Source organism: Phyllostomus discolor, chromosome 12, assembly GCF_004126475.2.
Source record: "Phyllostomus discolor isolate MPI-MPIP mPhyDis1 chromosome 12, mPhyDis1.pri.v3, whole genome shotgun sequence".
Classification (NCBI taxonomy): Eukaryota; Metazoa; Chordata; class Mammalia; order Chiroptera; family Phyllostomidae; genus Phyllostomus; species Phyllostomus discolor.
This window is the reverse complement of record NC_040914.2, coordinates 48,249,109-48,317,456: the sequence shown is the minus strand read 5'-3', so window position 1 is coordinate 48,317,456 and position 68,348 is coordinate 48,249,109. Positions and strand designations below refer to the sequence as shown.

The 68,348-nt window shown below is 62.4% G+C and overlaps 1 protein-coding gene and 1 long non-coding RNA gene across 2 annotated transcripts; one reads left to right on the top strand and one right to left on the bottom strand.

Annotated features, from left to right (window-relative positions):
* Positions 1–20,471: 20,471 nt before the first annotated feature.
* On the bottom strand, positions 20,472–21,346 carry LOC118497815. The gene is made up of 2 exons (XR_004900341.1): positions 21,215–21,346; positions 20,472–20,679 (listed from the first exon to the last, which is right to left on the bottom strand). It is a non-coding gene; the product is annotated as an uncharacterized LOC118497815 (long non-coding RNA).
* Positions 21,347–21,429: 83 nt separating this feature from the next.
* N4BP1 (NEDD4 binding protein 1) lies at positions 21,430–52,273 on the top strand. The gene is made up of 7 exons (XM_028501978.2): positions 21,430–21,855; positions 37,351–38,993; positions 44,026–44,156; positions 45,715–45,811; positions 48,067–48,174; positions 50,432–50,539; positions 51,573–52,273. The coding sequence occupies exons 1-7, from the start codon at positions 21,658–21,660 to the stop codon at positions 51,913–51,915; spliced, it is 2,628 nt and encodes an 875-aa protein (XP_028357779.1). The 5' UTR covers positions 21,430–21,657; the 3' UTR covers positions 51,916–52,273.
* The last annotated feature ends 16,075 nt before the right edge of the window (positions 52,274–68,348 follow it).

The following is a 68,348-nucleotide window of genomic DNA, read 5'->3' as shown; positions in this document are numbered from 1 at the left end:
TGGGATTATAATTATGCAAAGTGGAACACAAGGGTTTTAGAACACACTTCAGGTGTGAGACTGGAATAAAAACAAGGCTTGCTTTGAGGAATACATGCAATACAACAGAAGGAAACGCCTGAAACAGAGCCTGGCCTGGAATGAGAGTTCGGTGAATCAACTGTTGTGCCTTTTACTCCCCCTCTGTGGCCCGCAGCACAACCATGAACGGGTATTTATGTATCTGTTTTCCTCTAGACTCTGAACTCTGCAAGTCCAGAGAACGGGTTCTTCCTTCCTTTCTTTCTTTTTCTTTTCTTCCTTGTTTGGGGGGCGGGGGTCTGCTGCTGGCCCAGCCCTTGGTAACAGTATGTATTTGTTGAACCAACAAATGAACAGATGAACTCGTTTGTTGAATGACTAAATGAACTCACCCCACGAGCATGCACTTGGCCATGGAAATTCTAGACGGCAGCGAATCCGTGCACCACTCATTGGAGGGGGAGTCTGGAAACGCTTCGAGGGCTGATGCAAAAATAGATTCGGCCTATTTCCTCCTGCTGCCCACCCACCGCCCGAGCCCCCTGCCGCCTTTCTGCCTCCGCCATTGTCTTCACCCCTTCCTGCTTCCGCATCTGCTTCTCTGGCGTGTGTTTCCCTGACCTGTGCACGGCACCTGGTGAGCAGGACGTGCTTGGTAAATATGTATGGAACAAAGGCTAGGATGGATGGGAGGGAGGGAGAGAGGATGGTTGGTTGGATGGAAGGAAGGAAGGAAGGAAGGAGGGAAGGAAGGTTGGACGGTTCGAAGGAAGGAAGGAAGGGAGAGTGGAAAGAAGGAAGGAAGGGTGGCTGGATGGATGGGTGGGTGGATGGATCAAAGTTAGGTGAATGTGGTACCCCCACCTTGGCATGAGGATGGATGTGGTACCCCCACCTTAGCACGAAGGACAGTTTTTTGTTAATTCAATGACTCGCTCATTCCAAATCTCCACCCCGATGCTTCCCCACTCCAGTGGACCCAGAAGTAGACACTGTCCTTGTAGTTCCCTTAAAACCTGTGCCCAGGTGCGGTCTGATGGGCCTCGGACGTGCAAGGCGCATGCAGGCCGGCGGCCTCTGCGTCCGGTCCTCCTGGCCGGCCCTGAGTGGAACGGCCTCATGCTGCAGAGGGGAGTGCGGGCTCTTCCCCTCCCTGCATGGCAGGCGAGCCTGCAAAGACGCTCTGTCTCTACAGACAGGCTTCTCCACGTGTTACGGGCTGGAGCAACTTCCAAAGGTCTCCGCCTCAAAGGGGCCCACTGATGGAATTTACATGAACCTTTTTTTTTCTTTTGAGAAGTGAGGAAACAAAACTAAAATGCTTCTTGGTTCTATGTCAAAATAGAGGCTTCTAGATAAAATAACGGAAGGAGAATTTCCTGCTACTCAGGAAAGTCAACCTAAAAAGCTCAGCCAAAGAGAGTGAAGTGTGGGATTTTTGTAGAAGGGTTGGAGGAAAAACCAGCTTCTCCTAAACTGTTGTCAAACCCTTAGCAACTGTTCAGGGCACCTCTGCTGATGAAAACCACCAGAGCACTCTCTCCCTCCTTTGCATCCATATTGAACATTAAACATAACCATGTCTGCCACAAGGTTAAATATGAACTTATTTCCTAATACCTCTGTGGTGCTTACAGAGCAGATTCCTTTGGACGGGGGGAAGAGTTTTGTGCGTTTCTGAAAGAGATCACCCAGTGAGGCAAACCCGGGAAACGGGCAAAGGACCCACTCGCCATTCTGTGTCTGTGAGAACATCTGAATGACACCTGGCGTGCTTTCGATCCGGGTCACGTGGGGGAGCGAGCCATGACCTCCTGCTCCTGTTGGCTGTGTCCAGAACGTGTGTGTGACACTGAATCTCCACGTGGGGAGCTCTCCAGGGACAAAGAGCCCTGGGGGGTGCGGGTGGCGGTGCCCCTGGGGTTCTGCATGGACAGCCTGCTCATCTGTAAGGGACATGATTTGTACTTGGATGGTTGTCTTTCGTTTGGCTGCCTGGCGTGGGAGTCTCTCCCTAGTTGGAGGGGACCCCAAGCCCGCCGTGGTGGCCGAAGGAGATGCGCATCCCCGCTCACCCATGGTTTGAATCGGGACCAGGCTCAGAGTGAGCACACCCAGAACGCTCGTCTGTAGCCATCATCACAGACAGCCGTCCCCGAGCCGAGAGTCTGGCGGTGGGGGGGAGGGGCTGGGCCTTGTCCACGCCCTGCCCGTCCAGCTGAGGCAAGCCCCTCTTTCTAGCCCTCCCGGGTGGCTAGCAGTGGTCCTGAATGGGGGGCTTCGGGGGGGGGAGGGGCGCCAGCCACAGCCATCTATGCAGTCTCTTCCAGGGCCAGACCCTGGCTGTCCCCTCCGCCACCAACCTCCCCTGGTCCCTGCTCCCCAGCCTTCCTTTCAACCCTGGGAGCACCCCGTGGTCCTCCCCCGGAGTCACGCTCCTGCTTCCATCTGCAGAGGTCAGTTTCTGTTGTTTGACCCCTGACCCCTTCTTGCCAGCCAGTCCCGCCTTGCTTTGTCCAGACAGAATGGGGTGTGCAGAGCTAGAAGGGGAAGGGTTGGGGGAGGCTATTGCTGCACTACCCAAGTCATGGGAGTCGCTCTCCCCACACTGGTTTTTTTTAACAGACGGGGATGCTGGAGAGCACCTGTCCCGGAGCCTTCCTTTGGCAGGTGAACCCCAGAGGAGGCGAGTGGCCGGAGTTTACCCGGCTAGTTACTAGCAGCTTCTATAAGCCCCTCTATCGGGGCTGCTCAGTTGCATTGTCTCGGTGGGCACTGCGATGCAGCCGGAAACCACACACGCAGGGCCTCTCGCTGCTCGCCAGGCTGTGGCCAAGCGCTCACACGACACCTTGCTAACATCCCTGTTGCCTGAAAGCCTGAACCCTGGCCTACAAGTGAAACCCTGGTTAGTGAAGACTCGAGAACAGTGCCATGAGCTACTTTGAATATGAACAAATTAAGCCCCGAGCCGGGTCCACTCGCAGTGACTGGAGTCACACGGGGAGGACCCTGGAGGGGGAGCGCAGGTGCACAAAGGAGGCCACAGGTGTGCACCGTCGTCCTCGTCTTTGTCCTCAAGTGCTGCACAGACGTGGGAGAGGAGCGGGGGCGGGGAATGGAAGGACTGCCCTGAGCCGCCTCTCCTTCCGGCGACTCACCCGTCCTGACCCTGGCTCCCAGGAGGGGCCCGAGGAAAGAATGAAACCTCTCCCACTGTCCCAGCTCCCCAGTGTGTGTTTCTGGGTGAGAAAATACACGGATTCGTGGGGATTTTTTTTTTAAGAGAGAGGGGAGGGAGGAAATGAGAGAGAAACTTCACAGGGAACCAAACCCACAACCCAGGCCTGTGCCCTGACCGGGAGTCAGAGCGGCCACATCTGGCTTTGCCGGAGGGCGCCCACCCCGCTGAGCCGACCCGGTCAAGGCCGGAAATCCTCCGACCCCGTCTCACTCAGCGCTCGGAGACGCAAAGGACAGGAGGTTCTAGCCCCCGCTGAGACGTGGGGACGCAGAGGCCTGCAAAGGAGAGCTCAGAAGTCGACGCCCCTCCCCACACCCTGAGCAGCTGACCCCGCCGTGCCCACCCTTGGGGGTCGGCAAACTGTTTCTGTAATGCTCCCGACAGTATACGGTGTAGGCGGCGCAGGCTGCAGAGCGCCAGCTGCTGGCTCCGCCCACGTGGCAAAAGCAGCCGCAGACAGAGACGCAGGAGTGGGTGAGTCCCCATACAATGACCCGAAAAGCACAGCGGGCGGGGTCTGGCCCAGGGCCGCCGTTTGCCAGTCCCCACTGCGGGATGGAGCTACAGCCCCCAGAAGCCCCCGGCAGCCACCGGCTCTGTCTGTCTTCCCAGCCGCGGTGAGCTCAGCCTCAAGCACTGCCAGACGGCGACACCGCCTCTGGGTAGACCCAGAAGTGGCCACCAACCGCGTCAAGAGACCACACCCCAGTTTTTTATAAACAGCAGCAGGCGGAGAGCTGAGTTCACAGGAGAGCAAACCTCTCCAACACGTCGGCCCTGCTGACACCATCCTCGCCTACCAGGAGGACAGAGGTCCCGACCCCTCGCCCCACCCGTGGGTCCCGCCACCTAACATGGATAACGCCTGGACGCCGCCCACAGAATCGGCTCGCCACACCTCGTCGCCCCTCGCAAGCCCTGCCGCCTGAAACACCAGGCAGCAGCCTCCCGGCCACGGCCGGCGTGTAACTTGTCATCCCGGGAATGGTCTCACTGCGCGGAAGTGTCTGTCATCATGAAAATTGGTCTCTTCCCTTTCAATTTAATTCGTCAACAACCCAATCGGAGCCGGAATGGATCTTCCAACGCCACGGCGCACCGACCAAATCCTCATTTAAAATGAACCTCATCATCCCACGATGAAGTGTTTACATGAAAAACCACCCTCTCTTCTGGAATACGTGCCAGCCCCACTGACCCCCCAATACACACACACACACACACGCACACACGCACACCCCACAGGCACACCTGCAGCTTTGTGTAGCTAATTAAGGAACTCCAGAAAGTGCATTCAAAGGGCCTTGGCAAACAGATGCACGCCCCATTAATTAAGCAAGCCCCACCGATCACCCACGCTGTAATTGGAAAATTGTGCTCCCCCCATCCTGTTAGGGCGATCACCATTATTTGCAAATGTTCTTTGGTAGTTTCTCCAAAGAGAAAGTCTTTGAGCAGCAGGCTCCGGCCCCCTCCAGTAGGGGGGACGCGAGGCAGATGTTCGGGCGAGGTTCAGGGCATGAGGCGGTCACCCGGCTTCACTAATTAGCTACTGTGCACCATGTCTCCCTCCAGAAGACTGTGCTAATGAGAAAAGGAAGTTTGGGTATTCGAATCTTTTAAAACAAAAGATTTTATTTATTTTTAGAGAGAGGGAAAGGGAGGGAGAAGGAGAGGGAGAGAGACATCGATCCGTTGCCTCTTACATGCACCCCAACTGGGGACCAGGCCCGCAACCCAGGCCTGTGCCCTGACTGGGAATGGAACCAGGGACCGTTATGCTTTGCAGGATGACACCCAACCAATGGAGCCACATGGGTCGAGGAATTCTTATTTCTTGCAGCCGCAGGTCCCGCCTGTGAGCCGGGGGCGGGAGGAAGACACCTACTAAGAAGGGCTCCTGGTGACTAACGGGGCCCAAATACAAAACACTCCAGCAGCCGCTTCTACACGTGGGCCTCCCAGGCCCACCGCCCTTCAGGGAAAAGACGGTGCTGGATTGCCTTTCTTGGCACAGGACTGTCTGCCTGCACCTTCCCCGTCCAATCAGATGTGCCCGGCTCCAACCAATCAAAGTGGCTCTATTCGGACCAATCAGGATAGCGCCTTTCGAACCAATCAAACTGTGAGGATTTGGATTCCTAATTTGCATGAGGATGGGCCAATCAGAGACTAGGGGTGGGACTTCCCTGTCCATAAAAGCCAGTTTCCCCCCCCCCCAACGCACTTTCGCTTTCCATTGAAGAAAGAAGTTTGTGTCTTACTGGCTGAGCGGCAATCCTGAAGATGTGTGAGAATAGGCCATTGCAAGGCTCAGCAGACCCATCTAGCCACACCTGGCCCCAGGGGACACTTCAGGCTGTGCTGTGTTTGCAGCCAGGCTGCATCCCACTTGAGCTGTTCCACTGCCGTGTTTTCACAGCCCTGCTACTGCGCTAGATAAAGCTTTCTTCCCCCACCGCACCCCAAATCCGGGATTCCTGTTGCCTCGGAATTGGCACCCACGACAGCAGTGGATACGCCTCAACAAAACACGCACCCAAAGCTTAACTGAGTAAGTTGCAGGATGACAGTTGAGCTGACTTCTCAGACTCGCCCAGCCTCAAATGGAACGGTGAGGGCACTGGTGGGGAAGGAGCGGCACCCGCAGTTAAAGTGGGGATACGTGGATGGACCCCGCTGAAGGTGAGGACCCTGAATCCTGGGTCTTTCTGGGCCTTGCCGGCACAGACAGGGGCCGCAGCACTTCCTGTCCAGACAACCGAGCGTGCCTCGCCGATGACCCTGTGACGGCAGCCTCCCCTGCTGACCTGCCTGGCCGCGCCTGTGCTCCTTCCACACTCCCTCGGTCGTAGTTACCAGCCAGTGTAACTAACGCAGGGGCCCTTCTCCACCCGCCCCCCCCACACAGCTGACCACTCCCTCGCTGACCCTTCCCGTGGCGCTACCCCCGGGTGCTCCGTGGAACACATGTATTTACGCTCAGCACTCGTTGCCGGCTCTCCCACTGGACTACAAGCCTCACGAGGACAGAAAACTGTGGTTTCTTGTTTCCCCTGTGCACCCCAAGCTCCCAGAAGAGGGCTGTGGCAGATGTTAAGAGACCGTGAATGACCAACCCCAGCCGTTTCGTGCTCTTGGAAGCGCAGGCATTTTGACATCTGCCCCTCCCCCCCACTTCTGTTTAGCCCAGTCTGGCGGTCGGCCTCTGCATGTTGCCCCTCGGGCCTGTGCGCCCTCCCTCTGCCCCCGAGGGTGAGTTCCCGTCATCTCCGCCCAGTTAACGCCTAGCATCCTAACTCCCTCTTGGCTCCCGTCCACCCTATGGATGAAGGACCCCCCTCCCTCACTGCTCTGCTTTGAACCCTCTATTGTTGCCCTCACACTGAAGTCCAAACTGTACAAGGGACCACGGGCCTGGGCAGTCTGGCCCAACCCCTACGGTGCCTCCGCACCTGCTCATCCACTTCCGACGCACCCCAGACCTCCTCCCTGTTGGCCAGGATGCTCTCCTCTGCGCCTGTATGCCTGCTGCCCCTGGGCTGAAAGTGCTCTCCCCTGCCTCTTTCACCAGCCTTGCTCTAGTTTATCCTTGGGGACTTGTGCACCTCCTCCTCCAGGAAGCCTTCCCTGACTGCTCCTCAGGCTGAGGGAGCTGCCCCTTCTCTGTGCTCGCACATCACCCATGCTTTCCCTGTCAGCTTTCTGACTTCACTGTGAGACCATGTGTGCCTTCAGGATGGACGTTCTGTCTCACCCTATAAGCCGCGTCAGAAGCAGCACCTACATGTCATAGGTACGACGTAAACAAGAAGGGAGGCCAGGCAGGCAGGGAGCTGAGGAGGAGAAGAAAACCCCTGAGTCCCGAAGGGGCAGCTGTGCCTTAGTGAATGGTGGGGCAACTTGTGATGGAGTTACACCTCCCCACCCAGCTGAGCTCATGCACGGCTGTGGCCCGTGAAATGTGAGTCGCTCCCCTGTCACTGCTGGGCAGAAGTGCAGGGCCAGCCTGTGGTCTCCGGGCTCTCCCACCACCTCCGGGGTGCCAGAAGCACGTGCTGGGACCTAGCCCCTGTGGGCCCACGCCCTGAGTGGGTGCGGTGAGCGGAGGCCCAGCTGACTCAGAGCGGCCTTGCAGCGTCAATGGGAGGGATGCTCCGCCCTTTTAGACAGCTGAGCTGTTAGGGCGTCTGGTTATCCCCGCTCAGTCATGTCTGTCTGACCCATGTGGCTGGTCTGAGGCAGCGGGAAAAGGCTCCTTCTTAACCTCTTGCTCCCCAAGAACATCAGCTGACACCCCACCTGCTGTGACTTTCAGCCCAATGGAACCTTTCCCCGGGGCCTCCCTGGGTCCGTGCAAAGATGCTGTGAGGGGAACAGCTCCGATAACGTTATGCCGTCTCCTGCAAACTCGGAAAAAGTTACGGACGGTCTCACCTGAGACGCACTGGGGTGGGGGGCAGGGGGGGCAGAGGAGAGCTCAGCCCAGATCCAAGTTGCTGCCGCCAGGCCCAGCGTTTGCAGCCTGTCCCCAGTAAGTAACACAACACGGGCCTAAGCACAGGCTGAAGCGTGGGGCTGTGCCCCAGAAAGGGCTCCTTCTCTTGCTGCAGAGGAAATACGGCAAAACCGTTAGAACCGTGGGCTCCGGAGCCTGGCTGCCCAGGGACCCTCGCCGCTTCTCTGTCTCTCTCTCTGTTCCCCCAGCCCTCGGTGTGAAGGTACAGTACCTACTCCAGAGCTTGGCATGTAACAAGTTCTTTCTCTCCGTCCTCATCCTTACCAGCCGCGCTCTGGGCGGTAATGCCAGGCCCGCACCACGGGGTGGCACTGTTGTATCTGGCCACGCTTCCTTCTGGAGACACAGGAGCTTCATCTCCCAAAGTGCCTGGTTGGGCCAAGACGGAAGGCGGGCCCATAGAAAGACGATAAAGTCTGGGGGCCCCAAGGGAAATAAAACACGACTCCCTGTCACATCAAAGGTGAAAAACCACCTCGTTCATTCCTTGCTGCCCCTTCTTATAGCTGTGTCTCCTCCGCGCCTGGGTGGTCCCCAAGCTTCAGAAGAGCCTGCAGGGGCTGGTGAAATTGGGGTGTCGGGCCCCGCCCCCACACATCACAGTGGGGAGTGCGGGCAGTGGGGCCTGAGAGTCTGATGGGGGAGGGTGGTCAGAAGCCACCTCCATAGAGCAGGGCTCTCTGGGACTTCAGTGCACCTGGGGCCCTCGCTGCGCTGCAGGCTCTGATGCAGCAGGTCCGGGGCAGGGCCTGGGAGTCTGCATTCATGACGTGTTCTCCAGTGATGCTCATGCTGCTGGCCCGGCCACCACGCTTTGAGCACTGAGAGTCTCACGCCCGACCCACTGCCTGGCGAGTGGAAGCAGCTCATGCTCCGAGTGCCAGGAGTATGTCACAGGAGCCCCACGTGGCCAGTACTCCCGTCCCTGTTCTGTGGACGAGAAACAAGCCCGTCCCGAGTGTGTAACGGCCTATGGGCAGCAGAGCCAGGAGCCACGTGGCTCTCTCGCTGCGTCGAATGTTCTCGTTCTGTGTTGAATTAAACAGGACCCAGCCTTCCTCCCTCACTTCCCGAGGGAGAAGGAGGGAAGGACACTTGGGCAGCACGGCGGAGTGATGAGGAGGGCAGGGCTGGCTCTGACGCCGGGGGGCTGTGTGACTCTGGTGGGTCGCTCAACCTCTCTGTGCCTGTTTTCTTCATCTCGAAATGGGGAATAACAACGCCACCTGGTGAGGGGAGTTGTCACCAGGACTAAGTGAGGTGCTTGAATAAGGTGCTTCCCACGCACATGGCGCTGGGTAAGTAAGTGCTCAGGTGTTGCCCGGGCCCGGGCTGTCCCTCCAGGGCTGTGAGAACAGCAGAAATCGAGGAGACTCCACTCTGGGCTTCCAGGAACTTACCATTGATCATCCATCTGTGTGCATCCCCCCAAGAATGTCCCTCCTGAGGACCCACAGAAAAATGACGCTGGTGGTGCCCCTCCCAGTACCTGGGTCAAAGTTCACAGTTCATGACGACTGTAGTTTGGTTCACTTCCCTGAGGAAGAAGGCTGGACAGGGAGTGCCTTCTATTACGGCAGGGCAGTGGATTGCAACTTTTGGAGGCCCAGAATCCCTGGGGTGCCTGTTAGAAGTATACCTGCCCAGGGCCGCCCCAAACCCCTGCACCGAACCTACGAAGGGTGGGACCCGAGCTCTCTCAATTTGGCCGCTCTGCCCTGACATCGGCTCAGAGAGGCCGGAGCTAGAGAACAGGCAAGGTGGAGAGGTCCCGTGTTCCTGGACCGCACACCTCCCGGCCACCAGCCGCAAAACCTCAGTGGCCTTGGTGTTATTTGTTCACAGCTCCGGTGGGTGGTCTGCCCAGGTGGTCAGGGAGCAGGTGGCGGCCCCAGGGCAGCTGACACAGAGGAGTTGAAGCGTTCTCCTGAAGGCTGCTAAGAAAGGTACTTGGGGGAGCGACTCCCTGTCCCCCTCCAGTACCCGCCCCCGCCCCCGTGTGGGAGGGGGGGGCGCTGCTCTTCCGCACGGGCACTTAGCGTCGCGTTCCTCCACTTACAGCAGCCAAAAGAGAGCGCAGTGTCCCGAGGCAATTAACTCATCCCAGGTATTGAGCTCCTTCCCACCCAGCGGTGCACTCGGTTGCCTGCAGGTGCCCGCCGGAAGCCTTTAGGTCAGAGAAAAGCGTGGCTAAAGGTAGCTGTTTGCCCACTTCCTTCGGGTTCCCTCTGAAGTCCCCTCATCCGTGGGAGGCTTTCCTGGCGACCACGCAGCACCCTTTCCTTCGCATCGCCCTCCGGCCTGGCCGTCTGCACCCGGGAGCTCTGCGTCCCCGGATTTCCCGGGGATTCCGCGCTCCCACGGGCGGGCGCCGGTGGAAATCCAGCCGGCGCCGGGGGCTGCACTGACGGGCTGCGGACAGCAGGTGGCGCCCCGGACTCTGGCGGCGGAGACCCAGCGCAACTGAGACTTTCCTAGAGAGAGAAAGTGTCCGGCGGCGCCCGGAGGGGCAGAGGCGGCGAGACTCGACCCGGGAGCCCGGGTGCGTGTGAAACGTGCAGTCGTTTCCCGGTGCGCTCCGACTCCTGGCCCGGCTCCAACGCCGGCAGGGGACCCAGGAGGAATTTGAGAACGTGTCGGCTGGAAAGGCTGGAACGGCTCCTGGCAGAAATGGGGACAGCATCCAGGCACCCACGCAGAAGGGCGGAGCCCAGACTCCGTCCTGACCTGCCGGGTCTTCCCCGAACCAGGGCCTGCCCTCGGGCCTGTGGACCTGCTCTCCCAGGAGGGGCGCCTCTGTGGCGGATCCCTATCCAGGGGGCAGCGTCCCAGGCTCCCAGGCCCCCGCCGGGGCCTTTTCCACTGTGGAGTTGCTCACCCCGGCCTTCCTGGGTCTGCTCCCAGCGGCTCGCCTCTGGGGCTAGTTATTATTCAGTTAATGTTTTTCTTAAAACCAACGCACTTTTGTTAAAAATAAAGAAAGAGAGAAGGGAGGAAGGAAAAGAAACCCCAGAGGGGAGTCACTTGCTCCCAGGAGGGCAAACCAAGACTGACTGTGATTTCAGCCTTTCCCTTCAGCGTGAAGCGTCCTGACGCGCACCAGTGAGGGGACCTGTCCCCCCCAGTACACCGTGCAGGCCCGAGACAGTCCTGCCTTCTCCCCCGCTGACGCCCCTCCGCTCCACTCTCCGCCTGCAACAGCCCTCCCTGTGGGACAGCACCCTGTGAGCACCCTGCTCCGTGCCGGGTGGGTGCTGCCCGACTCATGAATTGCTTAATAAGGTCCATTCTATCTTCAAACGTGCTCTGCTCGGTTTTGTTTTTCTCTTCTTCAAGTGAAAAATAACGGGAGGGAGGGCCTCGTCTGTTTGCGTTTTCAAACGAGAAACAGGGCTGTAAAAAGAAACACACAGCAATGACGATTTCTTAGAAGCCTGGCTGTTTCCCCGAAGGAACTCATCTGCCCACCATCGGGGGTGTACTTCCCACACTTTAGGCAAAACCGGGGTTCCAGTCCAATGTCACGCACACACACGCACACACAAGAATTCTGAAGGAGCGGAGAGCCCAGGCAGTGATGGGGGAGGAGAAGGGGGCCAAGGAGACGGGCAGCTGCACCTCCGCCCCGGGCAGAGCTGAGGGACGCTGAGTCGCACCCCAGGTTCCTGGACACGCTCACACACTCTTCCCAAAAGGGCGAGCTCTGTCTTACCCGGGAAGCGGGAGGGGAAGGGAGGAGCCCCGGCTTCCTGTGCGCCTGGCTCCCCGAGCTCTTAGGAAAGCCCCACAGCTGGCCTCTCAGGGTGAGGCGCGCCCCGGCAGCTGCTGGCCTGTCTCTCCCACCCCCTCGCGGGGGCGTCGTCGTGCCTCTGCCCCCAGCCTGCTGCCTGCTGTGGAGGCAGCCCGTGCGGCCGGCACAGGGGTGGGGACAGCAGAGTGGGACCTGGGGGTAGACGCAGGAGCTGAGGCGGCCGTCCTTCAGAAGGGGCCTCCCCGGGAGCCTGGCGTCAGAGAGGTTTGCCTCTGCTTCCCATCAGAGAGGGAGGGCTGCACGGGCGTGTGGCAGGGCCGGCTGCACGCCCTTCCCCGGGCTGTGCCCCAGGGCCCTGGGGAGAGAAGGCACCTCCTGGCTGATGTGGTCTTCCCGAGCGTGCGCCAGTCCCTAACAGGCAGCCCAGGGTGTTGCCCCCTCCAGAGAATGCCCGGGGGACCATGGCCAAGCAGGAGAAAGACCCTCGTTGCTGTGTCCTGCGACCCTGGGCCGTGGGGGGTCGCTTACGGCCTCTTGCCTACAGAGCTTTAGGTCCCGGAGGCCCAGTGATCGGTCCCGGGAAGTCGCCTGTCACCGGAACCTCAATGTCCTTTCCTTGAGTCCACCTGCCGGCACACACTGGCCCCAGACAGGCACAGGTGGGAGTTAGTGGAACGGAAAGAAAAAAACTAGTTTAATATCGATCGAATTGGCCAATACAGAGACGGAGAACTTACTGTGCTCTAAAAAAAACCCGGGCTCCTGACCGCGTGTGGGTTCGGGGCCACATCAGGCAAAATCACAAGACACCTGTGCATTCGGGGTCCGGGATCTGGGGTCCAGGGTCATGCCAGGAGCTGATTGCCTGGAGGTCAGATAAGGATAACGAATCATTTCTTCGGGTCTTGTGGACGGTTCGGAGGCCTCTCCTGGCGTGTCCCCATTGGGTCACATGGGAGCAGAGTGGGGGCACCCTTCTACCTTCCAGCCCAGGAGCCGGAACGGAGCAGAGGTCAAAGGTTATCGTCAGAGGTTGGACCGTGTGACCCCTGCCCAGGCCCAGGCTCCGGTCTCCTGCCGCCTCTGGGGCTGCTAGCCATCCAGGGGCACAGAAACGATTTCTAGATTTAAAACTAAATGTAATTGAAGTCGTAGGGACCCTCAGTTTCACACGGAACCAGCCTGGTCTGTGTTTGGGTACAGGAGAGCTCACGTTCACCCTTCCGGTCTGCGGGGGAGTCTTCAACCCTGCAGGCCCGCTGTGCCAGGCCGGCGGCCTCCTTCCCTAGTGGCGGGGGGGGGGGGGGGGGGCCTCCGACGAGTTACTCAACCTGCCTCAGTTTCGGTTTCCTCGTGTGTGTGGTGGGCGCGGTGCCTACTTCACAGAGTGGTTGGTGGCGGGGAAATGAGGTCATTTGTGCAGAGGCGGTGAATGGTCAGCGCCCAGGACACCTGCCGCTGCAGTGCCTGGTGCATCGCCCGGCTCCTTCTTGGGGGGGCGGGGGGGGGGGAGCTAAGCCTGCACGGGCGCTGGGAACGCCAGACACAGAATGGGAAGGCAGGTGTGTGGGGGACACCTCCTGTCCACCGCAGCTCCACCCAATGCCCTTCCTCGCCCACGGTCACTGCGCCTTCTGCCCGCCACCCCTCAGCCTCCCACTGCTGGTGGCGGTGACGGCCTCCCCCCTGTCCTGTGGAGCCAGGACCTTCCTTCTCCTCCTCTTCCAGAAAGGGAAGCGGGGCCCACCGGCGTCACCATTGCCCTGCCCCGCTCACCAGAGCCCTCAGAACACCCTGCCTAGGACGGGCGCTCAGGCCCAGTCTGTCGTCTGGAACTCCTCGGGCTCAGACCCGAGGTCCCGTGACGCTCACGGCTTCTGTTTGGCCGTTTTGTCATGAAAGCATCTCACCAGCCAGGGGTCAGGCCCGACTGCCGCGTGCACAGCCGAGTGCCTGGAGTCTCTCTCCAGCTCAGCGGCCTCCCCCCCACCCCCCCACCCCCCCACCCCCCGTGCCCGACCTGGGCAGCCCCTCCGCAGAGCTCGAGCACCAGGCGACCACAGACAGGAAGTCGACGGCAAGGTTGCTGGAGCTCTTGCAGCTCTGTGATCTTGAGAATGTCCTGACCAAGGCGCAGTGACGACCTCCTCCTGACTTCCCAGCCCGTGCAGAGTCAAGCTCCCCGCCACCCCAGGCCCACAGGGCCCCCACGCTCGGGGCCCCGCCCCCTCGCCTCCTGGCCGGCTCCTCTCGCTTACCCGGATCACCCAGCTCTCTGCCCTCGGGGCACCTTGCTTTTCTGAAAAGACACTGACACTCCCTCTGCCTGGAAACTCTCCCCCAGGCGTCCCCACGGCTCCCCGCTCCCCCCGGGTCCCTGGTCCCACATCAGCTCCTCGGAGAGGCCCTCCCAGCAGGCCCACCTGTCTGCGGCGGCCCCAGCTCCCCTGCACTTTGGAATCCTCGTCGGGGCTGGGGCCCGCTTCTCCTGCACTCTCCGTGCGTCCGCGTGGAGGGACACCAGCCCGACCCTCTCTCTCGGCCGCTCTCCCTACCAGTCACTCCCTCCGTGCTCCGGGACAAGAGTCTGGTCGATGAGTCTGGGCGAAGACACTGAGCGGGCTCAGCGCAGCCCCCTTCTCTGGGGAGCTGGTGCATCTGCAAAGGGCGTCTTCCTCTGCTCCTGCCCACCCCCACCCCCACCTGCACCCCCACCCCAATGGGGGATGGGAAGGAGAGGAGGCCTGAGGAGGTGCAGCCCTGGCCCCGGCCAGCCCAGGACTAAAGCATTAACGAGCTACGTCCGAGGTTACCAGCTACAGATTTAAATATCGTCCGGCTCCTCTGCGGGTCTGTCAGTTGGTTACGGATTCAGATGTGTTTCTCTCTTCTGTTTCTGCATAACAAATCACCCCAAACGCGGTAGCTTAAATTGACAATTTACTATTTCGCATGGGTCTGGGGGTTGGCCAGATGGTTCTCTTTGCTCCGCGGGTTGTCAGCCAGGGTGCCAGGCCGGCCGTGCATTCCTGACCAGCTCCGTCCCCAGGGCCGGTATTGGGTGCTGGCCGCCGGCGGGGAGCTTATCCGGGACCGGAGGCTGGGGCGGGGGGCCCTCGGCTCTCCCCACCACGTTTGTCTGGGCTTCCTCTCAGCCTGGTAAGTGAGTTCCAAGTAGGACTGCTCCACGCGCAAATGTTCCAAAAGGAAGGACACAGAAGCTGGCAGCTTTATTTTCTTTTTAAATATATTTTATTGATGGTGCTATTACAGTTGTCCCATTTCCCCCCTACATTCCCCTCTGCCCTGCACACCTCCTCCCACCCACATCCCCCCCTTTAGTTCGTGTCCGTGGGTCATACTTATAAGTTCTTTGGCTTCAGCATTTCCCATACTATTCTTGCCCTCCCCCTGTCTATTTTCTACCTGCCATTTATGCTACTTATTCTCTGTACCTTTCCCTCCCCTCCCCTCCTCCCACTCCCCTGTTGCTAACCCTCCATGTGATCTCCATTTCTGTGGTTCCATTCCTGTTCTAGTTGTTTGCTTAGTTTGCTTTTGTTTTTGCTTTAGGTGTGGTTGTTAATCATCCTGAGTTTGCTGTCATTTTACTATACATGTTTTTATCTTCTTTCTTAGGAACCAATCTTGGATGCCCTGGATTTGGCACAAATTAAACAGTGTACTCGCTGCCTATGAACCCAGGACGGCTTCCCACAGCCCTTGAGATAAAACGCAACATCTGTGACTGGCTCCTCCCCACCGAGGGTGCTCCCCTCCCCCGCCCTGGGGCACACTGCCGCCTGCTGGCCTGCCTTCCCTTCCTGGGGTCCTCCAGCTTCCATCCAGCCACAGACGGAGCTGACGGAATGGTGACCACTGGGATGGACGTGGGTCAGTCATATCCCACAAACACAGGTAAAGCTGGCCCTTGTGCTGTGAGCGAGAGGGCCACAGGGCACCCCAAGCCAGCGAGAAGGGCATTTAACTAACTCCTCAGAGGGGCCAGTGCATGACGTCTAGAACAAGTCACTCTTGAACAGGGACCTGAGGGATGAGCGGGAGCTTGCTGAGCGGAAAGACAGCAGGAGGGAGGAATAGCGTGTGCAAAGCCCCCCCCCCACCCACCCAGGCGGCGGCAGCGGAAGCCGGCCTGGCGGAGGGGGGAGGGGAAGAGTCAGCAGGAGTCGGGTCCAGCCAGGGCTGCAACCGAAGCTAAGGAGTCGGACTCTATTCTGGGCACAGGGAGAAGCTCCTGCGGCGGCGGGGGGGCTCAGGCAAGAGACTGGCCGGTGAGGTTTGCGGTCTGAGATGACGCTGGCTGCGGCGTTGAGGTCGTAAATACCTTCTCCCAACGCCACAGCCGTTGTTAGCGCCTGCAATCGAGAGAGAGAGGCCGGCAAGAATGCGGGGGAGACCCACGACTGTCAGAGGGAGAGACAGCGGTGGCCGGACTAGGGACAAGGGACGTGAGAGAGACCGAGCAGTTTGGGAGTGTGTTGAGACGTGTGCGTGGCCCAGGCACAGCTGTGTTGCTGCCTTCTCCCCCAAGATGCCGCTCACAGAGGATCCAGGAGCACGCGTGTCCTACGGACCGCTGGCTGAGGGCGTCTGGAGTCCGCTTCTCCGTTTGGTGGCGTGGACTGAGCGACATTACGTGTGCATGCCCGTGTGCTCTGACAGCACCCCAAGGCAAGGGGGGCCCAGGCGTCAGGGCTCCGGTCACGGGAACCTGCCATCGCCTCTCGCTTACTTTCGCAAAAGAGCAGCAAAGGGGGCTGGTTGCACAAAAAGGCGTATGATTACGGCATCGATGTCCCTGGACTCAGATGCCTATTCCTACTGCCTCGCTTATCGGCTTTGTGGAACATGCCGGAACCTCTCTCGACGTCTATTCCCTCATCTGTAACTCAGGAGCCATCACGACAGCCACCGCTGGAGTTTTCGCAGGCTAGATCAACCCCCCTTCGGCCCCTCCCGCTTCCAGAGCTGAGAGATGAGACCCGGCGCCAGACAGGTAGAGATCAAAACGCCGTGCTGGAGGCTGACAAAGCCAGCCCGAGGATGTGGCTGGGGTGCGAATGCTCGTGCCGTCACTGGCACGGTGACAAACCACAGGCAGCAGAGAACACACACCCGGGGCCCCCGGCGGGCGGGGGTCCGAGCCAGCCCTGAGCCCTGAGCCTTCTCGGAAAGTCACGGGGGGCGGGGCCCGGTCACAAGTCTCCCTCCTGCCCCGGGGACTCAGGGCCTGGGGAGCGGCTGCGTGAGCTCCTGCAGGCACAGTGCCGGGGTGGGAGTAGCGAACCCTCTCCCCCTCCCCCCCGTGAAAACAGGAGAAGAGGGAGGATGTGGCTCTCTCCACAGCTTCTCACGGGTGGTTGTGGAGAGCGGAGAACAAACAGGTACAGGGCCGAGCCGCAGACCCCGCAGAGGTCTGGGGGAAGACTGGGAGAAGCCGGGGAATGGGGAGTCTGAGGCTGACAGGCGAACACCGTGGCCCTGGGTTAGTGCCTGGCAGCTGGCAGGGGGCAAAACCGGGAACACAAGGGCCTCGCCCCCAGGGTGACCTCTCCTCCCCGGAGATAACATCTAGGCCTCCTGGTGTCATGGCTCCAGGCCCAGCAAAGCAGCAAAACCCGGTGGGCGACTCCAGGATCCATTGCAACGAGGAAGGACCCTCACCCTCCCTACCACCCGCCAGTCCGCAGGGACCAGGACCCGGCGAGTTCCGCTGACACCCTCCCCTGAGCCCTGCCCTGAGACCCGCCTGCAAGGGACAGAGGACAGCCTCGAGTCAAAGGACCCGGGGTGCATGCTCTGCTCTGGGGAGCACCCTGAGCCACCCCCCCCATTTCCCTTTCCCTCCTTCTCCCCCACTTCTTTCCTCACAGGGACGCGTCCCCTCCACGCTGAGGCAGTGGGCCACCAGCAGCGTGCCCCGGGCGGGTCCCCTGAACCCTCCTTCTCTGTGACCTCCCGGTGAGCTGAGGCAGCCCGGCCCAGGCCCTCCGTGGCTTTTCCCTGAGCTCAGCCTTTTCTCGCCCACTCTCTGGAGGCCCATACTCTCCCTGGAGGATGCACTGATAAAGCTCTTACTCATCCGCTCCCAGCCCTCCCATCCGTAATTCTTCGCTGCGTCGTCGGGGAAGAAGAGCCGCGCTTCCAATCAGAGACTCATCCCCGGCACCAGCCGGCCAGCCCGGGCTGCAAGACCGGTCCACTGAGGGAAGTTGTGGTTGAGAAACCGCATGAAGCAAGGGAGTTTCTTAAAAGGGGATTTCTCTATTTCCCCTTCTTTCCTTGTTCCCTATACTCAGGAAATCTTGAGAGTTTCCTAAAGGGAAATGCTGACCAAATAGGCGCTGGCGAGTCTTCTAGCAGGAGGGGGAGAAAAACAAACCCCAAAGCTGAATCTCTCTGTGAACGGCGTCCAGGGCCCGCTCTCTTTCTGGGTGTGTGCAGACACTACTTGGTTTTAGGGTGGGGTTTGGGGGTGCCGTTGTGTGCCTCTCGAGGGAGCCTCTCCTCCCCGCTCACGATGAAGCAATTAAGAATCACTGGCAGGGAAGTGACTGGAAGCAAAGAGGAACCGTCCTGGGGAAAGTCCTGCCCCACCACGCAACCCTCAGCCACTCCATTTAAGGTGAGCGCTGCGGGGAGGCAGGAAGCAACCCCTGGAGCGGACTCCAGCCCCAGGCGCACGCTATCAGCAAGGCCACACTCACCAGGAGCTGTCCCAGGGAGCCTCAGGTGGCCCGCCTGGGGGAGGGAGGCCGCAGGTGGTGTGGGCGCCCCGGGAAAAGCCCAGGGGAGCAGGAAGCGATTGGTATTCGGCGACAGCGGCTCTCCTCCCTGTGCTGAGTCATCTCGCAGTGGGGCACCGGGGGACCACACCTGCCTGAATTTCTGAGGCCTCCGGAAAACCCCAGCAGCCCTCATCCCTGGGAGCTTTTACCTTGGGTAATCCCTCCTCCCCCTCCCCCTCGACGTTTCCAACGGCTCCACCTTCCCATCCTCTCTTTCTCCTCCAAGGGCAATCTTCACAGATGGGGGGCCCACTAGTTCAGTGTGGTTGCATCATCCACGCAAAGCTTTCCCACGGTAATGGAGCCTTAAGTGTATTGCTAATTTAATGATAATAATAGCTAATGTTTAGTAATCACTTACTGTGTCCAGGTATTATTGTTGACTGACTGTGAAGTCAATCAGGAGGCTTCAGCTGGAAACATCATAAAGATTTGCCCAGGGGCCACCCTGGCCGGTGCGGCTCAGTGGATTGAGCGCTGGCCTGCAAACCCCAAGGCTGCGGGTTCAATTCCCAGCCAGGGCAGATGCCTGGGTTTGGGGCCAGGTCCCCAGTTGGGGGTGCACAACAGGCATCTCTCACACACATCAATGTTTTTCTCCCTTGCCCTCTCTCTAAAAACAAATAAATAAAATCTTTTAGAAAATGGATTTGTTCAAAGGTCTTCAGGTTTGCAGACCGGAAACACAACCAGGCAGTACCAGAGGGCCCCAAAGAAGAGAGACAAGCCGAGGGTCCTGACAGTAAACACAGAAAAATCAGTCCGGCGCTTTAGCTTCTGGGTTGGTCTGAGGCGGGGACCCTCTAGAGGACTGGGGGTCTAAATCACCAACACCCTTTTCCTAGACCCGCTGGGGTAATGGGAGGGTTGCCTGGGGGGTTGATGTGTATCCGGGCATTGACACAGGCCGGAAAGTTCAGGCACGTAAGTTTCGCAGCTAGTTAAAACAAGAATAGAATTGTTCTTCAACCTACTTGATGTTGGCAATTTCACTGCCCGACTATAGTGACATTCTTTTATTTCTTCACTCTCTTCCCTAGTGCTGTATTATTTCCCACAGCCATAGGAAGTGCTTTTGTTAACCACATTACGCAGGCAAGGAATTAAGACACAGAGAAGTGAACTCCCTGGTCCCCGACGATCTACGATATCTACAACATGCAGCCCAGAGAAAGGACATCGATCCTTTATCTTCCACGATCTGTTCCCACGGACTCAAAGGATGTTAAGATCTTGGGAAGACTTGAGAGACAGCGCAGTGCACCCTTGATTTTACAGCCAGATAAACAGCCCTGCAGAGCGGTTGGGGTGCATGTGTCCAAGTCCCTCGTGAAAACCATGGATGAGCCCCTCACCCCAGTGTCTGAGCCTCTCCCACAGCACATCCTCCTCCTTCCCTTCCAGAGGACACAGCTTTCCCGGATTTTTCTTAACCCTTTGTTTTTCAGTTCTCCATACTTATCATTCCCATTTTCTCCCTTCCTGTTACCATTTTTAGTAAAAACAAACAACAACAACAAAAACAGAGGAAAGGGAAAGGAAAGGGAGAAAGAGGTCCCTGACTGGTGTGGCTCAGGGGGCTTAAGCACTGGCCTGTGAACTGAAAGGTCGCCGGTTCGATTCCCAGCCAGGACACCAGGGTACATCCCTGGGTTGCAGACCAGGTCCCCTGCTGGGGGCATGTGAAAGGCAATTGATTAATGTCTCTTTTGTACATTGATGTTTCTCTCCCTCCCCTCTCTCTAAAAAAGAATAAAATAAATCTTTAAAGAAAGAGGGAAAGAGGGAGATAGGCAAGGGGGGGAGGGGAGAGAGAGAGAAGACCAAAAGGCTGGGATGGAGGGCACCGTTGATGTGATGTGTTAGACCTCAGTTCCTGGAGTTCAAGAGAATTCCGGGCCAAGAAATCGGGTGCAAGGAGTTTACTTAGAAAGTCACAGAGGTGAAAAAGTGAGCTGGCTGGGCTCCACGGACTCAGGAAACAAGTTACAGGGGCCAAAGGAGGGCCCTGGCAGCTGAGGAGAAAGCAAGCACAGGATCCGCACCTAAGAAAAGGGGGGGAGGGGCGTGGGGTGGTAAAGGCGCTAGCGTGCTCCAGAGGGACACAGAAAACCACGTATGTCCCTTGTCTTGAGGATTTTAAATCTGTATTTTAGAGGTGCGGATTTTAGGGGAGAATCTCAAGAGAACAGTCATCGGCTTTCCAGGTGTGTTCTTTCGGGGCCCTGGTCGCCACTGATTGGTCGTCGCCAGGGGGTCCTTAGTCATCGAAGCTGGTCCTCCCGTCAGCCAGGGTGTCGTTTTATCTGGTCTTGCAGCTTTTCTGCGCCTGGAGCTGAAACACAACCGCGGCCTAGATGTTATCTCCAGTCCGACCAAAAGTCTGTCTCTGTGGTCAGCAGACCGGAAGCCCTGTTCCTAAGATTACGTGATGCTGATCAGATGCTACCGTCTCGAAGGCTGAAGGCGGAAAGGGAGGGGTCCCGCAAAGGGGGGTCGTAGGTGGCTGTTCCCGCCCCCTGGTTTTCCGCGGAGGGGGTCTAAGCCGCCGGAGTGCGCCAGGCTACGGGAGGGAACGTCGCCCTGCGGGGAGGATCCTAGCCTCGGACACTTGTTTTCCCAATTTTGCCCGCTGCTAGGCACCAGGGACTTTCCGCCCCGGTGACATTCCGTTCCCGGCCCGTCATTCCTGCTCTGCTCACGCCTGCCTGCCTCCGCTGTCCGAACTCCCCGCCTAACAATGGACGAGAAGGTGGATCCCGCAGCCCCCGGAGCCCCGGGGGCGAGCTCAAGCCGTCAGAAGGCCAGCCGAACCCGTCGCGGGGCGCTGGGCCGGCCCCGCCTCCCGGCTCTGAGCCCCGGTCCCCCACCCGTGACGCCAGAAGTCACCAGCCACCGGGCCGCCCGGAAGCGCCGCGCCTCCCCACGGAAGGCCGCTCAAGCCCCTCTTCCGAGCCGACGCCTTGCCCTCAACAAACATGGCGGCGGCGCGTGACGTCGCCTTCCGTCGCCTCCGCCCGGTCCCCGCCCCCAGTGGGCGGCGGGCCCCAATGACGGCAGCGGGCGAGGCGCATGCGCGGCGGCGGGGCCCGGCCCGCGGCGACGGCGACGGAGGGGCGGAGGGCTGCCCTGCCCGCAGTTGCCGAGCCGCGGCGGCCGAGGCGGGATGGTGTAGCCGGGCCTGCGGGCGGGCGGCGGGGCGCGGGCGGGGGCGAGGTGGACGCCTCCTGACGGGCTCGGGGCCAGCGGCCGCACGCTGAGGGGGCGTCGCCGCCGCCGGCCCCCGGCGCCGCCGCGGGAGGCCGCGCCCGCCATGGCGGCCCGGCGGGTGCTGGACGAGTTCACGGCGCCCGCCGAGAAGGCGGCGCTGCTGGAGCAGAGCCGCGGCCGCATCGAGGACCTGTTCGGCGTGAGCCTGGCGGTGCTGGGCGCGCTCGGGGCCGAGGAGCCGCTGCCCGCGCGCATCTGGCTGCAGCTCCGCGGGGAGCAGGAGGCGGTGCACAGCGCGAAGGTGAGTCCCGCCGCCGCCCCCGCCGGCCCGCTCGCTCGGCCCGCGGCCTCCGCTCGGCCCAGGGCCCGGGGCGCCCCCACCCCCTCCCGCCCCTCCCCGCGCGCGGTGGGGAAAGCGCAGCCCCCAGAGCCCGGGGACCTGCGTGCGCCGCTCTCGAGCCACGTGACCCCGGGCTAGCGGTTTAACCCCGGGGCGTCTCTGTATCCCCGTTTGTAAGGGGCACTGGCGGAAGCACCTCCCTTGCCGGACCGTCTCCCCGATCGCAGCTCCGCGGCCCGCCCGCAGCGAGCGCGCCGCGAATGTCGCCTGTTGTTAGCATCCGTCCGACCTGGCGGGGGCGCGCAGGGCTGGGAGCTGGGCCCGGGCCTCCGCTCCAGGGGTGCGGAGCCTTTAGGGGGCTTCAGTCCCTTTGGGAACCTGACGGCAGGGCCGTCCAGGAAGAGGTGGGATGTTTAATAACGGTGTTGGGAAGTGCATCGCTCCTTGTGTTGCTGTTCTGTGCAGGTCACGTCTTTGTTCGTGGTCATGGCATATCTGACGTTGCGGTCCACACTCGGGAGTAGCTAGCGAACGCAGAGCTCTGTGCAGTGGGATAGATTTTGCTCTCCATGCTTCCTTCTCTCTTTACATTAACAGCTGGGGAAACCGAAACTTTTGAGGAGGTGACTCACCTTCTCTCTAGATCAGCATTTTATCTTATACATCCTGGAGCCCTTCGTCTACTCCTCCCCCCCCCTCCCCAAACCAGAAAGCAGCAAGAGCCCCCCACCCGCGCGGCCCCCCGGATCCCGGTCCCCTGGTTTCTCCAGGTTTCCCCAGAGAGCAGGTGTGGCAGCCAGGTGTCTCCAGAGCTCTAGCTCCCAAATGATGAGCCCTGGGGGAGGCGGCCGTCGTGGGGGGAACCTCCTTCGGCGGCGCCTTGCTTCAGGAATGCGGTGCCCAGGGAGACTGCAGCCGGAGCTGCCGGCTGGAGGCTTGTTTGCAGCGCGTGCACGGGAGAGGGGGCACTGGCCTGTGAGGCTCTTCCCCACAGCTTCGCCTAAAGACCGTGCGGGTGTTGGTTCGGGTTTGCTTTCCTGGTCCTAGTTCTTTTACACCGTTTGTCTGCTTCGGACAATTGCCCCGGCTCCTCCCCTGTCCTCAGGGGCGACAGGCTGGCCTGGCGTCCTGCGATTGTTCCCCGGGGCCGTCTCTACCCCCATTCACTGCTCCCCCTTTCCCCTGTCTTCTCTGCTAGTGGGACCTGCATTCCGGGTGTGCGCCCGCCCGCCTCCCTTCGCTCCTCCCCTCCCTCCCGCGGTACCACTTGGTACCACTTGCAGTACCTTTTGCTTTAGACTAATCCTCAGAAAGTCATTTCCCGCCCTGGGGCCGCCTGTTGCCTCTTTTCACGGGAAACTCCTCCTTGGTTTACAGAAGGGGGCGTTGCCCCGCCCCCACCTAGCTTCTCGATCCTCGGGTTGGGCCTCCGCGCAGCTGCCTGTGTTGCCTCGTCCGTGCGCTCCGCCAGCTCCCAGTTCACCCTCACTCGGGACTCACCCCATGCACGGGAAGTGCTTCTGTTACCCGATGTAAAAAAAAATGCTGCCTGTCTCGCCAGACCCTCCCCCTCCGCGGGTCCCTGCCCCACGTTTAGCCTGAGCTGATTGGGAAAGGTGTGTCCCGCAGTGTCTCAGGGTGTGTGCCCGCTGCCCGGCTATCTCTGATGTGTTACTCACAATCCACCCTGCCCCACTTGTGAGAAATTCCTTTTTCCCCCTTGAGACTCGAGTAAGCCTTGAATACCACACTCAAGGGCTTTTTGTTAATTCGTTTTGGAGCTTGTTTTACGTTCTTTTGAGAAAGAGAACACCATTAACTTCACTCTTAAAATTCAGAACAACAAAGCAGGCTTCGGCATCTGAAAGGCATGGAGTTGCGCTGTGGAGGGGTTTAGAGGAAGGAAGAGTCAGAGGAAAGGCTGTTAAAGTAGTGGTTGGTTGAGCGGGACTCGAATAAGACAGGGTCCCCTGTCTTGGGTCCTGTCTGGCGGTTTATTCTGTGTCCTTGCTTTTACACTGAACTCACCGCCTCCTACCAAAGGCTGGAGGAGCGCGTGGAGCCATAGTTAGTGCGGCTGCGTGGACTGGAGAGGGGGGTGGGGTACAAAGCGATACTGTCCTGGGAAGTGACAGAGGCCCGGGCTCTCTTGAGTGGCCACTGTGGTCAGAGGGGACATTTGTTGGAGGAAGCAGCACTTGAGCTGGGCTTGAGGGGCCTGGAACATTCCCAGGTGGAGGTGGTTTCCCAAAAAGCACCTCGGAGGGGCTGGATGGCGCCGTCCGAGGGCCCGAGGCCGGTGGCGGCCAGGGCTGTGTCCAGGGCCATGTCCAGTAGGGAGTCAGCGAGGGTCCTGACGGGGACGGTTTGTCTGAAAGTCCCAACCCAGCAAGGAAGGTCCCCAGGAGTGGGGTGACGGATTTCCCTGGGACTTAGATGTAGGAGTCACGGGAGGGGCTTTAAGCTGTGGACTCAGGAAGGATGGTGGAGGGCACCTTGGTGGCCTGTAGCCTGGTGGGGCCGGGGAGCTGACATTGAGAGGAGATGTGCCAAGAATCGCCCTGACTGCCGGCTCCTGACCTCAGGGAACCCAGGCTCACGGGGCAGAGGACAGAGGCTTGGAAACACGCGGTGCAGTGTGGCCCCTGGAGCCACCGACACTGCCAGGGGTGTCCAGGCGGGCCAGCCAGGGAGAGGCGGGGCAGGGCCGTAGGAAGGAAGGAGCAAGAGGGAGGCTATCGGAGCCTCCCGTCTCTGGGCCCAGCTGGTCTGTGAGGCTGTGGCCTGGGGGGAGTTCCCAGCTGTGTTCACAGTGATGCAGCGTGACTGCCTGCCTGAGGCAAGTGCGCAGTGTCTGGAAGTGGAGGGAAACCCGGAGAGGGCGTCGCCCACTGGCCCCGGGGGAGGGGCCGGTGGCAGATAGGGAAACAAAGGCGTTTGTGGGCGCATTTCCGAGAGGAAGTGGAGGTCTGCTTCCTAGGTGCTGCCTCATTCACAGAGAGAGGAAAGAGGCAGAGCCCGGTGGGAGGGACCCTTGGCCTCAGGCAGTGATGGGGAGGGAGGAGGCTGGAGAGCTTAGCCCTGGGGAGCTAGCCAGCCGAGTTAGAGCTCTCCCTTTGGATCTGAGAGCCACCCCTGCAGGTGCTGCCTGGGACGAGGCGGAGGCTGGGACTGAGGCTGGGGCTGCACTGGGCAGTGGCTGATGGGACGGGAGGGAAGCCCAGGCGCTCCTGCCCTGTGGGAGGGGGCAGGGCCGCCCCGGGTGCCTGACCGTGCAGTGTGGGCCCAGCGGTTCTGATCTGTGCACAAGGCGGCCAACTTATGTTTTGCATGCTGTGAATGAATTATATCTCTGTAAAAGTTTTGCATTAATAACGATCCTTTAAGTGTCGCAGGTTTGATTCCCAGTCGGGGCACATGCCTGGGTTGCAGGCCATGACGCCCAGCAGCCGCACATTGATGTTTCTCTCTCTCTCTCTTTCTCCCTCCCTTCCCTCTCTAAAAATAAATAAATACAATCTTTAAAAAAAATAATGACCCTTTTAAAGTATACATATCCCCCCGCCCCCCGCAAAAAAAAACACAACCCTGTACCACGCGTGCTGAGCAGAGCATGCCGGTGTACCAGGTCCGGCCGGCCGTGGCCTCCAGGCGCTCCACGTCGGCCGCCAGGAGGCAGGACGGGGGGAGAGGTGCGCTCTGTTTCACTGGGACCAGAGGGCGCTGGAAGGCCCGGAGCCCTGTCGCAGTGACTGTCCCCGGAGAGGCGCCTGCTCCCGCCCGGAGGGGGGGCGCCAGCTTGAAGACGGGCCCGGGTCAGGACAGATGCGGAGGGGCTGCTGGAAGGACCCTGGAGGAGAACGGAGAGGGGCCCGGGAACCACAGGGAGGGCCGAGGGGGGCCCCATGGCGCGCACTGGTGGTGTGACTCGCCCCGGAAACTGTCCGGCGGGTGCCGGTTGCCCCCCACTCCGGGTGTGGGTGGAGCCCACACACAAGGACGAGAAGGGCCCAGGAGCTGCCCCTGAGGGCCAGCCTCATCGGAGCCAGGACAGTCCCCAAACACCAAGACTTGCCCTCTGGTTTCAGGGGACTGACCGCGGGAGGGGCCAGTCTGCCGAGGAGGCAGGTCCAGGCCGGAGGGTCGTGATCCAGTGCGGACAGGGGCCAGGCCTTAGGCTGGGTCCCCTCGAGACTCCCGAGTCGTGCAGCTAGAGGACAGGCTCCGCTCGGTCAGTCCTGGAGAATTCTGGAGCTGGCAGCTGTGGGGGAATTGCGAGGCGGTTCCGAGCCCCAGGGGGCGGGGCCTCGTGGGTCTGGGGGCGGAGCCAGGCTTCCCTTCCCGGCGGGGGCGGAGAAGACGGAGGAGGTGGTTGTGCAGCGCCTCTGAGGGCCCCCGGGACCCTCGAGGGGAGCCGGGACCCTGTCGGGAGGTTGACAAAAGAGAAGGAATTGGACGTGAATGGCGTGGCTCCTCCATGTACACACGGGTTGTCCATGAACTTCAGGGTGCTGAGTTTGTGGGCCACGGCTGCCTACCCGTGGCTGTGCGGCGTGACCGTGACCCCCCCAGCAGCTCAGGTCTGGGGAACAGTGGGGAGAGGACCGAGGGCGGCCTCGGGCTCTGCTCCGGAGAAACGCCGCTTCTCGTTTGTGCGGGAGGGGCCGACAGGGCGTCAGGGAGAGCTGCTGGTCGCCCTTCCCCCGCCCCAGTCCCGACTTCGGCCCTTGCGCAGCAGGGGAGAAGGGCACGCAGTCCCGGGAGCAGTCGCCTGTTCTGCCGTGACTTCGGGGGTCCGTTTCCTTCTCGGTTAGGAGAGCTGGGTACCTGGTGTCTTTCTTGTCTGTCCGTTTTTCTTTTCTTTTTTTTAAGTTTTTATTCACTTTTAGAGGGGAAAGGAAGGAGAGACGTGGAGAAACATCAGTGTGTCATGGATACGATTGGTTGCCTCTTGCCTGTCCCCCACTGGGCACCTGGGGGTCCCCACCACCCAGGCGTGCGCCCTGAGGGGGAACCAGACTGCCACCCTTTGGTTTGCAGGCTGGCACTCAGTCCACTGAGCCACACCAGCCAGGGCATCTGTCCTTTCGTTTCGTTGAAAATTTTTTATTTTTTTTAGTCTTTTTTGAGGGGCGGTACCTGGTTTCAGGAATGAGCTCTGGAACAGTAGGCTTGTGCTCGGAGGAAATAATTCGCAGACGTAACACTGGGTGGTGACATGGAGTTTTTGTTTTGATTTTACCAGAAAGAACGTTGGTGGCCTTTTTGCATTTCCAAGAATGAAAAAAAAAATTTTTAACTCACCGTGGTTGTGAAAATCATCTTCTTAAGAAACAAGGGCTTGTTCAGTCTCTCTTTCTGGTTAATGTTCTGGGGTTGCACCGGAAGGTGAAGCGAGGGGACCCTCGCACGCTGGTGCTGGGGCTGAAGCGCCGGCTCCCACCACTGGCGCCCTCCCCCCTGTCCGCCAGCGAGCGCTGCGGGGTCTTGTCAGGGCGGGGCCTGCCCTCCTGTGCCGCCCTCTCACCACAGCAGTGCGGCTGTCTGACGCAAGCAGGCTCGCGGTCAGAAACAAAATTGTGGGGGATCCTCGTGTCATTAATTAAAGAACTTCTATTAAAAATATTATGTCGTATGGAAACCAGGAAATCCTTTTGTTGACACTGAATTCTTTCTTTTCGTGGTTACTTTAAGAGGTTCCTTTCAACTCGAAGGTTCTGCTCTGTCTTGGTGCCGACAGGACCAGCGCCTACGTTAGCTGGTGGGTGTGTGCGAGCCACCGGAGCTCGCCTCTGACCTTTCTGCGTGGGAGTCCCCCTGCTCGGGCCTCCCTGGGTCGGCACGCCCGCCTGTGAGTCACGGGGTCTGCCCGGGGTTCTGGAGCCTGCGTGCTCAGTTCTCGGTGGTTTTGTTGTTAACCCTGATGTTTTAAAAATTAATAAATGAAGTTATTACTTTGTTACAATACACAGGCTAATAAAAGCATGGAAAGGACATCTATTTTAAAATTAACATTAACTTGGCTGGCATGGCTCAGTGGATTGAGTGCTGGACTATGAAGCAAAGGGTTGCCAGTTCGATTCCCAGTCAGGGCACAGGCCTGGGTTGTGGGCAAGGTCCCCAGTAGGGGGCACAGGAGAGGCAACCATACACTGATGTTTCTCTCCCTCTCTTTCTTCCTCCCTTCCCCTCTTTCTAAAAACGAATAAATAAAATCTTTTCAAAAATAAATTAAAATTAGCATTAAAATTATCAAATCACATGGATTTTTCTAAGGATTATTTTTATTATATGAATTTGTGTTCTTAAGCTAAAAATGCTTTTGAAGTATAAGTTTCCGTGACTCTTGGGGGTTTGGGGGGTCCTTGAAGCGCTGACACATTGTAAGTATCAGATGTTTGGCTTCTTTATTTCCTAGGAATTCCAGGAATGTAGATTTATGTAAAAGCTTGTTATTCTCTATAAACCAATTAGAACAGAGGTTAAGAAACACTGTAATCTAATTTATTAACATCCTTGAGATGGGACTGTACTTCACACTCACACCGGAAGAAATAAAGGCTTTTCCCACAGACACGCAGAGAACTTTCGGCTTCTGTTCCCCACTGCCGCAGCCACAGGTCCAGCGCAGTCCAAACAGAATGGCCTGGTTTCCCAGGGCTGCGCAAGGCTTCTTCGGGTGGTGCCCAGCCCCGCTCGCCCACAAACAGGAAAGACTGACTCCAGGTTTTCCTGGCGTCGTCTCTCCTTCAGCGGAAATAGATCCCTGTTACCTGCCGGGCAGCTCACCGCCCGGCCGGACCGTGAAACCAAAGTCCCGGAGACCGGGTTCTGGGGGCGCGGTGCAGCGGAGACCCGCCTGGACGTAGGGGCTCGCTGGTCCCGGAGCCCGCGTGGGGAGGGGCGCGTGCCCGTAAAGCAGGGCAAAACCGGAAGGAAGAAGCGCAGGGAGACAGCAGGCGCCCGTGGTCTCTGGGCATTCACTCTGGGTCTGGGCGCCCACAGGCGCCGTGCCGCCCTGCTCGGGAGCCCGGTTCCAGGGCCCGAGCTGGCGAGGCCCCCGGACGACTCCGCAGCTCCTCTGAAGCTGTCCAAGTGCGGATGAATATTTTTCAGGGGTTCATAAACACACCCCCAAACAGCTAGGGAACTCACGAGTGAGGGAACCGTCAGGAATGCGTAGGTGGCTCAGAGAGCACCTGAGGACCTGGGGTTTCACGCACTGGGAGAAACGAGCGGCCGAACGAGACCGCCGGGTTAGTTAGAGGCACACTGGCCGGTGTCGCACCGACCGCGAAGTGGCAGCCGCCGGGCGCTGCCCAGGGCTTACCAGCGGGGCCCGGTGAGTCCGCGGCCAGTTTCCCAGAGAGTGAGACCGCCTGGCGGGCGGAGGGGTGTGCCTCTTGATGCAAAGGCCGTCCTTTTGCCCTATTTAGGAGTATTTAATAACTTTTCTTGATTGTGTGCAGTTATTAAAATGGAACGCAAACCCTTTCGGGGTCATTTCAGCCACTTTCTTAAACAGTGTCACTGACGTCACTGTCCCTGGACTGGATGCCGCTGGTGTCCCCAGACTTCTGATTCCTGCTGGGACATCCATCTGGGAGACCTCTATTGGTGGACTCGGGGCCTCCCAGCAGTGGCACGGCCGGCGTTTTGGTCCGAGAATGCGCGCCCTCGTCCCCCGGGACGCTAGGAGAACTTGCCCTGGGTTGAACCTGCAGGCTCTCGAGTGGCCACTCGGACCCTTCCCAGTTGTAGCTGTGCCCTCCCGGTTCCCGAGGGGGCGGGGGTGGGGGTGGGGGCAGGCTCCGAGGAGCTGAGGCTGGAGAAGAAGGTCGACTAACAGGGGTTTGTTTGGCCGCATGAAAGGGGGGTTATATATGTATCACATGCTCCTCCTTTTTTCTTAGAACCCCAGGTAACGTGAAGCACAATGCAAATATTGTAGGGTGGGAAGACGGTGTTTGACCCACATCCTGAGGTTCAGATACCAGCGCAGCCGAATGCAAATAATGGCTGTTTGGGTCCACAGAGTCTTTCTTATCAGTCCAGCTGGCGGCCAGAGCTCTCCTGGCACATGATAGTGCTGTGTACTCATTGTTCACCTCTGAACCCGAGTGTAAAAGTCAGCTGCTGCTACTTCGCAATTCTCAGGGGACGATGACTCGTTTCTCTTGGGGCGTGAGCGAGCGTGCACTCGCACACCTGGCTCAGTGCACACAGCTGCTGCAGCCGGCTGTCAGCACGGCTTTCCCCCAGCCGGGGTGGCCTCCCGGGCCGCGGCCGTCTCCGCGGCGGGGGTGCCATCGCACAGCTCCACCAGCTCCTGGTGCTGGCACACCGCGGCTGGGGCTTAACCGGATGCTCCGGGAGGGGCAGGGATCCACACGGGGCCTGGGTAGCCCCGGACCGCACTTGCTGGGGGAGGCGTGCGAAACCCGGGCAGCGAACTGACTTGTTTGCGAGTAACAGAGCAGATCACAGTTTTGGACCTCCGTTTGCTAGGAGCTCCGATGTATGAAGTGGACTTCAGTTGATAAAAACATAGGGACTTCTGTGATTATCATTTTAAAAATCACCTGTGGGAAGTCTGTACTTTCTACTCAACTTTGCCACAAACCTAAAACTACTTAAAAAAAATAGTCTACTTTGAAAAATCAAAGTGGGGGGTTTTCACAGATCTTGGCAGTTACCTGTCTGCCTCAGTGTGCACTTTGATTTTACATTTTCTCTCCATTGCACAGGCTTCAGAACATCCCAAATCATACAGGTAGTTACAGGTGTGGCTGTTTTTGGACAGCTCTTCTTGCAAAATATTCTTGATTAAACTGATCTGGAAAAGTAACAGAAATAATAGAAAATAATTGGTTGAAAGGTGAGTCACTCAGGCTGCCGTGACTGCCAGGATTCCTCATCTCGACCGAATCCGGTAACCCAAAGGGAGGGCCAGTGCCGTTGCTGGCGCATCACCGAGGGGATGTGCGCGCCTTCCTGGTTTTTAGTAAAATTAAGAAGTCCAGAGAATGCCAGAAGAATGGGTGTGTGTGGCTAGCCACAAACTTCAGTAGCTCTAAGGTTTGCTGTTGTCAAGAATGGCAGTCCCTCGGGCTGCTCCCCAGCTTCCCAGGGGCAGTGACTTTTCACCGTTTTTTTAGAGAGAGGGGAGCGAGGGAGAGGACATTGATGCGTGAGAGATGCGTCAGCTGGCCCCCTCTCACGCACCCCCAACCAGGCACCCAGCCCGCAACCCAGACTGGGCATGTGCCCTGACTGGGACTTGAACCGGCGACCCTTTGGTTCACAAGCTGGCACGGAGTCCACGGAGCCACACCAGCCAGGGCTGTTTCTGGCTGTTTGTTCTCACGGTGCTGAGACAGTTAAATAATAATAGACTGCTATTTCCTGCCGAGTTCAGGCGTCATTCACTTCAGTTAGACGGCACGCAGAAACTGCCCCCATCTCCCGGCCCTTGGGGGCTGACCCTTCGTGTCCCTCAGAGTCCACACGCTGAAGCCCAGTGCGCGGCGCGGTGGCGCGAGGAGGCAGGGCCTTCTGGGGGTGGTGGGGTCCCAGTGCCCCGGAGAGAGGCGGAGAGCGCCTGCGCCCCTCCCACCATGTGGGGGCAAGCGGGGGTCCGTCGCCTGCAGGGGCGGCCTCTGGCTTCGGCAGCCTGGTCTAGGGCTTCTTGCCCCCCAGAACTGTGGGGAACACATTTCTGTTGTCTGTGAGCCACCCAGTCTGCGGTGTTTGTTGTAACAGCCTGAATGGACAAAGACCAACTCAGTGGGTTTTTCTTTTCTTTTCTTTTTTTATTTTGAAGATTTTATTTATTTTTAGGGAGGGGAAGGAGAAAGAGGGAGAGAAACATTTGTGTGTGGTTGCCTCTCAGGCGCCCCCTACTGGGGACCTGGCCCACAGCTCAGGCCTGCGCCCTGACTGGGGATCCAGCCGGGACCCTTTGGTTCGCAGGCCGGCGCTCAGTCCACTGAGCCCACCAGCCAGGGCTGTTTCCTTTTGTGGTTGTTAAGCCAGAAACAGAGTTTCTATGTAAACAACTTACACAAATACAACAGCGCCTGCTACCGTACTACATTATGTTTTCCCTCTGGCACAGCTTTTAATTTTTCCTGGAGTTTTCATATACTTGTGAAAGCTGACTCGAACACACCCGATTTACGAAGGCTCCTTTACGCCGGCACTCACGGGGGGGCCCCCTTGCCTGGGAGGAGGCCTCTCCGCCCTTCCCCGCCCCGGGGGGCTGGGCGCCCAGCCTGTCGCTGCCCGGCTGTAACCTTTGGACTTCTGTTTGCCACTCTTGGGTCACATTTACTTCGTCACCTCCCACATGTTTGATGGCCTTTGTCTTAGAGTGGTTTCTCAAGGAGTGAGTCCGTGGGACTGATTTTCTCAGGCTTCGGCGTGTCTGGGAGTGTCTCTGTGCCGCCGTACGTTCGATGCGGGTTGTGGAGGGTGTGGAATTACAGACGGAAAGTCACTTTCCCTGAGAGTTTTGAGTGCCTTTTCCCCTGGATCACGCAGCACTGCTGCTGACTCGGGCACACGTGGGACGGGCCCGGGCAGCCCTGCGGCGTGTGAAAACCAGCCTGGCGTTGGCGTCTCCGCTGGCAGCTCGTCGCCTGCGTCCAGGCCAGTTCCCGGCTAGAACGGAGGTCTCGGCATCCTCTGCGGGACCTAGTCAAGACCAGGGTCCCGTCGCATTCCCGGTGGCTGTGACACAGCATCCCGTGGTGGCACATGGAGAACCAGGGAGACGTTCGTTCTGAGAGAAACACAGCAGACCCTGCTGCTGAGATGGCAGAGATGCTGGCTTACCTGAGACGTTATTACGAGGATCTGTTACGAAAACTCCCCAGCAGGCAACCGTCGAAACTGATGGAAGGTTTCAGCAGAGAAATAGAAGAACCAACTGGAAAGGCTGGCACTGAAAAATGAAATACTCTAGGTAAGTAAGCCCCCTGCATGGGCTCGACTTTACAGTGGAGATGACGGGGGGGGGGGGTCTGCGAGCGTGGAGAGGAGAGAGCACCGTGGGGGCGGTCTAACCCGAGCAGGGGGTGGCGGAGAAAGCGCAGGGAGAACGCTTGCAGAAACGATGGCCGGAGGTTCCCGGACTGGCAGAAATAATCGGCAGGAGACACAAGCGTCACGCTCAGGGAGCTCAGAGAACACACACAGAACGAACTCGGAGACTCTCACAGCCGGGTGCCCCTTCACCACGCTGCTGGACACGGAAGACAGGTAAAACCCACGAGAGGACGCATCGGGAGAGAAGCCACGTGGGCGAGAACGGTGGCGAGGGCGAGTGCAGCTTTCCCGTCGGAAACCGCGCAGGCCGGCGGAGCGGCGCAGTGTTTCGTAAGTGCTGGGGAGAAGAGCTGTTGGCCCAAAGCTCTCTCTCCAGCGAGGTCGCCCTTCGAGAATGGAAGTGAAATAAAGCGTGATAAAGCACCTACTGAAGAGAGATCGTTGCCAGCAGCCTGCTCCAGAAGAATTGCTAAAGGAAGTTCTTTAGACAGAAGTGATAATAATCTGGCTGAATATAACATTACTTTTCCCTCTTGGGTTCTTGAAAATGAGTTAATGGTTGAAGGCGAGTTTTATGACATTGTCTGATGGGATTTCAAATGTACACACGTGTAATGCGTGAGCTCCCTGTGACCGGGAGGGCAGGCAGGGAGGAGAGGCACCGAGGCTGAAGGAGCCCCGGCGAGGGCGGGGTTCCACAGTCCTGCCGTGGGGCGTTCAGTCCCGAAGGGGCGGGGGTGGCACCGGGGTGCCGGGGCCCTTGAAGGGGGGAGCACGAGAAGAGAGAACACCTCTTTCTCCTCCTCCACTCATTCGTCATCGGGAGAATCCGGACCCAGAACCAGACAGACGATGCAAAGAAAAGAAAAGCTACACGCCCGTTTTTCATGACTACAGAGGCAAAGGATGTGGCAATTCCCGGCAGGATATTTGCGAGTGTACTTCATCAGCACATAAAGAATTCCACCTCACGACCACGTGGCGACCATCCCGGGAACACGAGGCTGGTGCGGTGTCCAGAAGTCGTCCGTGTGACGCGTGGAACCGAGCTCAGGAGGTGAACCCCACGCCTGCATCGGCTGGTGCAGTGAAGTGTGTAGCAAGTTTCAGTCCCCGTTCAAGTTCACGGTCCTGAAAGAGTGGCGTCCGGGACGACTTCCTCAGCACCACAGAGAGCGTCTGCTTGAAAGTCTGGCGCACCTGGTGGCATCAGACTGGAGGCTCCCTGCCTCCGGGCGAGCAGCCAGGCCAGCGTGCCGGCCGTCCCCGCGGCTCCCCAGAGCGGTGCTAGAGAGCCGACTAGCGCCGTGAGGCAGGAAAGTAAAGGAGCAGGCTTGTAGACCAGGGAACAGGAGGGTGGAGGAGGTGACTGTCTGAGTAGAAAATCCCAAGGAACCTGCAGGGGAAAATGCTGGAACTAGAAGTAGGTGCGGCGAGGTCCCAAGGTACGTGATAGGTGCACAGGGTCAGTTGTGTGTGTGCTTACTAACAGCACGTGGAAGCCAGCGTCGGAACCCAGCGCCGTGCCCAGCCACTCCGGAATCGGAGTGCCAGGTTGTGAAACTGGCAGGTGTGCCTCGGGCTTGCGTGCCCGGCACCGTGAAACACCGATGAGAGAGGGCAAGGGCCAGAGAGCCGGAGGGACGTGCCGGGGTCTGCACCAGAGGGCTCCGCGGACGGCAGTGACCCTGACGCCAGGGGGCACGCTCAGCAGGGTTGCCAGGAGAGACTGTTGGTAAATGTGTGTGCAAGGGCACAGGAACTGAAATGGCTGAGAACAGCTGCAGCTTGGAGTGAGACGGCGTGGGGCGAGACTGACTTCACCGGCCTAATTCACGTGCTCGAGGGCGGCGTTCCCCGGCACCTCGCCGACGCCGGGACAGAGCGGCGCGGGCTGTGGTGGCGCGGCCCGAGGACCTGCCGCGCTGTGTTGTTTCCTCCTGCACGCACACGCACGGCACGCGTGCGTGCCCACCCGCGGCAAAGCTGTGTTCACAAGGTCGGCGGGGGAAGAGGGAACAACAGTACTGAAGTGCCACCGCAGGGACAGCCCTCTGCCGAGAACCGTGCGAGCGTGGTCTCCCTGGAAACCCCTCCCCTTCCTGTGAGGGTGTGGATGGCACGTGCCTGCGTGCCGGGGTGGCGTGAGCGAGCGGCTGCTGGACGCCTCTGGTGCCGCCTCGGGGAGGAGGGTCCTGGAGCCCTGCGGACTGACCACAGGTGGCTGGAGCTGCCCACCATGAGCTGCGGGTGACGGCAGTGCTGGGTGCCGGCAGGGGTGGGGGGACAGGCTTACCCGCCGTGCCAGTGGGCCGGTGCCGGGCCGCGGCTGTTCTGGAACACGGCCACGGCCCTTTTGGGGAACCGCACGCGCACTCCCACCCGACCGGCAGCTGCCCGCAGGGACGTTGGCCCCAGAGGAGGGGCAGGGAGTCCGCTGACACCCAGTGTGTGACTGTTCGCCACAGCCGGACGTGTGAAGGCATGGCCAGAGCACCCCTTGGTAGGGAGACGGTGTGCACCCCACAGTCTGCCCACACCCGGGAGCAGCGCCCAGTGGGTGCAGGAGTGCACTGCGGGTGTGCGCGGGGCACGGGTGGGGTTCAGGGGCGGCGTGTGCAGTGAGGGGGCCCACCTCAGCAGTCACGTGCTGTTCGATCTGTTACGAGACGTCCTTGACATCGCGAAGGTGTGGCGGCGGAGCAGGTGGGTGGCAGCAGGGCGGAGCGGGGGCAGCGGCACTGCGGAGGGCGGCTTGCAGGAAGTCTCCGTGGAGGCGGGGTGACTCCGCGTCCGGGTCGGAGTGGTGTTTCGGGCGTGTGCACGTGCACGTGGGGCGAAGGGGCGCAGAACCGGCCACACGCCCTGCGCGAGGTAGAGTCCCTGGTCCTGACACGGGACGGCCGCCGACTGAGATGCAGCGATCGAGGAAATGGTGGGGAGCACACAGCATCCCCGTGTGCTGTCTCTGCGACTTCCTGTGAGCCTGTAACGTTTCCAAAGCAAACTTCCAGGGAAAGGCTTCAACCCACAGCCCGAATGCGGCGCAGGTTCAGACCAGCGGTGGGCGGCGCGAGGTCCGTCGGGAGGTCCCCGCGACACCGCCGGCAGTGCCGGTGCCGCCAGCACGTCCAGGGTGGGGGCGGGGACGGTGCCTGGTACTCCGTGTCTGATGCAGCGGCCGCGCGGGGGGCAGGAGGAGGGGGAGGGCAGGCTTCCGTCCCTCGGCGAAGTGGCGCGCCCTTTTCGGGGGCGCTGCCCTAACTCGGGAGAGCGGGTCAGGCGTCCGGGCTCACTCCTTGCAGATTCCCGTTCAGAAAACCTTCACGGGCGGTGTGAGTGTGGCGGTGTTACTCAGCTCACTGTGAGCTGGGACAGTGTGCGGGGCACTGTTGTCAGAGCCTGGCACTCGTGGCTTCGTGGAATCCCCTCACACAGAGGGCTGGGGCACCCGAGCGGGCAGCTGGCTCCGTGCCCGAGTCACTAACAAGGTGTGTCCCACTGTCCGTGTGTGCGCTGCACGTGCTTGCTCGTTTCACACACACTTCCGCACGGCGCTCAGGCCCCTTCGGTGTGAGATCTCCCCAGACACCCCGACGGCACACCCTAAAACGCAGTGCGGGCCAGGGTCCTCTGGGTCTCCGTGTGCGGGACGGTATTTGTTAAGCAGCCTGGCCTCTCCTGGAACGCAGACATCAGGTTACATAGGTTGTATGCTGTTCCAGCCAGCTAGAAAACCTTTTTGCTAAATTAATCTTTTTTTTTTTAATGTCTTCAATGAATCAGTATGTTTTATTTGGAAACTAATGACAATAGTGAAGCAGAAGTCAAGGCTTGTTCTGGAGCGACCTGTTTGACCCGATTGTCTCACCTCTGGAGTGTGTCACAGTGGCGATGAGCGACAAGCAGCAGGCAGGGGTGTGTGTGCTGTCTGCGTGTGCGTGCACCCGGCCACGGGGTCCCCGCTGCACGCTGGGCGTGGCCACCCTGAGGTCGCATCGCAGGGTGCACTGCTGAGTGCGCTACCTGCCTCCTGGGCTCAGACCCGTGTTTCCAGGGTCTGTGAAGGCACTTAGCAACTCGTACATGTTCCCTGAGATTCTTCACTGAAAGTGTGGCCCTTTTCCCACATGCTTCTGGCCAGAGGTGTCCAGCCCTTTGGCATCCCTGGGCCGCACTGGAAGAAGGGTTGTCTTGGACCACACACACATAAAAGGCATTGCGACACATAATCACAAAAAAATCTCAGGATGTTTGAAGTAAATTTCCGATTTTGTGCTGGGCCCCGTGCACAGCTGTCCTGGGCCCGCGGGCCGGACACCCCCGCTTTGGCATTTGTAATCACTCGGGTAACACACAAATCTGTGTCGTAAGAGCCTGTGTAACCCGTGTGCTGTCTCCCCGCAGGAGTACATCAAAGGGATCTGCGAGCCCGAGCTGGAGGAGAGGGAGTGCTACCCCAAGGCCATGCACTGCATCTTCGTCGGGGCGCGGAGCCTGTTTCTGAGGAGCCTGATCCAGGACACCTGCGCCGACCTCTGCGTGCTGGACACCGGCCTGCTGGGCATCCGAGGCAGCGCGGAGGCTGTGGTCATGGCCCGCAGCCACGTGCAGCAGTTCGTGAAGCTCTTCGAGGGCAACGAGACCCTGCCGGGCAGCCAGAGGGAGTCGGAGGTGAAGAGGGAGTTCAAGCAGTTTGTGGAGGCGCACGCGGACAGCTACACGATGGACCTGCTGCTGCTGCCGCCCTCCCTGAAGAAGGAGCTGCTGACCCTCACGCAGGGGGAGGGCGGCCTCCTCGACGCGGGAGACGCCGCGGCCGCCCACGCGGCCCGGGACTCCGAGCAGGCGGAGCCCCATGGAGTCCCCGAGGACGGGGCGGCCCTGCAGCGGGAGGCGAGGAAGACGGCCGGCTCCCCCGTCACCGAGCTCACGAAGCAAATGGATGACGTCTTGTCTGGGCCCCGGGACGCGCTCTTTGTCCCGATCAACGGCCTGACCCCCGACGCGGAGGCGCTCTGCAGAGGCCGGGTGTGTCACAAGAGGCGGTCCTCCGACTCGGAAGAAAGGCACACGAAGAAGCAGTTTTCCCTGGAAAGCGCTCAAGAGGCAGAGCTCCTGCAGGACACCAAGGCCTCGGCGGGGAGTGCGGCCGTCGACCTGCCCGACCCGCCTGCCGACCCTGACCTTGTCGGGCCGGAGGGGAAGGACACTACTGAGGAAATGGAGCACAACATCCTGGTCAACTTCTTCAAGACCATGGGCTATTCCCAGGAGATTGTCGAGAAGGTCATTCGGGAGTATGGGCCAGCCACCGAGCCGTTGCTGCTCCTGGAGGAAATCGAGAAGGAAAATAAAAGGTCCCAAGAAGACAGAGAGTTCCCGCCGGGCCCCGTGTCTCCGGAGACCAGCAGGGCCGGGGGCAGAGGCCTGTGCGGCAGCGGGAACGGGCCCACGGGGGACCCGGCCCCAAAGAAGACACAGGCCCACGCGCAGCAGAGTGCGGCGCACCGGTCTCCCCAGTCTCCGTTCAAGGTCGAGTCGAAGCCCTGCGCCTCGAACTGCAAGGTCAACGCTTTCAGAGCAGCACCCGGGGGGCCGAGACCAGACCCCTGGGGCTCGCACCCGAGCTACCCGGGGAGCGTGGACCTTGAAACGGACGGCCCTGCCCCCTCTGTCGCCCCTCCGAGCCCCAAAGAAGTCAGCTTTGTCTCGAGAGGGATGTCGGGCCCTCAGCCCAGGGTTCCCGCGTTCCCCGAGAACGGCCTGCGGCAGCAGGGGGAGCCCTCGCTCCCAAACGCTCTGAAGTCCGCCTCCGAGGGCCGCCCCGGCGGCACTCCCCAGTCCAAGCCGAACTGTCAGGCCTTCTCCCCGCCGGCGCCGCGGCCCCCGCTGTCCCCCTCGGCCGCCGACCACATGGACTGCTCGGTGACGGGCGTGCAGAGGTTTCGCGACACCCTGAGAGTGCCCTACAAGCTGGAGCTGAAGAACGAGCCGGGGAGGACCGACCTGAAGCACATCGTCATCGACGGCAGCAACGTCGCCATCACGTGAGTGCGCCCTGCCCTGCCCTGCCCTGCCCGCCGGGTGCGGTGTCCACTGGGGCCCGGGCCGCGTCCCAGAGTCTCGGGCATTTGTAGGAGCCGTGCGCCCAGGGTCTGCTGGGCTGGTCCTGGCCTCGCCCGGGGGCGGGGGTGGGGGTGGGGGCACGGGCACAGCTGGCCGGCAGAGCTCTGTCGTCCATCCGTCTTCTAGAGCTATGCGCTTCACTCCCCCCGGGGAGCCCACGCTCCGGGGGGGGGGGGGGCAGGAGAGCACAGCCAGTTCGTCTTTCCACGTGGCGTCGCCCAGTGGTGCGCAGTGCGGACAGAGACTCGAGAGCCACGAGGTTCTCAATACCGTGGCTGCCACCAGGGTCGGGGCGCGAGGGTGGAGCTGAAGGCAAAAGGAGTTTTCGGTCCTCGTTGGGCGGCCACAGCGATGTGCTCCGCTCACTTGCGCTGATGGAGGGCCGCGGTCTGCGTCCTGAGGAGCCTCGTCAGCACGAGCTCCCTCGTGGGCCTCTGCTCGCGCGGGAGTTCCTGTGTGTGTGTTTAGTAGAGACAGCCAAGGGGTCATTTCTGTATGGCCTGTGTTACCCCTGCCGGGGGCCCCGCTGTCTTCTGTGAGGGGCTGTTCAGCCCGGCGGCCGGGAAGGGGGCGGCAGCCCCTGGCCGGGGGCAGCTTGCGGCCTGCTGGGTTCCCTTGCCGCTGAGGTCTGTCGCCTCTCCTCTCCCCCTCCTGAAGGACAGGCTCAGCACAGCGGTTCGGCCGGCGACTGGCCGGGAGGTCTCCCTGCCCGTTTAGGGAGTCATCACTCTGCGGACGTGGAGGCCTGCGTTTCAGGGAAGGGGCGCCCGGGCGTGGGCCGGAGCAGGGGGCGGCGGCGGTTCTCTGAATGGCTGAGGTCTCTGCGGCCTCTTTGCGGGGGTTGTGTTGGGGGGGGCGGGGGGTGCTGAGAGATTCACTCACACCCTCGTCTCATAGGGGTGCTCGGTGAGATTGCACATGAGCTTTACTGTTGAGATGTGTGTGTTCAGGTGTGTGTTTGTGTTGTTAAATCGGCAGCACTTTCAGGTAACTGCACAAGAAGGTAGCACGGGGCACAGGCAACCCCGTGTCGGGTGCACTTGGGGTGCCTGTGGCGGGCCGGTCGCCCGGGCAGGGTGGTCGCTCTGGCTCCCGGCCCGTCTGCGCCGGCCCGTCTGTGGCCACGGTTCAGCCATTTCTCCCCTCCCCCACCGGCTGCCTTCCTCCCAGGCCATTGGCTCAGCTGTGTCACTTCATCTGCAAATATTTTAATGTTTGCTTGTAAAATAAGTGGATTCTTTTGAGTTTTATTTTTTGAACGAATTATTGATGCTATTCTTTGCTGAAGGAAGAGCCAGCGTTCCACGTTAAAGTTAGGAGAGGCAGTGAAAAGGCGCATGTGCCGTCTCCGTTTCCGAACAGCACTGTGTGCCGTCGCTGCGCCTCCTCTGTGGGCGGCCCCCTGGGGGGGGCACAGCCTCCAGGTCGAGCGCACAGGGCAGCTGGGGTCGGCCCGCCCGAGCTGGGCGCCGGAGCCGAGCGGTGTGACCCATAGGTCCTGATTGGGAGTGGCCAGGGCCCCCCCCCACTCATCTGTGTGTGGGGAGACGCCCCAGACCGGCCCATGGAAGGAGTGGAGGCTGGTGCGGCGGTGACAGTGGTGACGATGACGCTCTTCTTAAGGCCTTTCTGGAGCAGTCGCTACTTCTCAGCTCTCAGCGGGGTGGCAGCCGGGACTTGGGGCGGGCGGTCTGTCCTGGCTGGACGCTCTGCACATCTGCCCCCGGGGGCCCGGCGTCTCCCCCGCCCATCCGGGGACAGCCCACCCCCACCCCCACCCCCGTGTTGCTGTGCACCCACGGCGCAGTGCCGCCCCTGGACCCCCTCCGGACCCGTGCCGGAGGGCCGCCGCCAGCTGATGGTGTTCGTCTCTGTGAGACCCGACTGCTTGGGAGGCCGTCGGTTGTCTTGGGGTTCACAGATGCCCAAGGGTAAAAGCACCGCTGCTACAAGGAAACAGGATCACAGTTTGATGTGGATTGATTGGGGACATCAGCAATTAACAGTAACGCATTCCGGAAACAAACGGCCCGTTGGGTGTGGGGTTCCGCTTCGCAGCGATGCCGCATTGGGGACGAGGTGTAGGTGGTAGCTGTGCGAACGAGTGAGGTCCTGGGTGCGGCGAGTCGTTCGCCTCAGACACGGTGGTTTTGTCGTGTGCGTCTCGCCTCAAACTCTGCAGAAGTGGGGAGAAGTCGGCCCTCACCCTGGATGAGCTGTTCCCGCGGGAAGCGTGGCTGTCCTTCGCCCGTCTGTTCCGCGGAGCACGGCCGCGTCCGTGCGCCCGAGCCGCCCCGGAGCCAGCGCCCGCGCGGGGCGGTGCCTGGCCGGGGGCAGCCTGTCGAGGGAATGAAGAGAAGAGGAAGTTGCTGGAGACCAGGCTTTGTGAAATGACTTTTCACCACCCACTTAGGATTTGCCATTAAAATGAGGGATCGTTTTAGGTTAAACGGTCGCTGAGGCCACACGTTTAATTCAGCGAGCATTGGGGATCTTAAAGCCGAAACTCTTGGTGTCAGGTGCTGCGCTTCATCTTTGAAAGCACAAACCTCGCGACAGTTCTGGGACGCGAAAGCCACCTGTGAGGCACAGGCTGTAAAACGGCTTAAAGACCTGGTCCGGGACCTGGTTGGTTCACAGGGCGCGCCTCGGGCCTGTGCTGCCCCTGGGACTCGGGGCGGGGTCCTCGGGCCCCGGGGGCCCCCTGAGCACAGCGCTGTGAGCGGCTGGCGCCCCGCTGAGCTGGCCTGGTGTGTCCGACCCCGCCGCTGGGGAAGCGGTTAAAATGGAAACCGGAGTCCTTAACCTTAAGCAAGAGGTTCTCGGAACCCCACCCGCCCCCGGGTTCTGCAGAGCCCTGGTCTCCGCACCCGCGGCACGGGGTCTGCCGCTCGCACACAGCGTGAGAAACCCCGGCGCCCGCGGCGCACTGCTGAGGGGCGGGCCTGGGCCGGGGTTCCCCTCGGCGCTGCCAGTGAGTCAGAGGCCGGGCCAGTGGGAACTGCTCGCGGCGGGAGGGCGCCTGCCTCCTCCGGGGGCGCCCCTCCTCGTGCCAGAACCGTGCGTGTCACCCGGTTCTCCCGCCGGTTCTCCCGCCGGTCTCTCTGGGCTGGGGTTCCAGGGCTGCTTTCGCTGACGTGGGGGCCGTGGGAGGAAATTCCTCTTTCCTGGGCAGCTCAGAAAGGGATTTTTACTGTTGCCCCACACTGCCCTGTCTGGCTCTGTGACCGTCACCGGCTTTTATCAGTTCTCTGTCATCTGTCACCCACCTCCTTTCCGCTTCGGACACCCTTCCTTCTGGGGGACTGTCTGCTCCCGGGCGGGAGACAGCCTGGTGCCCGCGCCCCTCCGCGCGGGGGTGTCGCTGTGGAGGGGCGCGCGGTCGGCCTCTGAGTCACGGCGGGGGCTGGGGCAGGGCGGACCCCCCGGAGTGTTTTGAGGTCCACTCATCGAGCGGTTGGGTCCACTCCACTCGGTTTCCTCGCCTGGCTGTGTTTGCTGGGTGGGTGTCTGTGCTCCGCGAGAGGCTCTTCGGGGCGCCAGAAGCGGCTTGGTGTTGCCAGGCTGCCGTGACCTCGTCTGCGGCAGGCCCGTGCCGGCTGCGATGCCGTTAGAGTGGTTTGTTCCTTTAAAAACTTAAAAAGAGACCCCTTTCCCCTGTAAAAACTACCTCTAGTTTGTCTTCCTGTAACAAATGTCCCATTGCTACCTTCTTGCCCTGTTTTTGATGCTCCTGGGTTTTCTCACCAGGAGTGGGTGCATGCGTGTGTCCCGGGTGAGCCCGCCCACGCCTGTGTGGGCCCGCACCCTCGGCTCACCGAGGACCACCGAGGCTCCAGCCTCCAAACGGCGCTTCCGGGCGCCCTTCTGGTCGCTGGATGTTTGCCGCGCACCCGGCCCACTCCTCCTCCACGAGAGCACGGGTCCCTGGGGGCAGTCCCACGGTGGGGCGGTCCCGCTGTGGGGTCCCAGGAAGGGCCCTGGCACCGGGGGAGGGGGCCGAGTCAGACGCCGGCTCACCCGCCCTCTGGCAGCACCACCTGGGCACGTGGCCATGTCCCTCCCGGGCTGTGTCCTTCTGGTCGCCTCCCTGGGCCCCGTGTCTGGGGGCGCAGGGCAGGACAGCACTTTGCGGGGGTGGGGGGGAGGCTGGGTCCCGAGTCCCCTGAAGGGAGGGGCAGGGCAGGTGTGAGGGTCTGCTGCGGGAGAGCGGCCTGAGGAAAGGCGGGACCTCAGGCCCAGACCCAGAGACCCCTTCTGACTAGTCAGGTGTGCGGGGCGGCAGGGTGCAGCCAGACGCTGGGTCTGCCCGAGACCTGGGGCCGAGAGCTGACGGGGCGGATCCCCTGGCTGGGAGGGGAGACAGGCCTGAAGGTGCAGGGGGTCGTGTCCCCAGCACGCGGGTGACCCCGGAGCAGGGCGGAGCGGCGCGGTTGCGGGGGCGGGGGGGGCGGGTTTCTTTCTCATCTCACGGGTCAGCGGACGGATTGCCACTGACAAAACTTCAAACATTTCTTCAACCTTCACTTGCACTTAACTGCCAGAGAATAAAATGTAAAATATTTTTTCTTGTTTCTTTTAAAATTTGTTACCAGACTCTGGGACAGAGGGCGTGTTTTAGCCCCTCTGCCCTGGCTGGTCCACCGCCTGTTCGAGCAGACCTCTTCCCGCCGCCGGTCTGCTCCTCCGCCCCGCCTCCTGGGTCTGTCCCTCCGCTCGGGGGGGGGGGGGGGGGGGTGCCGGCCTTGGGGAGCTCCTGGCCCCCTCGGCATCAGGGACAGGCCTCCTGGTGGAATCCGTGGAAGGCTCCCAGAGGCCGGGCACCAGGCAGGGGGCTGTCGAGTGGGCTCTGTGGGCTCTGCGCTGCAGCCCAGGAGTAGACAGTGTGGGGGCAAGTGGTAGGCCCCCGCACCCGCTCCCGCCTGAACCCGAACCGTCTTGTCACCCCCACAGCCACGGCCTGAAGAGGTTCTTCTCCTGCCGTGGCATTGCCATCGCTGTCGAGTACTTCTGGAAGCTGGGGAACAGGAACATCACCGTGTTCGTGCCCCAGTGGAGGACCCGGCGCGACCCCAACGTCACAGGTGAGGCGGGGAGGTGGCTGGTGGCTGCAGCGCACACCCTCTGGGGCACAGGCAGCAGCTTTGCGGAGGAAGTGGCGGGCGTGTCGCCCCCGTGAAAGCCCCCGCAGAGGGGAGGGCGGGAGGGGGAGGGGTGCTGGGGTGAGGCGCGGCCACCCCCCCCAATCTCTGCGGGGGGTCATGCCAGAGTGCCTTCTGTGGCCCAAAAGTTTTCCGAAGACCTCCTGACCTTTCATCCCTCCATTAACCTGGGTTCCTGCCGCTGGTTTAGTGAGTGTCCTGGGGCGACGCTGCTTAACAAAACAAGCCTTGGGGTGTCCGGTGTGCAGTTCGGTGGCGCATCAAGTCAGACCTCGCCCTTTCCCATAATGCTTCTTTCAGTGCTATTTTTTAAAATGGTCACTTGATAAATTTGGGGCCCTGAAACAGAACGTTTTGATGGGCTGCTGAACTGCTGATACAAAGAGTTTCTGCGAATCGCTCGGCTCTGCAGGGCCGACCCTCGGGCCGTGCACACGGCCTGAACTCGGCATGGACCTCGGAACGCCGAGTCGAGAGAAGCTCGCGGCGGACTGTCGCCCGGCTGGGGAGGGAAGCCCCGTGGGAGGGCCCTCTCGGGCAGCTCCCCCCGAAGGACCTGAGCGCCCAGAGAGGAACAGTAGATTGGGGGGCAGGAGGGGAGGGCAGGACCTGCCCACCGCACTGACCAGGAAGTCCCCCTGGGCCCCTGCTGCACGGGGGGCGGGTGCCTGTGCTCCCCGAGGGGCAGCTTCCCGCCCAGCGGGTGCCAGCGGGCAGGGCAGGCCCTGGAGCCGTAGTCCCTTCGGCCAGTCGCCCCGGGCGAGTCCGGTGGGCCTGACTCACTGCTCGAGGCCAGGGCAGTGAGGCCCTGTGTGGGCGCAGGCGTGCGAACCCGTGCGGGGCACCCTTGGGACACGGGCAGGTGCGGGGGCGCAGGCCCTGAGCCGTGGGCTGCTGTTTTGCCCGTGACTGGTCTTCCGGAGTGTGGCTCTGGCCCTCCGGCCCCTCTGTCAGGACGCCCCCGTGCGAGTCCGCAGACGTGCCCCCCAGCGGCCGCGTGGCTGGGCGGCGACCAGAGGGAGCCCCGGAGTAGCTCTCGGCGGGGCCCCGCGGGCCTCGTGGGGCCCCGGCAGAGCAGCGAGCAAGTGGGTCCTCCCGCTGCCTCTCCCGTCACTCTCCCCGGCCCGACGGGGCTCGGCCGTCACCCACGTCCGCCGCTGCCTGTCACGTGGCCGTCCGAAAGTCCTCGACAGTAGGGCTCTCGCGTGCAGGTGTGTGGCTCCCTCTGCTTCCTTCAAGAGGCCGACAAGCGGGACTTTTTTACGTTCGAAAATTGCTTGTCCGTTTTTACGTTGCATTTGCCTTAGTCCGTGTTCTGCTTGATTTTCCCTCCAGTGAGTTAGCGACACAGTCTGCCCGAGTCGGCAGAACCAGGGGTCCCCCCCAGTCTCCACGTGAAACATCTGGGGTGCATTCGCTTACTTAAACGGCGGGAAGACAGTCTTTGTCTGAATGTGTGTCCAACTTGTTCCGTAAACAGAACAGCACTTCTTAACCCAGCTCCAGGAGCTCGGAATATTGTCTCTGACTCCCGCTCGGATGGTCTTTGGAGAGAGAATTGCCTCCCATGACGACAGGTATGAAGGCCGCGTCCCGTGCTGGGGCGGGCGGGTGGGAGGAGCCAGCGCCCGCTCCCGGGCGCGCCGCCCAGACCCCGTCCCGGAGGGACTGGCTGCGCCTGGTGGGGCGGCGAGCTTTCTCGTGTGCGGTCACTACTGTGCGTATTTAATCACCTTTGCTGTTCGGGTGTAGGAACTTTCCAAGTGGGCTGTTGGAATTTCTCGGTCTTTTTAAGTAAAACACAACTGGGAATCCATGGGGAAAAGCAGGTATTGGATTACAGCCTTTTTTGGTGCTTGAGAAAAGTACCATTTTTTGTCTCGGCTTCCTTGGTTCTCAAGCGTTGCCCACCTCTCGGCCACTTCCGTGCCCGCGCCCCCAGTGTCTCCTCCGAGCAGTGGGGGGGGGCCTCGGCTGACAGGGGTGGGGGGCCCTGGGAAGAAGCTGCGTCCGCAGGCTGGGGTGTCGCTCAGAAAGCGGGAGCCAGTGCAGCCTCTGTACCCCCTTTACGTTTGTTTCTGAAAGCTTCGCCCAGCACCAGGCAGGCCCCCTGGGGCGCACGACTCAGACCCACTTCTTGTGCTGAGCCGCCTCCGCCTGCAGCGGAGCCCAGACCCGACCGGTGGCCCGCAGACCCGTGCCCCACCCTCGGGGGCCGAGCCGGCAGGAGCGAGCCTGTAGTGTCTGCAGAAACCCCAGTGGTGGCTGCCGGTCCTGCGGTCACCTCTGTGTGTACCTTTGGCCTGCGCCACTTACAGCCCTAGCAGGTTTGCCTCAGTGCCCCCGCCCCGAACACGCCCCCCACCGGGGACTGGGTGTAGCTTGGAACCCAAGCTCCTGGTGGCACCAAGTGGGTAAGAAGGGGGCTCGGAGAGGACAGCCCTCATTCACCCTGCAGCACTGGAGGGAGCTGAGGGAACCCTCCGGGGGAGGGCGCGGGGAGAGGGGGACCCTGGGGGGTCAGGTGGCAGGGCGGGCAGCAGGGCTCACAGGCCCGAGGGGCCCCAGGACCCCCCCCACACACACGCACACAACTGCAGCCGGCAAGCGGGGACCGGCCCTCGGAAGCAGCCCTCCGTTGCGGTGGCCCCTGGGCCTGGAGGGGCAGGGGTGCAGGCCCCGCCCCGGGGCACGGGCACACGGCAGTCCGGCCCAGCGCCCTCAGCTCCTCTGGGCGAACGGCGCCACTCACCACCCGTGCCAGTTAGAAGCACCTTGTGAAGTGCTCACTGATGAGTCCAAGTGCTGAGTCCCGTTCACTTTCCAAGGTTTGCTCAGGTCTCTGAAACTGGTGGGGCTTGTTTTCGTGTTCTTTAACCCCTTGAACACACTGGACCACTAGCGAAGTAGTAGCTGTCCGTGCCTGTGGCTCCAGGGGCTCGTTCAGCTGCTTGTCCATCATCTCTGTGCTGCCCTAGACGGGTGCCGTCGTCCACACCTCAAGGGGTCATGGGTTGGACCCCTGGTCAGGGCACGTACCTTGGTTGCGGTTCAATCCCTGGTGGGAACACACAGGGGAGGTTACCAATCAATGTTTCTCTCCGCCCCCCCCCCTTCTTCTCTCTCTAGAATCAGTACACGTGTCCTCAGGTGAGGATTAAAACAAACAGAAACCAGAAACCAGCAACCTTGCACTGTCCTCCCAGATCTCTCATTGAGAGGGTTTGAGCACGGACACTCCCCGCACGACACAGAGCTCGTGCCACTGCTTAACTCAGACCCTTTATTTTTTTATCGCCATGCATCTTCTTTTACAGAGACTTCATTTATTTACTTTTAGACAGAGGGGAGGGAAGGAGAAAGAGAGGGAGAGAAACATCCATGTGTGGTTGCCTCTTGAGCGCCCCTCACTGGGGACCTGGCCCACAGCCCAGGCACGTGCCCTGACTGGGAATCGAACTGGCGCCCTTTCGGGTCACGGGCCAGCACGCAGCCCACTGAGCCGCACCGGCCGGGGCGTGTACCCCTTCATCCGCTGGGTTTGAGTGGATCCGTGACTTGGAAGACCGAGTGGGAGCTCTGGACGTGCCGTCCTCAGCCGGGGCGGGGGAGGGGGGCCGACTGGCGAGACACAGCTTCTAGAACCGTGTGAATGCGGTGCGAGAGCCGGGTCTCCCTTCACAACCGCGCGGCGATTTCAGAGGCGGTTCGAGTTTCCGGCTGGCCTGCTGCCGGCAAGGGCGTGACCGGCCTGGCGCCCGGCGAGGAGGGCCCCGTGGTCCCGTGCGGCGCCGCCCGCCTGCCCGCGGTCACCTCTGCCCTGTCTCCGCAGGTTTCTGCTGCACCTGGCGGACAAGACCGGGGGCATCATTGTAACGAACGACAACTTCAGAGAGTTCGTGACTGAGTCCATCTCCTGGAGAGAAATCATCACGAAAAGGTAGCGGTTTCTCCTCTGTCCTTGCTGGGATGACTCCATCGCTCGCCACGGGCTGTGTTTGCATGTTGTCCTGTGCTCGCCGCGGCCCTGCAGGGAGCACGACGGGGACACCAGAGTGGCCGGCACCGCAGGGGGCCCGGTCCCTCCAGCTGAGTGGCAGGACCCAGCAGCGGAGCCGGCAGGTGCAGGGGGACGCTGTGGGGGCCAGGGTCCCTGTCAGCGGGGAGGACACGCCTCCGTGTGTCTGTGCCATCCCCTCTGCACCTGCAGGTGCAGCGGGCACGGCCTCCAGGTGCCGGGGGAGGCGTCGGCAGGCCGTTGGGCCCCGTGCTGACTCGGCCATGAGTAGGCCGGGCTCCTGGGTCTGACTCCAGCTGGAGTGTGTGAGGCCGGGCCCCCCCACATCTGCACACAGTTCTCAGCCCCCAGCAGGGTGTCCGGGAAATCGGCCCCTAGAGATGCCATCTACCCGCAGGGAGCACCGGCCCCACAGCCGAGGCTTCCCCTCGTTCCCCGCAAACACACATGTTCAGACCCCCGTCGCCAGCCCAGGCTTCTCGCCAGCCAGGTCCCGAAGACCCTCTCCAGCTCAGAATGCCATTGCAAGTCCCCATTGTCTCCTGCACTGCTGGCCAACTGGCTATAGATGGGAGGGTCCCACAGCCCCTCCTTGGGGTGGCCCACGAACCTCAGATTTTATGTATGTATTGTTAAGAGAGGGGAGGGAAGGAGGGAGAAAGAGGGAGTGAACTGGTTGCCTCTCAGGTACCCCCAACTGGGGACCTGGGCCACAACCCAGGCATGAGCCCTGACTGGGAAGTGAACCAGCGACCTTTTGGTTTGCAGGCCGACACTCTGTCCACTGGGCCACACCAGCCAGGGCATCAGATCTCCGGTTTATTGTAAAAGCGTGTGACTCAGGAGCAGGCAGGGGAAGCGATGGGCAGGGCAGGACGTGCAGAGGGGCGGGAGTTTCCGGGCCCCTCCGAGCACCCTGCTGTCACTGCGGGGGTCTCTGGGAGCTGCATGAGCAGGCTGGCTGGTTACCCCCCCCCAAGCCCCGTCCCCTCCGGTGGTCGTGTCTCCTGGTGGCCGGCCTTCACCTTGGGCGCTTCCGGAAGTCGCCTCGTGGCCATCACAAGGCCCTCCCCACGCGGGGAGTCGGAGGGTGTCCATAGCTGGGAGCCAGGGGTCGGGGGTGAGGACCGCAGCTCTGTGAGAGCTGTGTTCTGGGCCCCTGAGTGACCAGAATATATGCTGCTTAAAACCAGTGTCCTGCTCGGGCTCAGTAACTGGGGTGCCATGCAGACGGGCCCACCTCTGAGGGGAGGGAGAGCACTTCACCCTGGGCTACCCCTCCGCACCGAGAACGTGCTGGAACGCCACCCAAAGCACAGTCGGGGCCGAGCGAGCCGGCTCTGAGTCTGGTGGTGGTGGTGATGCCCTGATCGTGCCCAGCTGCCCGAGGGTCCGGGTGCTCGGGCCTCCAGGACGAAGGTCCAGATGACCAGTGACTGACAACCAAACGCAGGGCCTGCGGCGTGCCGGGGTGAGCATGCGTGTGGCCCTCGGAGCGTGGACGAGCGTGCCACCGGCTCTGCGCGAGCCGGCATGCCTAGGTGGTCGCCCGGCCGGTTCCACAGTTGCCCCGTGTCTGATACTTGCATTTTGCTAATCACAAGGGGATTATACAAAAATGACACCAGTGCCCGGGTAAGAGTTAGTTACTGGATGCGTTTTCGCCTCGCAAGGACCATCAGAGCCCCCATCCCGGGCGGGAGTGCAAGCCGGCCCTGCGGCTGGCCCGGGGCTGCTGGCTTCCGCTCACCCCCGCTGTGACTTCCTGTAGGCCGCCCCGGGCGGTTCTCGGCGGACACGGCTGCCCAGAATCGGGCCCTGTACTGCGCACCTCTGCGTCCTGAGCTGCGTCTGTGAGGCTTGCTCTTTAAAGGGACGCTGAAGGTCACGCTGAAGGTCACGCTGACGGTCACGCTGACGGTGGCTGCTTGCGTCCCGGGCCCAGGGGAAACCCGAAGTCTCTGTGAGAGGTGGGGAGCCAGCCCTACAGCTCCTCACCCTCCTGTGCGTCTGGGGGAGACATGGAAAGGGCGGGGCGTGGGTGTGCCTTTGCCCTGTGGGCAGCGAGCAGCCCTGTGGTTTGTGAGGTGCCTGTCTCCCGGGAAGCTGACGGCTGCTGGTGCCCGGGGGCCGCAGCCGGAGTCAGCGCCCCCAGCCCCGCCGCCCCCCTCTGTTGCAGGCTGCTGCAGTACACCTTCGTGGGGGACATCTTCATGGTCCCCGACGACCCCCTGGGCAGGAGTGGGCCCCGGCTGGAAGACTTCCTGCGGAAGGACGCGCCCCTCAGGTAGTGTCCTTTTCCGGGGCCGCTCGCGGGCGCACCGGCTTCTCTCTGTCCTCTCTGTCCACCTTTCCCGGGCGGGCGCCGTCTCCGGGGCCCGGGCTGGCGTTTCCCTTTTTAGAAAGCGCCTCAGGTGTTGGGTTCTGGTGCTGTGCCGGTGGAAACCAGTCAGGCGAGCCCCCTCCAGAGACCAAACCTGCGCTGTGGTCCTTCGGTTTCGGTCTTGCTGGTCCTGACCCAGGGGGTGCGGGCCGGGCCTTCCCTGTGGGTCTGCGGAGGCGGAGCAGGTTTGGCTGACGGTCACTTGTTAGCGGGGCCGCTGAGTCGCGGCGTGCGCGCCTGGGTGTCCCCCATGTTCGCACGCACAGTCCTCTGCCGGGAATCACCGCCCGGGGAGCCAGCCAGACTCTCTGCCCACACCCCTCCCCCCCGCCCCCCCCCATGGAGAGGCCAGTGTTCTGCACATTTCTGAAACTGGTTTGAAACTTTCCGTTTTCTTTCTCGTGGTTTGGGTTTTTTGTTTGGGTTTTTGTTTTGTTTTTGACTCAGTGCTAGTGTTGTTTCTCTTCCCAGAATGCTCAGGTGCTGGGCATGGGGCCCGGCGGTGTCCTCTGTGCCTGACCGGCGGGCCTGTGACCCCCCCGGCGGGCCTGCTGTCTCTCGGAGCCGAAACGGGCAGCCCCCCGGCCTGCGGGGCGGGAACACCTTTCAGCGGGGCGTTCCCACCCCCGGGGGAGACCCTCGCTGGGGCTGGGGGAGGGGACCAGTGCGATTCCGCCTTCCTGGTCTCGGCAGTCATTCCCCTTGGGAGCCCTCGGGCTTCACTGTGTGGGGGAGGCGCCAGGGTGTGCAGCCGGGCTGCGGGGGGGGGTGGGGGGGGGGACCTCGCAGCAGCAGGCCCGGTGAAAGCTCCTCTGGAGGACCTGCCTGCCCCGACCTCGGGGGTCTTGAGTCCTGCCCTCCGACCTCGGGGGCAGCGGGAGGGCCTCTCGTCCGCCCGACAGCCCCACTCACCGGACTCGTTTCCTTCTGTTCGCAGAGACACCCTGCTCGCCACCCTGCCGAGCGCGGGCGTGTGCGACCCCGGCTTCAGGGGCCCCGGCGTCCCGGCCGCCGGCACCGGCCACCAGCCCCCGGCGCGGGGTCAGGGTGCCCCGCCCGGCCACTGGCTCCCGCCGCAGCCCCGCTTCCCCCTCCTGCCCGGCCTCCCGCAGGGCCTGCCCCTGCCCGCGCAGCGGTCCCCCGCCGAGACCGGCGAGCTGCGCGAGGCCCTGCTCAAGATCTTCCCGGGCTCGGAGCAGAGGCTGAAGATCGACCAGATCCTGGCGGCCCACCCGTACATGAAAGACCTGAACGCGCTCTCGGCCATGGTGCTGGACTGAGGGCCGGCGCGGGCGGCGCAATGTGAACACCCACCTCCCGGTGGGACGCTGTCGTCTGTACCGGGGAAGACGGGGTCTGTGTATGGAAACCTGGGTTCTCAAAGCCAGCTCTTTTCTATATATAAATTATGCTGCTATTACGGATTTAACATTTTCTGTAAAAGGAAAGTCTACATTTTCTGCCTGTTCAGAACTGTTTAATAGCAGTTACTCTTGAGTGTATTGACATTTTTATGTTTTTTAAACTATTTTCCTTAAAGCTGAAAATATTGACAAATGGATATAATTAGCCTTTCTAAATAAAAAAAAAAAAAAGAAGAGCTGCTTTCTCAGGGAAAGCAGGACTTCTTACGGTATATTTTCTTGCGATGACTATGTCCCGCCCCCTCAGGAAGTGTGGGCGCCCCCCCCCGCCCTCCCCCAGAGTCAGAGTCCGCGGGAGTCCTCGGCCTTGCTCCTGTGGGGTCCTTCGCCCGAGCCGCTGGTGCGTGTGGCCTGGGTGCCACTAGGTGGCACCTCGTGCGCAGCCGTGGGAGGACAGGGCACCAGCACCCTTCTCCCCTCCCACCCGCACAGGGCGCGGGGCCTGTGGGTGGGGGCCCAGCTCTGGCCGGCCAGCCGGGCTGGACACGCTCCCCCGACTCGACTCGACTCCAGATGCCGGCTCTCGGCCTCGGAGGGTCACGGTGGGCAGCGAGGAAGCTGAGCCAACAGCCCCATTGTTAGGGTCATCTTGTGTCCACAGCCGTGGGAGACAGCCCGTGGGAACTTCGTGCAGCTTTGCCAAAAAACGGTTTTCTATTTCCAGAATGACCCCAGCCAGTAAATAGCTTTAGTGGCTTCCACGGGGGCGCGCCCCCGTGTCGTCCCTGGCGTCCTCACGCGCGCCCTCCCGTGAGCCCCCTCGGCACTGCTGTCGCAGTGCGGCGCTCTCCGTGTTGCCCAGGCTCCGTGCCGTGCCGTCCTCTCCTGGGCAGGCGCCTCCGGACACCCTCCCCGTTCTCTGGACTTTCAAAGGGCTTTGTACTTTACACCTGTCCCCTCGCCAGCCCGCGTCCTGCCCGCCCGTGGACCAGCGCTGCCCCAGCCCCAGCCACCGCCGCGGGCCGGCTCGCCCTCCCCAGTGGCTCCCCGGTGCTCGCTCCCTCCAGGTGGCTAGACTTTTAGTTCCCTTGTTTTTCTCTCGGATGCCTTCAGCAGCCGACGTGGAGCTCGCTGGCGGCTTTTGCTTTGGGGCAGGCGCCCAGCCGCGGGCTAGGCAGGAGGCAGAAGGCCCGAGGCGGGCGGCAGCCCTGCCGACCTAGGACTTGGTTCCAGAGAAGGACCCGGGCGGCCCCACAGCCACAGGCCCGCCTGCGAGGGGGCTGGGCGGGCTCTGGCCTTTGACCTTGGATCTTTGAATTGTGTGAGCGAGCCCCGCCTGCCCCTTCCTGTGGGAAGGCAGGGTGCAGAAGGCGAAGCAGGGGGAGCACAGAAAAGCATGAATTCCTTATCTTGATGAGCCATAACAGGAAACGTGATTCACAGGGCTTTCTGAAGTTCACCGAGCTTAGTTAAATTTAGCACTTAAAACCTCAGTTTTCGACTCCTTTTGTTCCTAGCCTCCTCTTGGCACTCGCTGAGCTCACGATCGTTTCTCGGTGGCGCACCTACCTCGGCCGTCCCAGCCCCCGCCCGCAGGCTCCCGTGGGCGTCGGCTCTGCGTCCTGCAGGTCACGGCCACCATCCTCCGCGGACGCCGTCCGCCGCTCGGGCCGGCGGATCCCAGAGCGAGCGGGTGGTGATGCTCGCCTTCTCCCCAGGCCCTGGCCTCTCCTCTGGGAGGAGGTGGTCCACCCTTTGTCGGCCTGGGTTCGAGACTCAGGGGGCTGTCGGCTAGGAGAGCAGTGAGGAGGCACCTTGGCGGTCCTAGGTGGCTGCTCAGCATGCTCCGGCCAGTGCGCCTGTGAGCGGAGGAGGGGACTGTCCTGCTCGGGCTGCGGCCCCAGCGCAGTCCCGTCTGCACCCGGAAACCCAGGCGCTCCCCACCAGGCCCCTTCCTGGCCTCCCCCCTGTTGCCCCCTACCCGTTCGCTCAGCCACTCGGGCTCTCGCTGCTGCTGCTGCTGCCGCCGCTTCACCTGCCACCACCGTGCTGTTCTCTGCGTGTCTCAGCCCCTGTAAGGCGACTGACTTGACCCCCTCTAAGCACTGTCTTCGTTCACTGCCACTCCCCTCCCTGCCCTGCGCCCTGTTCCCCCCGGCGTGCAGGTGGGCCGCCCGCCGTCGGCACCCGCGTGAGGCGGAGCGTCGCCTCAGTGCCCGCCCCCAGTGACCACGCACTTGCCACCACGGACCTTCCTGTCCCTGGGACCAGACCGGAGGGTCCCTCCTGGCCGCTCTTCCCTCCTCTCCCTCCTCTGGCCCGCAGGCCAGTCCCTAACGCCTTTCTCCTCCTCGACCGGTGCTCTCGGACTGGCTGTGGGCTCGTGGGGGCAGCGGCTCCCGCTGACCATGCGGGTCCCCGGGCACCGTGGGGGGAGAGGCTCACTCCGGGGGGGGGGGGGGGCCAGAGTGCTGCCGCCCCTGCAGCCTCCCCAGGTGACGCGCGTGCAGGTGGTGTGGGGGCCACACTTGGAGAAACCAGTGTCTCCCCGAGGAATCAGCCCTTTCCCCCAATCCCACCGGCCCCCTCTGCCCCTTGGGGTGCGTTTCCAGCTCTGCTGGAGCCCCGGGACGTCCCCGACCCCCTCGGCCTCCCGGACTCCGCAGCACTCTGCTGGCGTATCTTCCAGAAACTCCTTCCTCCTGGTCAGCGGTCCTCGGCGGCTGGAGACCAGGGCACCCCGCTCAGACGGCCCCGAGCTCGGCCTCCCGGGCTGCCCGCCTCGGAGCCGCCCTTTTCCGCCCACTTCGCACGCTTCCCCACACGCTCGCCGAGGCCGCACATGCGTGTTCAGTTACCTGGGGGCTCCTGGCCCCGTGTCCCCCCCTCTGCTAGCGGCGCCCTCCTCTTCTGCAGCCCACGGCGTGGGGAAACCGCGCGCCGTGTCCCGCCGCCCGGCGCCGCCACCGCCAACCGTGCTGCCTCCCGCCTCCCTCTCTAGACTGTGAGCTCCTCGCGGGCAGGGACGCCTGTGTTCGTTCTGTGTGTGTCCGGGCACCGAGTGCCTCGCACCTGGGTGCTCAATAAACATTGCTCCATCCACCCGGGGACGGTGCCTTTTTGAGAGCGTCTGGCGAGCCCAGGGGCCCCCAGGACCACTCTGTGGGCAGCCGCACCCATCTGCCCCCTGTCCCCCTGTGGTGGGCCGCGGGCGGGTGCCTACCTGCCTCCCTCTCCCCTTCTCCGGGGCTCCGACACGTGTCTGGCCCGGGGTGGGCATCCCACAGGCTGAGCCTGGCCGGGAGCAGGGCCGCCCTTGCAATGGGAGCCAGGGGCTGTCACGCCCCTGGCCCCGTCATCATGGAAGCCTGGTGCACCAAGGCCTTCCTCAGCCGTCCAGGGGCCTCGTTCTAACCCCCCGCCTGTCTTCCTCACCCTGGTTCGGGCTGGGTGTACGCCCCTGGGGACCAGAAGCCGAGTACGGCCTGCATCCCCGCCCTCGACCTGGCAGAGAACCGCCAGGGCTCGTGGTGTCTGTAGAAAGGACCCCCGGGGCTGGGATGTGGAGACAGGACTCAGGGATGTCCACCCTGGACTGGGGACAGTGTCGGCCCCCACCACCCCTGAGGAACACACTCTTCCCCGGGGGCGCTCCAGCGCACCCCCAGGCCGGCCCGTTGCTGCCGCCGCCCCACCCGTGCATCCCCGCCTCCACCGCCTGCGGTGTCCCTGAGCCTCCCTGACGCGGCTGTGTCGGCTCGGTCCCCACGCCGGGCGAGACTGGGCCCGTCTGCACGCACGCAGCCCTTCCCACCCTTCCGTGTCCCGGCCCGTGGGTGGGTCGGGGCGCAGCGTGTTCACGCAGACAGCGCCTGGCCTGGGTCCTGACGGCCCGGGCCACACCGTCCCTGGTCACGGGTCCTCCCATGTCCCTCCGGACCCGTCTCCAGACGCACAGCCAGAGTTTGGACGCAGCCCTCGGTCCCTGCCGACACCCCGGGGGCCTCAGCAGGGCTGGGGAGGCCAGGGGAGGCTGGGAGAGGGGCAGAACCGTGGGGTCCCAAGACGGCGCTCCACACGGCCGGTGTGTCCAGGACTCAGGTGTCGACCTCCAAAGGCTGTGCCCCCTCCCCGAGAGGCACACTGCCCCTCGGGTGACCTGGTGGATAGAATGGCACCGAAGACAGCCCCCTGCCCTGACCCCTGAGCAGCGCTGAGGCCCGTACCTGGTCAGGGACGTCCGCCCGCTGGGCAGAGGGAAGCAAGGGGGAGAGCTGCCTCCCGGCACCCCGCCTTCCTGCGATGTCCGGGGGCCCACTGCCAGCTTGCTCCTGGGGTGGGGGGGCGAGAGCACATATTTTTTTAAGATTTTACTTATTTATTTTTAGAGAGGGAAGGGAGGGAGATAGAGAGAAAGAGAGAGAGAAACATCAATGTGCGGTTGTTGGGGGCCGTGGCCTGCAACCCAGGCATGTGCCCTGACTGGGAATTGAACCTGCGACACTTGGGTTCGCAGCCCGTGCTCAATCCGCTGAGCTACGCCAGCCAGGTATGAGAGCACATTTTTAAAAGGAGAATGTGGGGCCCCGGTCAGAGGGCTCAGAGGGTTGGAGTGTGGGTGGTCCCGACACCCCACGGCTGTGGGTTCAGTCCCCAGTCGGGGCACACACGAGATGCAACCGGGGAGCCCTTGAAGAGGCGGAACCACACATCGACGCTTCCTCCCCTCCTGTCTCTCTCAGGCCGCTAAATAAAATCTTTACAGAAGAGAGAGTGGACTGGCTCGCAGCGCGGAAGCCCGGTCGTGGTGAGCACCGGCGGCAGCCACTGGGGAAACTGAGTCTGGGCACGCTGGGATTTGCCCAGAAACGGCAGAAGTGCCCACGGCCAGTGCCGGAGCTGGACACCCGGGGGCCATGGGGCTCGTTGGGTCAGCCCCTCCCGCAGGACAGCCAGCCGTAGGTGGGGGGCTTGGGGCTTCCCTTCCCACCCCACCCCCACCCTCGGCCGGGTCCCCAGGGAGCCTCCCAGGCTGCGGCCTGAAGCCCAGGCTGGGGTCAGGCCCGGGCAGGCCCCGCCCTCCCCTCCCCCCACCCCCCCGCTGCCCCCTGAGCGAGGAGGAGGCAGCCCCCCCTGGAGGAATGCACCCGTCTGCCCGCCTGTCTGGCTCCGGGATCAGTCTAGGGTTTCAGCCACCAAAACAGGCTGCAGGAAGCAGAGGGCCGGGGCAGCTGGCCCGGGAGCCGCGGGCGCCTCTCTGCTCCCGAAACCCGGGTCTCCTGAGGCCAGCAGGTCCCTCCGCCCTTGCCAGCCCCCCAGAGGACAGGCCCTGCCTGCCACACACCCCCCCCAGAGACGGGGGTTTCCCATGCTCACCCCGTGCTGTGCCGAGGCCCCTGAGGGCACTTGCTGCTGGTGGCCGTCCGGGTACTCGGTGTTGCACCCCGCTGTGCCCAGCGGCGGGGGCGGGGGGACTGTACAGGTCCAGGGAGGAAGTCCCTGCCCCTGCCACCCACCAGCCTGTCTCAGGTCAAGGCTGCCCCCGTTCTGCCTCAGCCCTGCTGGCAACCCCTTGGGCTGGGCCCTCCCCGTCTCTGGGTGCCGGCATTTCAGCCCGTGAGACAGAGGCACGTCTCCCACCTGCCACCAGCCTGGCCAGCAGTGGGTGCCAGAGCACTGGCCGTGGAGGGGGCTGCCCTCTAGCCGTCACCGCCCCCTCTTCCAGGAAGTCCCCCAGGGAGCACCCCCCCACCCTCCCCGCACACCAGCCCTGAGCACATTCTAGCACTGCCTGAATGTACGGAGCTCCCCTACACGCGGCACTGGGGGAGCACGGCACGGCAGCGCTGGGGCTCGCATCCACCCGACGTGACAACCCTCCGACGGCACAGCTGTCGGCCCAGCAGCCCGCAGGCCAGGGGCCCCCTTCCTGAGACGGAGCTGCCCAGTGTAGGCCGCGGGCCAGAGTCGCCCCAGGTCTGATGGGTGCCCCAGGGTGGCGAGGCACTGCGATGGGGGCGGGGGCGGGCGGCAGCCCAAGGACAAGGGGAGACCGAGACTCTGAGGGGGCCCCAGCTCTCGGGGAGAGGAGAGGGAGGGCGTGGGCAGCGGGGGACAGCGCACAGCAGGGCCAAGGCCCCCGCAGGGGACAGCTTCGCCTGCCCCCCAGGGAACTGTGTGTCACCAGGTGCCCCAGGGTCTGTCCCACCTCCGGGCCAGGGGACAGCCCCTCTGCTGTCTGCCCTCGGCCAGTGCTTTCGGCCACGGCAGCCCCCGGCGTGGGTCTGGCCACAGCACCTTCGGGTCCCCTCTCGCCCAGCGCCAGCTGCTCCCACATCTCTGACGCACCGTCGGGGCACGGAGCCCGGCACACAGGCGGCCTTTGGTGCGTCCTTCTGGGGGGACGCGCCCACAGAACAAGGGTGGTCCCGCTGCCCGCAGACACCCCTCCCTCCAGATGCTCACACGGGACCTGTACCTTTCCCTCCAGGCCACGGGGACTCACTCCTTCCTAACTGTGTTCCCTGCGCGTAGCACAGCGTGGCACATAGTAGGTGCTCAACAGAGGCTCAGTGACCTCTGATGGGAGGTGAGTGGGCCCCTCCCTCGGCCGGCAGAGAGGGGTGTGTGTTTCGGAGCCCAAGTCACGTGTGAGGCGGTGGTGGCGGGAGGCACCGCTCGGTGTTTGGGGGGGGACGGTCTGGAGGACACCTGGCACCTGGAGGCCGAATGCCCGGCGGGTTATGTACGCTGAGGCCAGCTTCCTCGGGGGCTGTGTGGGCACGGCGGGGCCAGAGCCCCCGGTGACAGCAGCCCGGGAGGCGGCGGGCAGGCCCGGGTGGCGGGCGGAGGGCTTGTCGGGACCAGACACCCAGACACCAGCCGGCGTGCCTGGCAGCCCCTGACTCACGACAGCCGCGGGGCAGGAGCGGGAAGTGCCCCTCCCGCCCTGGGCCTGGGGCCCTGCCTGGGCGGGCAGGGCGGACCCCGGGGGTAACAGCAGCGGGACAGGGCCAGGGCCTCGGGGGCACTCAGGGGAGGGGAGGCGGCTGACGTCGGGAGCAGGGACCCCCTGGGTGGTCAGAGCCCTCAGCCGGCGGAGGCCAGGCCTGCAGGGGGCCGCCTTGCACTTCCGGCCTCCCCTGCATGGAGTCCCCTGCTGGGGACGAGAAGATTCCAGCTCCCCCGCCCCCAGCGTGGGGCCTCAGCCGTGTCGGGGGGAGGGCCCACCCACAGGCGGGTAAGGCCGTGTCTGGGCGCCCCGGGGAGGCAGCAGGTGGTCTGACCCTGGGCCCGCCGTCCCAGGGCTGTGAAGGGGGACACGCACGCCTCCCTCCAAGGACCGCAGTGAGTGCCAGGTGGGGTGACTTCTCCACCCGGCGGGTGAGGACGCGTCCAGGCCAGGGCCGATGCCGCTTCTGGGAAAGGGAGCCCCCGCCCTTCGCGGGGAAGGCAGCTGCCGGAATGGCCCCGTGTGCTGACGAGGCGGGAAGGTGCGTGGAGGCAGCTGGTGTGATTTCCGGGCCGGCCGGCACCCGGCGGCGTGGGCCAGACCCGACACCGTGGACCGGGACATCGGGGCCGAGGGGATGGGCTCGCCGAGTGACAGTGCGGAGGCTCGGGGTCCCCCCTGTCACGGGTTCCCACCACGTGACCCCGGGCTCGGCAGCCCGACCCCGGGCCAAGCTCTGGGCGTGGCCGATGGGAGACAAGAATGAAAGTGCGCTTCTCTTCGTCCCCACGATGCTGCGTTTTGTCACTCGCTCCCTCGCCACATCCTGGCGGGTAACGGGGCCGCTTCCCCGTGCGCCCGCCCGGCTCTGGGCGCTGCTCTGGGGGCCAGCTGGAGAGCAGAGCCAGCAGCGCCCCCCGCCCCCCGCCCGAGGCTCCCGGGAGAAACCGGCCGGCGGGGGAGGACAGTCGGGGGCGGGGCTGGGGGGGACACGGGGACGAGAGCCCCCAGTGCGCCTCTGAGCAGTCCACCCAGCGAGAATCCCGGGACGAGGGCCTGAATGGTGTTTGCTGCCAGCACACTTCCAACTTTTTTTCCTTTCTTTTCCTTGTTCCTGGTCCTTTTTTCTCCTTCCTTCCTTTCCTCTCTCTCCCCCTCCCTCCCAGCTTTCCTCGCTCCCTCCCCCCCATCCTTTCTTTCTGTGCATGTTTGAATTGTGTTTAATAAGCACCCAAAACTACCCAAAAGAATAAGGAAGAACATAAAAACATCGAAGGTTCCTCCCTCCTGGAGATAAGAACGGTTTCAGCAACAACCCCTTCTTCCGTGGGGAACAGGCGTTGTGACAGGAGGGAGAGGCCGAGTCGGGCAGACCCTCTATGGAGGTGGCACGGAGCGGTCCCGCGTCACCCCAGGGCCCCCCTGGTCAGCGCGGCTCCGAGAGGCCCTGCCGGCATGCGGCCAATCCCCAGTCCCGCACGACACAGAGAGAGGACCCAGCCAGACCGGGGTCCTGGGGCTCCCTTGCCGAGCGCTCAGGGCCACAGGTGCCAGGTGAGCACGGGTGACAGAGGCTGGTGGCAGCCCCGCGGCGCCCAGAAGGACCACTGTTAAGGACACCGTGAGCCCCCAGGACAGGGCGCCTGAGACGGGCTCTGAGGTCGGGGCCGTGGGCGGTGGTCCCGCAGGGCCGTGGGCAGTGGTCCCGCAGGGCCGTTCGTGCCCATTTCACAGACAAGAAGCAGGGACGCCAAGGTCGAGGGACCTGCCCGGTCGCAAGGCTGAGACACCAAGACAGCCCTGGGAGGCCAGCACAGCGGCGTCTTCCACCCATTCCTTCAAAGACCCCGGGCGCAGCAGGTGCGGGGCCGGCGGTGGAGATTGCCAGAGGGGCAGCGCCACCTGCCCCGTGGGGGCTGGCGTGCTGCGGAGGGAGGGGGCAGGTGGACCGTGAACCCCTCGAGGTCACTCCACACGGTCGTGAGAGGAATGCCGCCTGGGCTCTATGGGCTCCACCTCCACTCTCTCGGAGTCAGCTCTCTGCCGGCTTCCCAGGGAAGGAAGGGCTCGCTCAGCCCTGCAGCCCCACGGCCCTCCGTCCCCTCCGGGTCTTTGAGAGCACGCTCCCCGCCCCTGCACCTCCCAGCCCCAGCCTCCCACCCTTAACAGCGTCCCCCCCCCCCCCCCCCCCGCCAACTTTCCCCTCAAACTGCTCTGCTGGGATCCCAGGGGCCCGGGGCTCCTCCCAAACCTCCATGCGGTGGTGGCGGGCCTGGGGCTGCCCGCGGTGGGAAGGGCCGGCCGCCCCGGGAATGCCTGCATTGCTATCCGATTCCTGGGCGGCAGCTGGGCCCAATTGAGCTGGGGGACGCTGACCGTGAGGCCTGGCCTCCAGCCAGCACCCCGCAGGAGGGCTGAGCCTGCCGGTCCCTTTTCCCCGGAGATAGAGTTGCTGGGGTAGAGTTGCTGGGGACGCCCCAGGCCCACCCAGCCCCACCGGCAGCTCCCCGCTGCTCCCTGCAGACCAGGGCCCCTGCCCGCCGCTCGGGTTTCCAGGACTCAGAGGCGGTGCTCCCAGCACGTGGGGGGAGGAAGCTGGGAGGCTTTCTGCTGGCATGGGCTTGTGGGTTTGGGGGTGCAAAGGGACACACACAGGCTCATGCTCCCCCCCCAAAACACACACACACACACACACACACACAGCAAGCCCTCGCTTGGAAACCCCGGGCTCCCGGTCTGACCCTCATCATCACCCAGGCGGGGGTGGGGATATGGCCCAGGCCAGCCCGCCACGCCGGTCCCTGTACGCCACGGCCAGAAACAGTGTTTATTCCTGGTAATGTGTTTCCTGGGTGCCCGATTTAAACCAGACCCCCAGATGGGTGTCTGAAATACAGGTGCACTTTCGAACGAACGGACCCCCGACATCACCGGAGGCTTGGTGAGGTCAAGCGCTGGGCCCCGAGGCGCCTGTGCAAGTGGCGAAGCTGGGAATGAAGCTCAGGTCTGCCCAGCTTCCGTGGACAGGATTTCCTCCAGGGCAGGTCCGCTGCCCGAAACCCCGCCCTGCAGTCCCCCCTGCCCCAACAACTGGAGCGTAAGTGGCCCTGGAGAGCTCCCTCCTAAACCAGACAGAGCAGGCCCAGAAAGGGAGCAGGAGAGAGGGCCCCGGGGCGGGAGGGTGGGAGAGGCACGGGCTCCGGCCTCTCCCGGGGACAGACACCCACCCTCCCCCCACAGCAGGCCCTTCTCCGGCTGCGCTGCGAGGCGCAGGGGCGGAGAGAGGGGTGCAGGGCACAGGCCCGAGAGAGTGGGGTGCGAAGGGGAGCCCCTCCCCGGGGGGTCAGGGCGTGTACCTCGGGGGCTGTTCAGATGCGCTTCCTTTCGGCCCGATGACTCTCTCTCCGGGCTGCCCTGCTGCCCTGAGCTCCGGCCACACCGACGGCCCGGGAGCGAGGTAGAGAGAGCGAGTGACACAGTGGTACCCCGAGACTGGTACCGAGGACACCCTGTCTAGGGCTTAGGGGTGACTGGAACGTTCTCAGTGTCTGTCCTCTCCTCTCCTCGCGGCCACCCGTGGGGCGAGCCGCCACCCCGTCTGCCTGCCGGTCCTCTCTCTCACTTGCGGGGACTCCAGCCCTGCCTCCCAGGGCCACCAGAGGCAGGTGGCAAGGGACGGGGCAGGGCCCATCAGAGCCCTCCCGCCCGGCCACGGGACCGGCCCCAGGCCCGTGGGATTCCGTTCCGAGCCCTGTGGGAACTGCCAGAAAGAGAGAGAGACACTCTTTCTCACACGTGTCATGAGCCAGCAGGGCTAAGCCGGGAGCTGTGGGCGCCCATCCTGTCCTCCCTGGTCGGGGTGGGTGTCCCCCCCGGTCATCTGCGGGGACGCCGTGTCTAGTGGGGCCTGGTCCCCCCTGACCCCGCACCGCGGCCTCTGCAGCTCCGCTGTGGATTGTGGTTCCCGTGGCTTGGGCAGGCCGTCCAGAGCTCGGAACGGCCGTGCTCCTGGGGCGCCCCGTACGGGCCAATGCCGAGAACGCGCCCGGGTTCTCCCACCGGGGTCCGCTGCTGGGGGCTTGACAAAAATAACAGCGAGGCCGGAACTCCCGCTCCAGGAAGGTCCCCCAGACAGGTCACGGGCGCGAAGGGTCAGCCTGCGGGCTCCAGACAGGAAGCCAGGCGTCACGGCTTTGGGCCGCAGCCAGCCCTGCCCAGCCTCCCTCACGCCTGAGCACGTCAGCAGCTCCCTTGGGTGGGTGTGGAGGCTGCTGGGCTGGAGGGGAGACACAGAGGCTTGGGACGCTTTGGGAAAGTGGAGAGAAACCGTGAACTTGCGGCACAGAAAGCAGCGGAAGGAGAGGAGACCCAGCTGGGCTGGAGGGACTGGCCGTGCCCGGCCGGCCGCGGCAGGAGTCTTGGGCGGTGCCAGGAACCGGAGCGGTGCTCTTGTCTCTAGGCAAGAAGTAGTTCGGGGTTCTCAGGAGAACCTCACATTCAGAAAGAGGGGCAGCGCCAGGCCCAGGAGCACGAGGCCCTGCTGGACACCAAGGTCAAGCCGGAGGCTGAGACCGCCGCGGCCGACGCCCACTGGAGAAAGGGAGGACTTGGGTCTGGGTGACGCCCTGGACCACGGCCACTCCACGTGCAATCTGTCCCAAAGACCACCCCCTGCAGGGCTGTGGACGGCAAAGTGGTGCCTGAGGCCAGCGACACCAACGTTCACGACAGCAGAAGTGGGCACCCCTTTTGGGGGGGCGCAAAACTTTTTTGAAAAGTTCAGAGATCAAAAAAAAAACCCTTGTTAAAATCTCATCTAAGGGGCAGATGTTGATGACTGCTGTTTTTACTTTCTGTCACTCTTAATTAAGAGGAAAAGACAACCCATGCCCTTAGGAGGCGACCGCAGGTAAGGCTGGATCCAGCCGCTGAGCCTAGGACCGCCCCGAGACTGTGGTGTCCGTGCCGATCCGGGGGAGGAGGACATGAGGTCGCGGGAGTGGAACTCCTGGTACAACGCCCGGCACACGATGGCGTGGCCACTGTCATCACAGACAGAGGGGGAGGCCCAGCATTCTTGACTCCCAACATTGTTTTCCTTAAAAAAAAAAAAAAAGGAAGCTTTTTTGGCCTGGAAATGGGTTCGCTGGAATGAAACCCGGGGGCTGGGGATCCAGCAAACGCAGCAAGAGGCGCCTCCTGGTAGGAGAGGCTGCTGCTGAGGCAGAAAGGGATACAGTTCTCACCCGGCACTTGGAAACGCGAACAGTGTGTCTGCGGTCGCTGGTGTCTTTACTGGAGCTGGGACGTGTAACACCTCCAAACGGCACGGGACTGGTCTCCGCAGTCGGAGCGGAACAGGCTCACGGGGAGCTGAGCAGCTAATCTAACCACGTGGTGGTGGGAGGGGGGTGGGAGGGGTGGCCTCGGTGCTTTTCCACCACAAATGTGCTCTTCGGCTGGTCCCCTGATGCCTGGCGGGGACACGCACGTGGGGCGTCCTTGGTCCCAGCACCTGCTGACTTCAGAGGCGTCGGCATCCTCCGCGACCGTGGCGGGCCCCCCCCCCCTCTCTGCCGGGCACCGGGCTCAGCTCCGGGCCCCTGGGGAGGCAGCCCCGATTCCGGGCTGCGAGAGATCCCCGTGAGACCGGCGCGTGCTGGCTGGCTGGTGCATTGGATTCCGAGAGAAAAGAGAGCAAGGAAACCCCACCGCTCCAGACCAAAGAGAGGCCAGCCCCTGGGGCCCGGCCCTGGTCCAGGCTCTGCTATCTTACTTACACAGTCTGTGATGCTTAGTCAGTATGCAAAACGACACTGTTGCTTAGCAACCAAAACTACAGCGCACGTGTAGATCTGAGCGGCCCTGGACGCTGCACAGGGGACACGGTAAGGAGGAGGGGCCAGGATGCCTGCGCCCCAGGCCGACGCCCCGCCCCCCAGCACCCACGTGGCCCCTACTGACCACGGGTAAGTGAGCGGAGCCCTTGGTGGGCGGGGCCCTGTGAAACGCTGCGTGTTCGCGGCCTCCTGGTTCCTCACGACAGCCCCAGGGGCAGCAGACACGACGGTTACTTCCGTTTTCCCACGAGAAAAAGGAGGCCCAGAGAGGTGAAGCATTGTTCAAGGTCACACAGCCCGGAAGAGGCGGGCCCAGAGTTGGAACTCCAGCCCCTGGCTGGGGGCATCGTGCGCGCTGACCCAAGGCGCAGTGCCTCGTGCCCAAAGCATCCCTTATGAGCGGCGTCTCCCCTGCCGTGAGAAATGTTCCCGACGCGGTGCAGGGTCCCCCACCCCGGGGGACTGGTGGGGAGGGGCTGCAGGCCCTCGTTTCCGTTTCTCCCCCCCCCCCCCCCGCCCCCAGGAGGTGTAGCGGGCAGTCTCTGGGGACAGAGGAGGGTCTGGTTCGGGCATCTCCTCCTGCCCACGCCGCCCTCCCGCCCTCCCAAGACGAAGCCGCTTGCAGACTTCAGGGAGCCGAACGTTGGGAAAAGGCCTTTGGAATGTGGAGGCCTCGCCCCAGAAGCGCCTTGCTCTCCCAGAGCCCTCAGCAACCTTCTGGAAGGGCCACGGCAGGGGAAGGAGGACTGTCCAGCCCAGGCGACAGGTGCCCGCCAGGACACTTCTAAGCCTGGGCAGCCGCCTGCCAGCCGCGCCCAGAGCTCTGAGGTCACTACCCGATGCCAGAGGCTTGGCACCTTGGGGGCCTTTGGCGGATCAGAAGGCCCAGGGCGCCTGAGTCTGACACTGTACACCCTGGCGCCGGGCGGAGAAGCCCGGGAGGAGCAGCCTGCCCTCGGCTGCCCGGGGCTCCGGCCCCGCTGCGGGGGGGCGGGGGGGGCGGGGGCAGGGCCCACCCTGCCTGCCTGCGATGCAGGGCCGACCTTTTGCTCTGGGGCACCCAATGGGTGAGAAAGAGGGGACTCCTTCTGAAGACCTCAGAGGCTCTGAAACGGAGCCCAGCCCCCCTCCGGCAGCCCCACTCGTGTTGACGCCGGCAGCAGTTGCTAGGAGACAGCAGGCTTCGCAGGTGCGGGCAGAAGGGCTTCCCCGGGCGCCGCGGGGGGGCGTCGGCAGCTGCCTGGGGCGCCGCCCACATCCTCAGCCTCCGCCGAGCCGGAGGCCACGGCCCAGAGCCGCGGGCTTTGCTGAGAAACCAGTCGCCTCGGAAGGGCGTCCCTAGGGCTCTGGTTGCCAAGGAAACCACAGCGGCCAGGGCCGCGAGCTCACAGGCCACCGGGCACCCTGCCAGAACTCACACGCTCCACAAAAGGTCTCAATAGCTGGTCCCCACCCTGCGGCCAAAGGACACACGAGAAACGTAGGCCCGAGTGTGTAAGTCAATGTTGCAGTTGCCCGTTGTCAAGGCCCTTTTCTTTGAAACGCCAGCCTCAAGGCTGAGGTCATGACCTTCCTATTACTTGTTGTATTGGTGTTGCCTGGCTTTCGTGAAACAATGGTGGAGGAGGAGCTGGGGAGTTTCGTAAACACCTTTTCACATGGCAGGGCCCTGCGCAGGCCCCTCCGTTTGTCTCTCCTCCCCTCCTCTGAGCTCGCTCTCGCCCTCTGTCTGCCTCAGCTTAAAACCCAAAGTCCCGGGCCCTGGCTGGCGTAGCTCAGTGGATTGAGCACAGGCTGCGAACCAAAGCATCGCAGGTTTGATTCCCAGTCAGGGCACATGCCTGGGTTGCAGACCACGGCCCCCAGCAACTGCACATTGATGTTTCTCTCTCTTTCTCTCGTTCTCCCTCCCTTCCCTCTCTAAAAATAAATAAATAAAATCTTTAAAAAAATAAAAACAACCCGAAGTCTCGGGATGGAAGGGAGTGGCGGGCGAGCCGACCGGCTCACCAGAAGGGGGCAGGAGCCTGGGTGCCCGGTGCGGTGAGGTCACAGAGAAAGGGCGTGGTCAGCATCACCTGGGGAGACATCACAAAGGAGATGCTGTGGGAGCTGAACCTGGAAGCACCGAAGCTGCCTGCCCGGGGCTAGAGGGGTGGTGGGGGGTGGGGAGTGGGGAGTGGGGACACGCCGGTGAGCCTGTAGTTCAGGATGCTGCTCCCAGGACCTGTGGCCACATCAGGCCGTGGAGACGGAGCACTCACCGGGCACCAGGTAACAGCGGGCCTTGGGGGGCCAGCTAAGACCCTCGGACTCCAGCCTGTGAATCAGTGTCCTCAGTGCCCACTGTTTACGGTCCAGGGTTCGAAATTCCAGACTGGAGCTGCGCAGGCGGGTGGAGGGGGGGATCGGGGGGCTGGTCCCCACGGGGGTCCCCTGGGAAGCTCCTTGTACTGGCCAGAAGCGGGTCTTCCAGGATACCTCAGAGTGGGGGTGGGGGGTCTCTCAGTCTGCAAACTGGGGGGCTCTGCTCTGGATTCCCTAGTGGAGTAAAATGAGACAGAGATTGTTTCTTATAACTCAGTTTAATTTTGTTCTGAGCCCCTGTTTTCCTGGACGGCAGAAATGCCATCTCAGACAACTTGGGGTGCCCACGCCTTTCCTCAGGGCTGCCTCTCACTTCCAGGGCCCTCATCAAGGGCACACAACCCCATCTGTCCCCATGCTTGCCCTGGGGACCCCTCTCCCCAGGGCCCTGGGTATAGGGCCTCCCTCGGGGGCGGGGGCCGTCCCTCTGCTGCTCCCACCCTCGGGAGCTGGCTGTGGCCCCAGGCCCTTCCCTGTGCCTTGCCGCCTCCCTGAGCCCTTCCCCGGGAGGGGCCTGGACGCTCTGCCCCGAGGCTCCACGGTCCCCTGGCTCCAGCCTGAGGCTTACTGACAAAGGGTCAGGGTCCTCCTCAAGACCATCAGGGTCTGTGGCCACTCTGCCCCAGGGGAGGGCTGGGTCTCACTCTCCACAGACCCGCCTGCGTCTTTGAGGGTTATTCTCCCCGGTTGTCCCGAGTCATCGGCTCGTGGAACTCAGGAGCCGGGGCAAGCACGCTCTCTCCCCCACTTCCTCACGTCCTTCCGGGAGGCGCCCAGCGGGTCTGGGCTCAGCTGCTCGAATGGGGCCCAGCGGGGCCGGGCTCCTTCTCTCTGAGGCCCTGGGATCCTCCTCGGGCCGTCCTGGGCCAGACATTTGCTTCTTCCTCCGGTTTTCTCCTTCATTATTTTATTTATATATTTTTTATTTTTATTTTTAGGAAGGGAAGGGAGGGAGATAGAGAGACAGAGAGAAACATCAATGTGCGGTTGCTGGGGGTTATGGCCTGCAACCCAGGAATGTACCCTGGCTGGGAGTCAAACCTGGGACACTTTGGTTCCCAGCCTGTCCTCAATCCACTGAGCTATGCCAGCCAGGGCTTCTCCTTCATTATTAAACCAAACCAGCCAGCTCGCACCTCTGCAGATGTTGGTGGCGGCAGCCCTGGTCTCGTGCCACCTCTGGCAGGTGA

Excerpts from the sequence above, each read along its gene's own strand:
- N4BP1 (XM_028501978.2), top strand. The coding sequence starts at position 21,658 with ATGGCGGCCCGGCGGGTGCTGGACGAGTTCACGGCGCCCGCCGAGAAG. Across the intron at positions 21,856-37,350 it reads AGGCGGTGCACAGCGCGAAG|GAGTACATCAAAGGGATCTG; the intron begins GTGAGTCCCGCC and ends GTCTCCCCGCAG. Across the intron at positions 50,540-51,572 it reads CGGAAGGACGCGCCCCTCAG|AGACACCCTGCTCGCCACCC; the intron begins GTAGTGTCCTTT and ends TTCTGTTCGCAG.